Genomic DNA, 72089 nt, shown 5'->3' with positions numbered 1-72089 from the left:
TATCGGTCAAATTATTCGAATCGGCTATTGCACTCATTGCACATCGCGATGTACTGTTAACAGTTTTTTGCGGCATTTTCCACAAATCAAAATTAAGCACAAAAATGAAACAACGACAAAGCAAAAAGAAGAAATGGAACAAACACAAATACAACAAAGAACAATAAATTGCCGATGATCTGTGAAAGAAAAAGTGACAAATTAGTAAATGCGTTGCGCCAGATGCAAACAACATTTAAGTAAATAAGAGCAGATATATGACTACTTCTCAGAGATTCACAAAGAAATACGATCCTGGTCGGATGTCGCCAAGTGTAACCTCCCCACAAAAATTTAAATATGAATAATGAATGTGATTCTAATTTAGTGTAACCTCAGAACAAAACTGGTTCCCATTTAATGTACCCACAAAATTCTTTTCTCATTTAATATAAGCTCGAAACAGAAAAATTCCTAAACCTCGTAATAAAAAATAAATTCAGTAACCTGGTAAAATTTGGACGACAGCAGTGCTGCGTCATGGCCCTGTAAGATCATTCTGAATAAAAAGCAAAATTTCTCACCTCGATAAAGTCGGCAACTATCTGCTCTTACAATAGCTCTTTTCGGGCACAGCTCTATGCAATGCTGGCCTATACATTTGTTATTTATGAAAGGAAGCAAATGATTTTTCTTTTGCAACAATCGGAATGATCATGCATTGAAAAAAATTATTAAATTCTTTAAATTGAAATGAATGCTTGTTATTATTAGGACATTTTTAAAAGATATACATGGGAGTTTACATAATATTACTAGATATGCGCGAGGCTGCTTTTTTACCTTATACAATAATACTCAGGCTGCGGCATCGCTGCACCGCGACCGGCCCAGCCAACATGATACACCACACTAGAGCAGACTCCAGACCAGACACACACTGGCAACAACTTACTGCTACTGCTACACTGTTCGTACAGTCAACACTGCTCTCTGGTCAGCGATTCTCTTATACCTTGCATATCGCAGGCAGCGCATGAGCAATACATCGAAATTACATCTGCTCGGACCTCTTACATAAAATTACATCTGTATTACATCTGCTCGGACCTCTTACATAAAATTACATCTGTATTACATCTGCTCGGACCTCTTACAACCTTGCTCGATGATTGTGGCATTCTGCCTTTTACGGTGGTGGTAAATCCCGCAGGAGCACTGCTTGCTGTCCTCAGCTCGTGGTCTACTGGTAGCCAGCACGATAGCTCAGCGTGTTCGGTCAGAGAGCTGGTTGGCCTCTGTAATAAAAAACTGAGTGCAAGGATCCACAAACGAACTTTAACGGATGTCATGTGACGTCCGCAACGAGAAAACACAACGATCAACAAAAGACAACATGTAAAAAAAAGAAAAAAAAAGAGTGGTTAGCCTCTGGATCACTAGGTCCCTGGTTCGATTCCCGGCGGGGTCGGAGATTTTCTTCGTCTGGGGACTGGGTGTTTGTGTAGTCCTTATTATTATTCGGGAAGTGGCGAGACTGGAAATGGAAAGATTGGGAACTTCTACAGGCGCTGGTGACCACGATGTTGAGCGCCTCATAAACCAACGTCATCAACATCATCATCACTGCTGGCTTTGTTCTTTTGTCTTGAAGTCGTGATATATTGAGTACTCGTAAATGGTAGCTTGACGGTTAAATTTATTTATTTTATTTAGCGTATGGCTCATAACATCACAGTAAAAATTACAGAAAAAACACGATTAAAAATAAAGAATCACATATGTATAAACAGAGCAATAAATAACAGTTTGTATATAAGGACACCACCAATTGTAAATTTACACTCACAGAAGAGCAATCACAAGAAACGTCCAGCTTAGATAATATATTGTCGATTGCCCCTTGGGTCGCCATTAGGAAATCCTGTGGGTCACCCTCATATGCAATTAGTGGGCATTCCTGCACGATGTGTTTGACCGTCTGTCTCTCAGCGCCACAGTCGCAAGCGGCCATAAGAAGTTTACCTCATCTGTGTTAGGAGTCGGCGCATCTCCCACAGTTGGTTCTGATGCGATTAAGGGCTGACCAAACTTTGGGAGGGCAATCAAATCCTTTTGGTTTACTAAAGATGCATGCATACTGTGGCAGTCTACTGCTGTTCTGCTCACCCATTCCTCTTTCCATCGGTCATTTATTTTAAAGTTGGTCAGGTGCAGCGCCTGTGCGGTCTTTAGTGGAGGATGCCTGGACCGGAGTCGGTTTCCTTGGATGTCGTGAGTATCTTCATGGATTTGTAATTGAGGGTTGGTCATGATTTTTTGAAATTCTGTAACCAGAGCGTGTTCTCGGCGCAGGTTAGGAGGGGCTATGTTACTGAGAACGGGCAGCCACACTGTAGGAGTTGGCCTGATTGTGCCTGATATAATGCGCATTGTTGCATTAAGCTGGCTACCTACCATGTGTGTGTGTTTGCTGTTGAGCCACACTGGGGCACAGTATTCTGCCACTGGATACATCAAGCCAAGTGCGGATGTTCTTAAGGTAGATGCTGTGGAGCCCCAAATGGTGCCACAGAGCTTCTGCAATATGTTGTTGCGTGTTTTAAGTTTCGCTGCAGTTTCCGTCAGGTGTTGTTTGAATGTTAGTGTCCTATCTAGGGCAACCCCAAGGTACTTTGGGTGTTTGTTGTGCTTTAATGTTTCCCGGTCTATATATACATGTAGTTCTCTGTTGGCCATTTTGTTGTTGAAATGGAAGGCAGATACTTCCGTCTTTGTAGCACTAGGTTGTAGCCTCCACTTTCTAAAGTACTCGGTGAGAATCCCTAGGTCGCTCGTAAGGAAATCTTCGGCAGTTTATAAGTTTCTGTGGGCTGTTGCCAGAGCCCAGTCATCACCATGACATAATCTGCGCGATCTGGTTGCAGGCATGTCAGCGATGTAAAGGCTGAAAAGAAGGGGCGCAAGGACAGAGCCTTGTGGGAGTCCATTATTTTCATCTGTTTACTTCTCTCATCCCCCATTATTACTTGGAAGGTTCTATTTGACAACATATCGTCAATGAGGTTGGTTATCGTCTTGCAGGGGACGGCACAGATTAATTTGTACATGAGTCCCTGTTTCCAAACTGTATCATAGGATGCTGTTAGGTCTATGAATGCTGCAGGTACTTTATGTTTCTTCTGCAACCCCGACTCTACATATGTTGTCAGTGATAGGACTTGATCTGTACAGCAGCGATAGGGACGGAATCCTGCTTGTTCGATAGGGATTTTGTTGAGTATAGTTCGACCTATTCTGTTGAGGATCAGTCTTTATAGTTATTTATAGACCATACTGAGAAGGGCAATGGGGCGGTAACTCTCTGGTCTATCGCCTGGTTTACCACGTTTCAGGTCTGAGATGATCTTTGCTCGTTTAAGTGAGGGAGGAATGTTACCCACTTGGAGAATGTCAGCAAAGAACTTAGTCAGCCATTGTTTTGAGTAGGCACCGACATGTATGAGGAACTCAGGGTGGATACCATCGAAATCCGGAGCTTTACCTGATTTAACCTTCCTCAGGGCATTGGCAACCTTCTCGATACGAATATCTGATGAATATTCTGAGTCCATTGCATGGGTCCTTTTTAATGTTTTGAAGTCCTCCTTCACTTTTGTTGTGTGTTTTCTATCTCGTGGGGCTCTAGACGCAGAAACTATGCGGGATGCAACCTTGTTGGGAGATATTTCGTCCTTTCTATATTCAGGTGGATTTGCGCCTCGAAGTTTACGCAGTAGGGACCAGGCTTGTCGGCTTGACTTTGAAAAGTCTAGATTTTCAACAGTATTCTCCCATTTTTGCCGTCTAATAAAGTCGATGTTATGTAATAGTTCATCCGCTATTTCCCGGTCCCCATTCTTGAGGAACTCCGCGTACAGGTCATCGCATATCCCAGTCCAACTGGGGATGTATTTTTTGCGGTACCCTCTAGGGATCGCTGATTTTGCAGAGCTAATGACCGCTCCCACAAACCTCTCATAGCTCTTGCTGGTTGGAGGGATCCAGCTCAAGGTATAATCAAGTTGGTCAGAGAATTTTGTCCAGTCAGCTTTTTTAAAATTCCACCTTGTTTGAGGGTAAGGCCTTATTATCGGGATGGATATACCGATATTAATAATCACAGGGCGGTGCTGGCTATGAGGGAAGTTCGTCAGGACCCTTCTAGAGGCTGTCAGTGGTTTATCGTTTGTATCCCTCGAAACAAAGCACAGATCCGGGTTATAGTCGCAGTTCCATGCGGCTGATCTGAATGTCCCTCGGTCCTTGGCATCAAAGACCAGATATGTATTTTGTTCCTCGGACCAATCGACCAGCATGTCTCCATTGCTATCATTCGTACTGTATTTCCACATTTCGTGGTGACTATTGTAGTCCCCGACGTATACGCTTGGGTGTGGGTGTATCTTTATCCCTTCAGCCGGCCATGTAGTAGCAGGAGGTTTATAGATGTTAGTTACTGTGACTTCTCATATTTTGATGACAACTTCATGGATATCATTAGCAACGGAGGCTTCAACTAGGAAGGCGTTCTCTATGTCGCCACGCACATATGTCGCAACGCCATAGTGTCTCTCATACGTGGCTCCAAGTAGATCATATCCTAGAATCCTTTCTCTAGCTTCAAGTTGGGCTCAATTTTCAGCACGAGTTTCCTGTATGGCTGCCAGGTCAATGTCGTTATCGTGTAAAATTTCCTGCAATACTTGGCATTTTGCTCCGCTTATGCCCTCAATGTTGAAATGGCAGATTCGGATGCATGGTCCGAGATCCTTAGCCGGTTGGTCCCTAAGAGGACCGTTGTATGTATCTCGCATAGCGCTTTGTCTGTCGTTCTGTTTCACTGTGATGTGGGGCAGGAATTCTTCGTTCGGTCTGCCGCCAGTTGTGTTAGTTCATTTAGTGTTACCCAGGGTGCACCACGTGCAGGCGAACTAACTTTACATCTGCATTGGCCTGATTCCATAAGCCAAAGGGCTCCCATACAAAGGGGCAAAGGTGGTGGGTGGAGGAGGGGGAGGTGAAACTCCACCTCCCCAACCTCTCAAGAAAACACAGAGTAATTATAATTTCAAGCAACATGGTAAGAAGGTAACAGCGTTCTGTTCTTGATGATCAATTAGGCAAAACAGATCGGATCGCGGAATATCTCCCTTATTAAAATGACCGGTTTCGGCACATTTAATCAGCCATCTTCAGATTGTGGGCACCACTTGGCTGAAGCTGACGGCATGGTGAATAGCTCCAGCCAAATGGTGCTCATAATCTGAAGATGGCCGATTAATCTTGTACGAAACGGTCATTTTAATAAATGAGTTATTCTGTGAACTTAACTGTTCTTTTTTCTCATCTATTTGATAGCGTAGTCAGGAGTTTTTTTCTTTCAAGGAAATGATTTAAAAGTCAGTATCAGGGATGGAACAGGAACCTTTTATGGCAACCTACAAGTAGCCATTCCTCTTCCAAAATATCAAAAATTCTCCGCAACCTAACGTCTAGCCCTTCCCCCATCCCACCAACAAACTTTCAGATGCACGCACTTGCCTGATACAGTTGCACCATGTCCGTTGCTGCCTTGGTTCTTTCTCCATTATCGCGTAGTTTGTCATACACCGGTCTTTGAGTATCCTCCCCACCATCCGTCCGACACTTTTCTTGATACTTATTTCCGTATCTTCACAAGCAGATTGTTTGGCGCCACTGGAATTGTCTGCTCCACCAATCAGCTGCGTCACATGGCGGTGCGTCGTTGCTGTACACTTCCACCAACTCATAAGCGAACCGTGCGAACTTCCTCTCACCGATTTCTTTCATACTGATAGGGTGTGCAGGGCACGCTAGGATTTCCACATATATGAACATAAAGACTCAGCTCTCAATCTTTGTCGAGGAAATCGAGTTTGAAAGTTGGGGCGTCGTCAAATAATTTGTATGGTCGGTAGTATTCAAAGGGTCCACATACGAGCTAGAAAGAGCTCAGTGTCATAAGTGCTAGGTCTTTGGATCGAATCTCGCTGACGATACGTTTTTTTACAGGGCGAGGAAATTTGCAATACGGCTAAAAATGCGCGTACGTCGTCGGACAGAATGTGAAGCTCGTTTTCCGATAATCACACTGAAGAAACCATGCGCACACAGAAATACGGCGCTCATTACATGTACCGTATGTTGCAGGAACTATTGTCTTCCATGTTCCTACAAGCATTATCATCTTTCCCCATAGTTTACAAGGTACTTGTCACAAATGTAGATATAATAGTATAAGTAAAATAACTATTTTATTGAAGTTTCTAGTGTACCCATTTTTATTTCCAATCTGATTATCAAATAAAAAAATGCGTTTTTGGTATAATTCTGAAACCTGATTTTCTCGAAACCAGTTGAGAACGGTATCCATACGATGAAGTTTTACACTACTGGCCATTAAAATTGCTACACCACGAAGATGACGTTCTACACGCGTGAAATTTAACCGACAGTAAGATGATGCTGTGATATGCAAATGATTAGCTTGTCAGATCATTCACACAAGGTTGGCGCCGGTAGCGACACCTACAATGTGCTGACATGAGAAAAGTTTCCAACCGATTTCTCATAAACAAACAGTAGCTGGCCGGCATTGCCTGGTGAACCGTTGTTGTGATGCCTCGTGTATGGAGGAGAAATGCGTACCATCGCGTTTCCGATTTAGATAAAGGTCGGATTGTAGCCTATCGCGATTGCGGTTTATCGCATCGCGAGAATGCGGCTCGCGTTGGTCGAGATCCAATGACTGTTAGCAGAATATGGAAACGGTGGGTTCAGGAGGTAAATACGGAACGCCGTGCTGGATCCCAACTGCCTCGTATCACTAGCAGTCGAGATGACAGGCATCTTATCCGCATGGCTGTAACGGATCGTGCAGACACGTCTCGATCCCTGAGTCAACAGATGGGGACGTTTGCAAGACAACAACCATCTGCACGAACAGTTCGACGACGTTTGCAGCAGCATGGACTATCAGCTCGGAGGCCATGGCTGCGGTTATCCTTGACGCTGCATCACAGACAGGAGCGCCTGCGATGGTGTACTCAACGACGAACCTGGGTGCACGAATGGCAAAACGTCATTTTTTCGGATGATTCCAGGTTCTGTTTACAGCATCATGATGGTCTCATCCGTGTTTGGCGACATCACGGTGAAGGCACATTGGAAGAGTGTATTCGTCATCGTCATACTGGCGTATCACCCGGCTTGATGGTACGGGGTGCCATTGGTTACACGTCTCGGTCATTGACGGCACTTTGAACAGTGGACGTTACATTTCAGATGTGTTACGAAGCGTGGCTCTACCCTTCATTCGATCCCTGCGAAACCCTACATTTCAGCAGGATAATGCACGACCGCTTGTTGCAGGTCCTGTACGGGCCTTTCTGGATACAGGAAATGTTCGACTTCTGCCCAGAACGTTCTCTAGATCTCTTATCAATTGAAAACGTCTCGTCAATGGTGGCCGAGTAACTGGCTCGTCACAACAAGCCAGTCACTACTCTTGATGAACTGTGGTATCATGTTGAAGCTGCATGGGCAGCTATACCTGTACACGCCATCCAAGCTCTGTTTGACTCAATGCCCAGGCATATCAACGCCGTTATTACGGCCAGACGTGGTTATTCTGGGTATTGATTTCTCAGGATCTACGGACCCAGATTACGTAAAAATGTAATCACATGTCAGTTCTAGTATAATATATTTGTCCAATGAATACCAGTTTATCATCTGCATATCTTCTTGGTGTAGCAATTTTAATGGCCAGTAGTGTAGTAATGCCCAACACCCCCTGTCAAGATGGATGAGGTCGACGTGGGGAAGACTTCTTTTCTTTAAAATTTATTAGCTTTAGATAGTTGCCCATACAATCATTTGAAAAGTAACAGTGGAATGACAATTATGACGTTACGATCTTAGCAATCCTCCATGCTGACCGAGCAGCTAACGAGACGTACTGGAGAGAGAGAGAGAGAGAGGGAGAGAGAGAGAGAGGGAGAGAGAAAGGGGGGGGGGGAGAGATAATTTCGCACGGTCCCTTTGACAGAGTAGATTGTTGAAGTGTTCATTCCCTTGAAATACGGAAAGTGTATTACCTTACGATACTTCACTTTCTCAGTTACCTATACCATTTCGTTTTGGTTCGTCAACCGGTGAGCTGTGAGATTGAGCAGCATCTGTAAACAAGCCAAAAATTAATGATCTAACTTTATTTTTCAATACACTTTCCAGAGTTGTGGTCTGCACACTCGTGCCATGCATACCGTGAGGACCGCCACACTACTGATGCTGGCGCTGACGATGGCGCGTGGAGCGGAGGGCCGCCTGAGGGCGGCTGCCGCTGCTGCGGAGGGCCACCGCCGCCGCCACCACGAGTGGGCTTCGGTCGCGCTGCGCGTCGGCCAGCTGCACTGCCAGGCCAGTCGTGTCATCCGCGTCGCCGTCATCGCCGAGGAAGTTAACGGCCCTGCAACACACGCAGCAGAGGTCAGTAACACGATGAAAGTTTCAAATAAAACCTTTGACACATACACTGCTGGAGAAAAATCAGTGCACCATTTTAGGCGTTTCCAATTAACTTAGGGTCAGTTCTGAGGCACCAAGTATCGACCAATTCTGGAACACCCATATCAGCGCGTGGTGTAGCCTTCATGGGTGGGAATGCAGGCACTGACTCTTGCATCAAGTCGATTGTACTGATTGGGAATCCTGTCCTACGATGCGTTACAATACGCCTGCTCGACTTGTTCACATAGTTCTGTACGATATGTTGATTCACGAGTGGCATGAATCACTCCTCAATCCGTCATATCCGCCACGTTCTCGATTGGAGACAACTTGGGAGGTCGTGTCGGCCAGCGAAGTTGCTTCATCTCTTGAAGAGCACATTGTGTTTCACGGGAAGTGTGTGAGCGAGCATTATCCTGTTGGAACGACGTATCACCTTCATGTTGCACGAACGGTAAAAGAGACAGCACTCAGCCAGGTCTACGTCGTTTGCGCCAAAGACCGTCGTCACCTGCGTGCTGGCAGAATCTGCTTTCACCGATGAAGGCTATGGTTCGCCATTCCATATGATCCTCTGACGTCACCAGTCGAGTCGCGGTGCTATGGTGTGTTAGTGGAAGACGGGCTAGAAGTGTGCGTCCCCGTAGTCCCAATGCTAGTAATCGGTTCGCAACTATTCGTGTCGACGTCGGGACCCACAAACCCTCTTGCCTGTGCTGCGGTAGTTCTACAATCTGCCTCTGCTGCCCTTTCTGGCGGGCGTCTGAGCTGTGTGGACGTCCAGAACCTCATCTAATGATCTGAAAATGTTCACGAGGCTACTGATACCAGTATCGTTGCACAACTGACGCAGCACTTCCAACTTGTGTGGCAATTCTCAGCAGGGACTATCTCGCCACTCGGAAGCCCACAGTTTGATTCATGCCACACTCACGCATTTGGCTGTAGAAAGAACTAGTTTGTGTTCATGGTATAGTTCCCCGCTTGCGTCACACGTTTTCACCACACTGAGCCTTCTGCCTTTGAACATTTCCTGTTACAGGGTACTTGCAGGTTGCGCTATCGTAGCTATGCGACTACGCTGTCTGACTACGCTGTCTGTTGGCTGACAACGTTGAAAATATTATCAGTACATTTACCATCTCCCAGGTGGCGGATGTCATCGTCGAATCAAAATCGACGTCGGGTTTTCAGATGTAAATTTTTTTTCCGACAGTGTATTTTTGTATGTCACATAAATTGAGTAGAATTTAATGACAACGCTTTTAAAATTTCTGATGCAATTTCCAAGTTGACAGGCCAAGGTCGAAGTGTAAAACTTTTACTAACATTTCGTCCCCATGTGTGAGAGCCCCCTCCCCCCCCCCCCCCCCAATACGGAGAACAATTTCTCTGCCAGGAAGTCTTAACAAAAGTAAATACCAGCTGCGAAAGAACTCATTGCAATAAACTCAAAAATCTTGTATCTATTTCAAAAGCTTAGTTTTGATTCTGAGATTACTGATTAAGTGGTCTGCCGGCCGTTGTGCCAGAGCGGTTCTAGGCGCTTCAGTCTGGAACCGCGCGTCCCCCAGGGTCGCAGGTTCGAATCCTGCCTCGGGCATGGATGCGTGTGATGTCCTTAGGGTAGTTAGGTTTAAGTAGTTCTAAGTTCTAGGGGACTCATGACCTCCGATGTTAAGTCCCATAGTGCTCAGAGCCATTTGAACCATTTTGATTAAATGGTCTATGGCTCGATCTATATTTTGGTTTTGCTACGGCCCTTACACTGATTTTCATGAATGGTAATACTTTTTCCTGTAAATACAGCCAGTCAGTTCCCGTCATTTAAACCGAGCGGTTCGACAGTCCGGTTAATGCAAGAAGTCCGAGCACATTTGCTATAATTTACATTTTCGCAACATAATTTTTCTAATGTGCTTACAGTTTTACAAAACTGTCTTTCTTTTGCCGCTTCATCCTTGCTCTTTATAATTTCGTATAGATTCCTCATAAATCAGGTATACCGGCATTAATGACACAGTTCGGAGGAGACTATCTCTAAAAAACGTTAGTCTTTTCGCAACGCACAGCAACTTCAATGTGTATTTGTAAAGGTCAGCGACTGAACTGAAATCGGAAGCTCTAGAGAGCACGAAGTCCAGAATTTTTTTTCATATAGTTAAACAGTTGTCACCCTGTAGTATGAATCGCTTACATCCTCTTGCGCTGTTAGGCGTATCTACAGCTACATTTGGTTGTATCTGCTGAAGAACAGAATTTCCGGGTAGATTTGAGGTGCTGGACGGGGACGCGAACCCATTACCTTGCCTTTTGCGAACTATGCTTTTACTGTCTCGGCTACCTAGTCAGGACTCACGACCCGTTCAGTCACGTTAGCACCCCTCTTCTACATATCAAAGCCTTTCATACCTATTGGGACTCGCTCTCATGGCAGTACGGATATCGTGTAGAAATGACTTAGCCATAGCCCATTCGATAGTTCCCAGAACCTGAAACTTCCTTGCAGATAAAAACTGTGTGTCCGACCGAGACTCGAACTCGGGACCTTTGCCTTTCGCGGGCAAGTGCTCTGCCATCTAAGCTACCGAAGCACGACTCACGCCCGGTACTCACAGCTTTACTTCTGCCAGTACCTCGTCTCCAACCTTCCAAAGTTTGGAAGGTAGGAGACGAGGTACTGGCAGAAGTAAAGCTGTGAGTACCGGGCGTGAGTCGTGCTTCGGTAGCTCAGATGGTAGAGCACTTGCCCGCGAAAGGCAAAGGTCCCGAGTTCGAGGCTCGGTCGGGCACACAGTTTTAATCTGCCAGGAAGTTTCATATCAGCGCACACTCCGCTGCAGAGTGAAAATCTCATTCCCAGAACCTGTTTGCATGGATAGCTCAGTTTGTAAGGGCGTTATGGCAGGAAGGCACGGTTTTCATGGTTTCTTGTGTGGATCGGGCACACACTTTAAATTTGCCAAGATCTGAAAACAGTGCACATTCTAAGACAGGGTTATACATTCATCTGAAAACTGAAGAGTTAAGTACCCAGCTCTATTATTTGGTATCCTAATCGCCTATTAACACGTATGATTAGAGCGTTCTGTCTCTGCTGGCACTATACTGTAGCGTTCTTTGGCAGCTGGACCTTGTACCTAAACCTTGCCAGGATATCATTGCATACGAGTGCAATGTGCATAAGGTTTCACTATTTCGGGAGGGTGTGAAGATTTGTTGTTGATAATTCTTCCGAGTTATATGGCCGTGGTCCATGGAATTCTTCTATTCCTAACGTTTCGTCCAATACTACGTTGGACATCCTCAGAGGTATGGCTGGTCCTGCTGAGTCCTGCCGACTGACGAGTCGGGCGTCGGAGAGCGGCCTGAATACCGAGGAAAGTGGGCGTGGTCTAGCTTGCACATAGTAGGGGAGAGAAAACTAGACAAAGATAAAATGTAACTATCGATAATAGTCGGTCATAGATAAAAATCACTTATCGATTCTGTAACGCCACTGTCCATATCTCGCTCAATTTCAAGGCAGATATAGACAGTGGCGTTACAGAATCGATAAGTGATTTTTATCTATGGCGGACTATTACCGATTGTTACATTTTATCTTTGACTAGTTTTCTCTCTGCTGCTATGTGCAAGCTAGACCACGCCCACTTTCCTCGGAATTTAGGCCGCTCTCCAACGCCCGACACGTCAGTCGGCAGGACATAGCAGGACCAGCCATACCTCTGATTATGTCCAACATAGTATTGGACGAAACGTTAGGAATAGAAGAATTCCATGGACCACGGCCATATAACCCGGAAGAATTATCAACAGCAGTACCATCCGGTCGTGAAAGCCTTCATTGTATGGTGAGAAGATCACTTGAATTCAGTGCGTTGAGGTCATTCTTGTTTCCTTTGATATATTGTTCAGTAATATGGCATCTGTACATTACCTGCAGTTTCACAGGTGGAGGCCGTGCTTCTCTTATGGATTGTTTCCTGCATTTATGAAATTCAATCTGTAGATTGTTCCTAGAGTCAGGCTCTTGTCTTCGTTACATGTTATTAGAGTGTTCTTTTCTTCAATAATTGACGAGCTTTTACTTTATTAAAACAAAATACAAAATGATTTTGAAAAAAATAATCGGTCCAATATTTTGTGAAATTATACAGGGTGAATTTTTCCACCTTGTATAAATTCCAGGGACTGGTCGGTGAGAGGATACAGAACAAAAACGTCTAATGACCGTATGTCCGGAAATGCGTGGTCTCTGGGCTAAAGACCATTTATTCATTTATATATTGTTACAGAGACTGCGGTCTAATACGAACTATACCATGCAACAACAGTTACAATATGTGTTCAAAATAGTTTCCATGTTCCTCGACCAGTGATCTTTATACTACCTCGATGTTGAACTACAGCTCTCTGCTCGTGCCAGCCATAGATGCTCATATTTCGTTTCTTGCCAAACTACGACATGGTTGCTAGGAAATGTCACTAGAAGGCGAAAAGAAAATACTTTTCGAATTCCGCTCCCACATCTGTCTATTATATCACATGTTGACATAAGTTCAGAACAAGAAATTAGTCTTAAATTCTTTGTCACGTACGTATTGACGTGGCGAACGGTGCAAAGCTTATGAATCTGCAGACACGCTGCAGTTCTATACTCAGAGACCAGATTTCTACATCCAGGCTGAGTAGAGTTCATTGGCCTCAATGCACGCGTGTACGTGCCTTAGCATGTTCTGTCTCACACGTTCACATCGGCTAGGCTGCATCCGAACAGTGTGAAGTGCAACATGAACACGCTGCTCCTGTGCCTCCACATTTGGAATGGGCTCTACATGCACGATACCTGATATGGCCCATAACCAGAAATGGCACGGTTGAGATCCGGTGAACGGGCAGGCCATGCAACTGGACCTATCGTCCGATCCTTCCACCAGGGAAGTTGACGGGAAAGTGGGCTGAGCGCTATCGTGTAGTAGCCACATAACCCTTAGAATCATCAATGCCACTTCTTCCAACAGCGGAGGCAAGATCACCCGCGAGAAGCCCCAACAGTTCCGGCCTGTTACGCGACGCAGAAGGAATACTGGCCCCAAAATGCGATCACCAAATAGACCGGCCCATACATTCCGGCTGCACCGATGCTGATGATTCGCTGTCACCATACCATGAGGGTTTTGAATACTATTCCAACGAAGACTGCTATGAAAGCTGAAGATACCGCTGCACGTAAACGTGGACTCATCTGTGAATAGGATGGATGACACAAATCCCAGAACAGTGGTAGCCTGGAGAAGAAACTAGTGACAAAATTGTTCCAGATGTGGTAAGTCTGTCGCTAGTAGGCCCTACAAACGCTTTAAGTGATACAGGAAGTAACAGTTGTCATGGAGAATGTTCCACACGGTCGTCTGGCTTACCCTGTACTGGAAGGTCAACGGCCTGGTACTAACACGACGGTCACCTTCCACAATGTTATTCACATTTTCCTCCAAGTCTGGTGTCTGAACGTTTCGGGTAAGTCCTTCATGAATTTCTGCTTCCTAAAAAATGTCTCAGACAAAGGGCGAAACACTGTTGGAAACATTAAATACTTTGATTGTTGTCGGTGGGGATAGGTCTCCTGACACAACCTCGCCGCTCGCCACCGGTTGCTATTTGCCTTTCCGTAAGTAAACACCACGTCGGAAACATTGTGTATAACGCTGTATCACATCCTCTGCAAGGTGAGTCAGCAAGAGAAGTGAACCTTACACAACATTACCAATTACTATGCCAGGAGAGAGAGCTGCGGCATGACGTATGAGGAACAGTACCACCCTCTAGGAGGAAAACATGCATACTGTAACAGAGGCTGCTTGGTACAGCGCGTATTAGATCGCAATTTGATTAACAAAGTATGAAAAAAAGGTCTCTCGCATGGAAACCATGCTTTTCCCGACGTATGTTTGTTAGACTATTTTGGTCCGTATCCTGTCATAGATCAGTCCCTAGAGTTTGTTCACGGTGGAAAAAATTACCCTGTATTTGTTTCACATTGCATCAGTTGTTGGTGCTATCTGAAAATTATATTATTCTTGAAGAATTAAGCTTGTCATGATCTCTAGCTATTATTCTTATTACTGTGACTGGTTTCGAAAGATCTGCACGTCATCATCGGATCTGAAAGTTACAAAAACAAACATATTAAGTGTAGGTGGCTTAAACATACACCATTTTATATAACCACCGTCAACACTACTTCAATATTAGAACTATGTTGTAACATTATAAGATGTACATGCGTAATGCAATAGCACTGAGTGAGGAGGCGCAGTGGCTAGCACCCTGGACTCGCATTCGGGGATATGACGATTCAGACCCGATTTTGGCCAACAAGATTTAGGTTTTCCATCCTTTCCCTAAACCATTCCAGGCTAATGAAGGGATGGTTCCTTTGAAAGGGCTCGGGCGATTTCTTACCGCTCCTTGCCTCAAGCTGATCTTGTGCTCCGTCTCTAATGACCGCTATGTCGACGGGACGTTAAAACCATTATTTCTTCCTACCTTCTTATAATACTGAATGTACACACTACGGCACTCAATCTTCTACATCGCCCATACTTTTAGGAGACCTAAAACGCCACAACCATTGCACATGTATTCGTTTCCTTTTTTCTTATATAGCAGTGAAGTATGTAAGGCAACAACATCTCGGTACTTACTACCATTCCAAGTCTGATATACCTCTGTCAGTCTGATGAAACCGTAATACTACAACATATATAAATCTCAAGTTTTACAGGATACATAAGCTAACAGCTCTAAAATTGTTTGTCGGTTGCCGTATGCATGAAGGTATTATCGTTGTTCTGGTTGTCCTGTGGTAAACTAGCACTCGTGAAATCATTTGCCTAGTAATAAAAAAATAAAATTAGTCAAACATTCGGCACACCTTACGTGCTACAAATGATTCAAAGTGTCATTGAAAGGGACGTCAAATGTTCCCCTACCCTGTTTCATTTCTTACTTTTAAACAAATCATATCACAAAACGTCTGACTGATTGTTTCCTTCAATTTCATTTTATTTCTAGTTTTGTTCAGAGAGCTTGATCTTACGATATATCATTCACTTTCCTAGCGTGTTTTGTTCTCCAAATGTCTTGAAAATTTCCTCTCTTTCTTTACAGAGAATTGCTGCGCCTTGCAGAGATGAAGTCTTAAAAGACTAATTGTCTTCCTAGCGCCTTCTGCTCTCGATCTGTCTCATGCTTAGTACCTGATTGGAATGAAGCCATTTTGGCGGATAAATAGCACATCAATATAACTTTTTATGCGCAAAGTAGCTACGTCTGTCCGACACTTTTTGTACGTAGCTATGAGCAGCTGTTGCGAGATAAATCAGTTCTATCCCAAATCATAATTTAAGATTTTCTTCATTACCCTGAGTACCTTCAAGCAATAGTTTGTTATTATTATTATTATGTGTTTGTGGAGCTAGACATCCCGCTAGCCAAATATCCACTTCCCACTTTTCATTTTGTTATGAAAATATGGACAAAAATCCATTGCGTAGCTTATAGCGAGTCCGACTTTCACTTAATTATCACGGTGCTGCCACTTCCACCCGTACTACATATGTACCGACGCTGGCATATAATCAGCGTAAAAGCTAAAAATGCGGAGACAGTGCCATGGTGCACCCAATTTGAAATGTTCAAAAATAAAATTCAAATGGACAGTATTCGTATAGAATCTTGTTGTTGTTGTGGTCTTCAGTCCAGAGACTGGTTTGATGCAGCTCTCCATGCTACTCTATCCTGAGCAAGGTTCTTCATCTCCCAGTACCTACTGCAACCTACATCCTTCTGAATCTGCTTAGTGTATTCATCTCTTGGTCTCCCTCTTCGATTTTTACCCTTCACGCTGCCCTTCAATACTAAACTGGTGATCCCTCGATGTCTCAGAACATGTCCTACCAACCGATCCCTTCTTCTAGTCAACTTGTGCCACAAACTTCTCCCCAGTTCTATTGACACCTCCTCATTAGTTATGTGATCTACCCATCTAATCTTCAGCATTCTTCTGTAGCACCTCATTTCGAAAGCTTCTATTCTCTTCTTGTCCAAACTATTTAACGTCCACGTTTCACTGCCATACATGGCTACACTCCATACAAATACTTTCAGAAACGACTTCCTGACATTTAAATCTATACTCGATGTTAACAAATTTTTCTTCTTCAGAAACGCTTTTCTTGCCGTTGCCAGTCTACATTTTATATCCTCTCTACTTCGACCATCATCAGTTATTTTGCTCCCCAAATATCAAAACTACTTTACTACTTTAAGTGTTTCATTCCCTAATCTAATTCCCTCGGCATCACCCGACTTAATTCGACTACATTCCATTATCCTCGTTTCGCTTTTGTTGATGTTCATCTTATACCCTCCTTTCAATAACAGGGGATATAATTTTATCGAAGGCTACGTTTAGTTTCTTATCTGTGCTTGTTACTTTCTTCTGTTGAAGGCGTTCTTGAAGCTCCTGGACTTTCCGTACCGGTTCTACAGTTTTGCTCCCGGATCCCGTGTCGCAGTTTCCGACACGGCGCTGCCGTCCGACAGGTTGACTTGCCACGTGCATTTCGCCACAAGTCCGTCGTTCCTGCTGCGTTCCTTGGAAGCCTCCAACGGCATCGGCGTGTCTCCGCGAAACAACCTTCTGATCGTCTTCGTCCAGGACAGTAATTCTAGTTTGGCTACGGGCTACGCGGAGGTCCTGCGGCCGTTGTGGGAGATCTTTCACATACTGCACGCCGGCGTCCTGACGGCGAGAACCTACGAGGTACCGACGAGACGGGAGGAGTGGAGCATGTACGACCCGTTCTGCTTAGCCGCAGACGGCAGGAGGGGCAAAGTGCTGGCGGTCCCCGTGGGGACGCAGCGGCTGCCTGCGAGACTGGCCGACCGGCGGCTAGCAGACGTGTGCGGCTATCCGCTGCGCGTCAGCGCTTTCCGCAAGCGGTACTCCTTCGAGCTGTACGGTCCTGACCGGGCGCCCTGCGACCGGTGTCCGGACGGTATCGCCGGCTACCGCGGGCTGGACGCGCGCATCCTGCAGGCCGTGGCGGAGCGGTACAACTTCAGCGTGGTCGTGACCGGCCCTCGCGACCGCACCCGCTACGGCGCCCGCTTACCAAACGGCACCTTCACCGGCGCACTGGCCGACCTCGTCTACCGCTGGGCGGACGTCGCCTTCAACTCTATGTTCCAGAAGAGCTACGGCACCGACGACATCGAGTTCGTGCGTCCGTTCGGTCAGGACTCGGTCTGCCTGATCGTACCCAAGGCGGCTCTGACGTCCAAGATCTACCTGCTGTCGTTCATCTTCGAGCCCGAGGCGCAGTGCTCGTTCCTCGCCGTGTACATCGTCGTCGCGGCGCTCTGGTTGCTGATCGTCAGAGTGGAGCGGACCGTGACGCGACGTCGCCGGGCGCAGGTGGACACCTTCCTGGAGGCGGTGCACTTCGTGACTGCGTCGCCAGTGTCGGTGCGGTTACACGGGGCGGCGGAGCGCTGCCTCGTCTTCTTCAGCGTGCTGTTCTTCACCATCATCTGCTACATCGTGGAGGCGAAGATGGTGGCGGTGCTCTACAAACCGTCCTACTACGACATCGACACTCTGCAGGAGTTCAACGCATCCGGATTGACAATAAGCACGACCTCTCCAAATCTTGCAAACGTTCTCGGAGAGCTTGAAGAAGGTACACCTACCATTTCCAAATAGGAAAACTATAAGTAAATCCGCATAAGAATTTTGCAGTTGCTATTTGCTAGTTTAAAAGAATAAAAGTTTGGAACATTATACTCAGCTGCTCATGATACTCGTATCAACATTATGATATCGACTTTGTACCGATATTGATACGTGTTACAAACCGGACACAATAGGAAGGACCAGCCCCTTTGCTTTTTTCTTTTATCACTTGTTTATTACATCAGAGAAATACACATTTGAAGCAAAATTTAACTTCGTAAAATATTGTTCCTCGTAAAGGTTAACATAAGCATTGACAAAACTTAGTTCTCTTAAGGGTTTTTGCTGGCAACAAATTTTAAGGAGGCATTGTAAGGTTGATATCAATTTAGCTCAAACACGTAGCTAGTGATTGAATCACGACACAGACACTTCAACAATTTAGGTACCAAAGAAATAGCGTGAATTTGTACTCACAGTAACCAACTAATCAACAGCCTTACCATTGAATAAGTAGTAGGCCATTTAGAACGAATTAGCGACACCCAACAACCAGGGGCGTTAATACCAACAGTCTTTAAATGTCTTACTCTCCATTAAATAAACAAACTTACAGTAATTAAATGAATAACAAATCCAACACACTACGCTCCACTCAAACACTTCAGTGGAAGCCAAGCCAAAATGAAGATTTCATTAGCTGACTAGCACTGAAGTCACACTAAAGCTCATCTCTGTGTTCCCAGACACACATGGGGCAAACTTATACAAGACAATATTTTGAAGGGAGCACATCAGTAAAACCGGTAGTGGAGCTAACTCGTGCCACTGAAAATTAAGGTACTAGACCGGGGCACAAGGTGGTATGCAATGAGGTTGGCTTAGTGCTATACTGCGCTTCAAAATATTAATTCAAATGGCCAATTCAAAATTAAGTACATAAGCATTAATTAATGAGGAGTAATACCAGGTCGCTCGAAGGGATGACAATACTTAATTGAAAAGACGAATGCCGGAGGCGGCAGTAACATCAAACCCCTTGTAGTTTTAACCAGGAGTCACTTCCCGCTATACAAGCAAACATTTAACCAAGTACACGGAAGGAACCCCAAAGAGAAAATTCAAATGAAACCCTCAAAAGATTGTAAAGAACAGGGAACCCCAACCATTTAAATTTAAAACAATTAGCTCTCAGCAATGGCAGTGTAAACGCTAAGGCCACACTTAAGAGGCCACCAAAATTGGTTACAAAAGGCCTCATACATTTGCTCCTTTTCTTTAAAAGAAACACAAGGCTGCTTAACTTCTGCTGGACGTCCGGTATGGCTAATGTAGGATACACCAGGCAGCAACCCAAGCTAGGCGGTCGCAAGGCATGGTGAGCAAAATCAGGAGAGCAGAGAGGCAGGCAGCCAACACATATCCTCCATCCTGAACTGGCAGACCGCGTACAACCAACTCAAGATATACGTGGTTGCTTCCCACCTCGTACCTCGCGGCGTCTCAGCAGGTAGCCCGAGCCAACGTCAACTGCCCCTCGCCCCGCGAATGCGGAAAACAAAAAGGCAAGCAAAGGTAAGAAACATCGAAGGATCGATAATGGACATCCAAGAGACTAGCGCGCCAGTAACGAGCGCCACGGCTCAGATTTTACACTCTCAAACGTTCAACATACCGGGCCGTGAGAAACAGTGTGAAAACTTTCTAAGGCTGTCTCAAGGTATATTTGAATGAGAAATATTTGTTGCAAAAAATTCGATACGCTGTGCCGAGTCAGTTAGCACTGGAATTAGCCAATGAGGCCGTTGCTCACCGAATTCAAGCGGCTTGCCGGATACAATTAACGTAAATGATAATGCACCAAACTGCTTAGAATTTGGCTCGGGCTCGCTCCTTACTACCGTTCCATGTCCTATTTCTGTATCGCCCTCTTGTTCCGTTTTAGGAAACCAAACGAAAAACTCGTTTGCCGACCCAGTTTCTGTCAGGCCACTTGAATCTGCACGCGCAACGACCTGATTAACTTTCATGCTAATAAACCCGGAAACGGAGCAACGGATCTATATTTGTTCATAACAATTATTACTCAGTGCATACTACCCCGCAACAGCATTACAATCTTTTCAGAGTGTTTCTGACCACTCTAAAAAACCCGACAGTACATCAAAACTTACTGTGACGTTCCTCAGACATACAACACATTCCATACGTCGTGCACTTTCATACTTTTATTTCAAATGATATCACATATGGATGTGAGGACTATGGATGGAGCTGAACTGCAACTGAGAAGCAAGAAGTGTCCGTTCTGACACACGAGTGTGAACATGTGCAGGTAGCGGAACGAAATGAAGTGCAGGATAGCGCCTGTCGTTAGGTTATCAGTTGACGCTAGTAACAAAGTGGCAAAACACACTTCGAGCACCAGAAAAGAATGCTTTGATAATAAACATTAAAGAAAATCGAAAACAGCAACAGATATGGACCAAAGAATAAATCGTCGTATACGATTCTTTTATTAATTCTGCTTTTAATTAAAAGTGAAAGATTTATACAAAATGCTGGCGTATAGTCGAGTCAGAAATAGCTGCAGCTTGTCGAAATAATAATTCTGAAATTTAGTATGTTACGATGCACACATGGTCTGACTTGGTATAGGACACGTGACCCTTATTATGGAGCCTTAATCACACTTCGCTTTGTGTACCACTGATTTAATCGATACTTGAAATGCATAAAAGAAACTTTAGGAATGTGATAAGTCACGAGCGATTTTAATGAAATACGTATACTGTGAATAATATGGACGACTTCTTGAAAATTACGTACGACCCTGTCTCAAAGAAATATTAATTAATGGTTTCCCTTCCATTATTTAAAACAACTGTACCCACAGTGAAATGTAGTTGTATTCATCCAATTAGCGCCACATTTGCAAGGGACAAAATATGATAAACAAAGCGGTATGAATGACTTGAAAAATAAGTCTGACGCAATTCATGGCTCAGTACACGGAACTACTGTATTCACACTGTTTTTCGATGTCGGGTGCAACAAACAGAGCGTCACTACAGTTGTGTCACTGCAGCGTACAGTAAAAATGGCAGGGCAGTTGTATGTCCAGCCACCTAGATAAGTGAAAATTTAAAATAACTACTAACTGAATCCAAAGCTAGGATCGTTTGATGATTTTAATTAGTATTTAAACTTTAGATACGTACGTTTCTATGTGATCCTATGTGTGTTTCTACATTCAGATTTAAAGTCAAAAAAGTTTATAGAGTTCTTTGCTGCATTTGATTTAAAAACAATGATGGAGTAATGTAATTGAGAAATTGAAAACATGATGTTAATATGAACATCAAAAGAAAATATTTCTGAGTGGCATATTCCCAACTTACAGTGTTAAAGTATAATACACTAAGAAGAAGTGATGATTTATATCAAGAGAGATGCTGAGAAATGAAAAGTCACGAAGTGTAGTGATCCTTTAACTGGTAAGTAAATATAAGTGTAGTCTAAGTGGTCTATCTGGAAAGACGTACCACAAAAAACATTACTTGTAAGCTTTGTTCAATGTTTGCTCCACTAATTACACAGATCGCAACATGGAACTCTTTAGTATGTTACAAAGTGAGTGAATCACATTTGTATTTCAAACATTTCTAAATATAGTTACGTTGAACATTTTGTATCCCATATAACGACAAATTGCACATAAAAGGCATCATAATATTATCGAACTGACGTACTCAAGTCGTTAACAAATAGTTGCGAATCATAGTGGATACATTTTTATCACATATCTAAACGATGAATTAACAGAGGTATAAAAATAATATTCTTGAACTCAAAGGAATCAAAACTGATGACAGCCATCTATTAGAGACAATTACTTTCGTTGCTATCTATTCAGTTACACAGGATAAAAGGCAATACAAAAAGCATCCAAATAGTATCCAAGATTCATTATGGAGAGCTACTGTGTAGAACTACCGTGTAACAAACTCTACTTCGTCTACATTGAACGGAAATTTGGGAATTGCAAATGTTTATAACACAAAAAACAAGTTACAAATCTTTGCCGGGAGCTTTTATTTTCTTCTACTACACGTTTGTTTCGAGGACTTACACCCTCATTTTCAGGTGTATCAATAGCTTACATTCTTTTTCTGTATGTACCCAGTTGTCTACCTTACATTTAATGTCACTGTTAATTAGCTAGTATGTATCGTACGTTATCACAGTATTTAATACAACTTGTTCCTATATTTAACTTTAAAAACCCTTAGGATAATTTGTTGTAGTATAAGAGTAGTGCGTACAATATGACCATACACGACTAATTAAAACACTGACAAGGGAACTGTCCAGTCCGACATGTCGAAGCTTTCCCTGAATTTTTTTATACAGGAAGAATAAACGAAAGAAACACGATGTAAAAATTTTAGCTACTAACTCTGTATGTGATACTTTACCCATATTGGGTCTTGTGAACTTCATGGCCATTAAAGGTAGTTGTTGAATGATGGGAAAAAAGAAGCCATATACTACAAAAATTTATTCTGCAGTCCTTTAATATCAAGTTTACGTTTATAGAGAAAACATTTTTCTGTTATTAACATCTTACATTTTGCACATCCCGCACATCGTCTTTGCTCTGTTTACATCTTTGGTCAATATTTAATAAATAATACCTTTGTATTTTCACTTTATGCTAATCTTTGCATCGTATACGACAACATAAAGTGTATAGGACAAGTGCGATGCTTAACATTCATTTCAAGAATATTATGAAGTGGGCCACAGTAATTTATATACAATATATGTGCTGTGTGGAATTAAAGAACATATACATGGACCACAACAAAACAAATCACCGTGTACTGGAAAGTATAAGCGACCACAACTATTTTGCATCACATATAAAAAATGCAAACACTTTAGCACATTTTTGTTAATGAAACAATTGATAAAGTGGCACGAAGTACTCAAATATTCTTGTGGAGTGTGGAGCAGACGACATGCTGTTGATTAAAGCACTGTCTAACGAAAATATTAGCCATCTGAAGATGGGCATGGTAGCCCTAAACCGGTTATGCCACCAAAATAAAATATTTAAAAAGTATTTATGGCTAGCTGCATCATTCACCAACCACAGTACCAGTATTTGCAAAAAAATGTTCAAGATTGTCAGGTTTGTAGCTCTTCTGTTCCTGCCATGTAAAATCCTAAGCGTCAATTATCACAAGTTTATGCTCTGACATGTTTGTGACTATATTACTCTTCTAGTGCGCCGATGATGTCTACAGTCAAAATAAAATTTATATCTTCATATTTCTGTGAGTGATTAATCCCCTTCTTTATATCTGAATATTTAACAGTCGGTATACAGCACCACTATCTAATGGCTTCCAATTTGCTCATCCTGACATTTGTGCAATACGGTTTTCATAATATATTTCACGTTCCTCCTTCCCAGTGCCCTTAGAACGATGGTTGATATAGCCAAATATATGTACGTAGTTAGGTTAACGTGGCTACAGATGATTCAACAACTAATGGTGCAAGGAGTCTTTTTCACCCGTTGAATCCTCGTAGTCTTTTTTGTGTTCATTTGCGTGGATGAAATTTCTCCAGTTATCCTACAGACAGCATACGCGTTTATTTTTGTGCGTAATGCGTTTGTTGTTCACTATGGAAAAGTGTTCCTGCTTGACAAGGACAACAGCTATACAGCTACATAATTTTCGGTGTATTTGCACAGCAGGCATCTAACACCAAAAGTCACAGCAACCACATTAACCCTATATTTGGCAAAAACTGTTCCACTCGGTTGTCTTTTAACCACATACGGGCTATTACATTTCAAATTGAATGAGAAATGAGGAAGACAGGCACTTATTTTTTTTAAATCATTTGTAATGTTTACATGTGTCAATTTTTTTTAAAGTAAACACCTTTCACAAAGTTATCTCCTAAATATTTACCAGTTTTCGAGTTAAAATCTGGAAAATGTTTCATAATTTTCCCGCAGCGTCAGTTTGCCTACCACGTAACTCGAGAACTATATATCGCATTTCAGTGAACTACGATTCTTTTGATGACGAATGTTTTTGATGGAGATTTAAAGCAACAACATGATAGTAATTAATATAATTTCTAAAACCCTTTTACGCATTTATAAAGCGTAAAAACCATTTCCATAAAGATTAACATTACATAGGTTTGAACAACTTTCTATTACTTGTTGATATTCAGTTTTTAAGGGTTATGAACCCTCTTGTCTGAAAATCGGAAAATATAACTAACTAAATAGTATTGAGGCTGACGCTGCACTTACGTTGCGACGATCTACCGTGAATCATAACTAGCAAGTGATCAACAATGCCTTTATCGTAATTCATAGGCGTGGCCACTGTTTCTGTTTACTTTATTTTTGCAGCTTCTCATTAAAGATACTGAAATGGTCTGTAGATCCCATGCTACACATTATAATTTTATTAAGTTTATAACGACTTTTTGCAGAAAAGATATGGAAAATGATAAAAATTTAGATTACATTTGGGTTCTAAGAATACTGCACAAATACCAACTCAAACTATATAGTATTACCTACAGCTTGAAATTTATTTCAGAATATTCTTTGCACAGCTTTTAAGTTATCAGACTCAGATTCACGTGGTTTTATTTATTTACGATGACTTCGACCCTTAAAAAATACGGAAGCACTTTTTTCTACTGCTGTGAGTTTGCAACAGATATTAACCATATAGACTGAGGGCGTCCACTTTCTTGAAAATTTTTCTGCCGCTGAAAAGGACCAATAAAAGTGTCCTGTTAGAACGGATGCATAGGCTGTAGGGCAGCATACACAAACATAGAAAGTAGCGCAGATTAGGGAATAGCAAAACATATTACTCATCCTTGGTAAGATCAGTTACACCGATTGTAGAATGCTGGTTTAGCCTATCTCTTCAGCGTTACTAAGTTCATGAACATATGCTATACAATATTTTGCGAACTCCTGTCTTAATGTACTATTCGAAGAACAGTTCCAAATTAAGGGCACTCTGTTAAATCTGTAGGTGAACAGTCCCGTTCATACATGATAATTCTATTAATTGGTCTGTTCCTACTGGAGACTAACCACCGTCTGTATATCGGCCACTGTTTCTACCTCATTCGACGACTTAATGACATGAAACAACGACGAACTGTCTGCAGGAAGTCTCTAACAAGACTCGGACTGACTTACAACTTGCAGTTGACAACATCTGCTCGTGCACGCTTACTTAATCGCACGTCTCTCTCTCTCGGGTGGCAATGCCTCTCCAGGGGGCGTGATTCTCGTGGGCAGCATGATCGGTTTGCGTGCAGCGATGTTCCTGCTGGGGACGAATGTCTACGATACTTCCGGTTCTAAATGTAGCAAACTCTTTCTTGGTGCTATCTCACAACACCACAATTAACGTATCATCTACTTTAGATGACAGAAAAATTAACCCCCACAAAAATGAAAGGTTACCTGCTGTCCGAAATGAAATGGAACTATCGATACGAAATTTTCACTTAAATTAATTAGTCTAGACTAGCGTCAGTGTTGCACGGTATTACCAGGATGCCTTCTGTAGGTATAACCTGTAGGTACCTAATTTTTTCCGTAGTAATTTAGACAGCGCTCTTAGCATCTCAACATTAATGTTTTGTTGGTCAGGAGTCGATCCAAAGACGCTGATGGACCACCTGATCCGGAAGGTGGTGGTGCTGGGCAGGGAGGTGAAGGCCGCGCCGGACCACGTGGCCTACTTCCGCAACACGGCGGCCATCGCGCGCGCCTCGGACGCGGAGTTTGGCGACTATGACAAGTACCGCGACGGCGACGGCGAGTGGCTGCTGCACCTGGTGCGAGAGTGCCCGCGCGACTACCTCACCTCGTTCGCCGTGCCACACGGCTCGGCCTACCTGCAGGCGCTCGACGCCTTCATCGGGCGCGCGCTGGAGACTGGGCTGATCAGCAAGTGGGAGCGCGACGAGTTCTTCAGTATGATGCTGCTGGAGGGCAAGGACTACGTGCGTTCGCACCGCAGGAGCATCGAGTCCAGCGATGACGTAAGCACCAAGCTCTTCGACCTGAGCGACCTGCAGCTTCCTTTCGTGCTCTGGTGCTTCGGCATCGTCAGCAGCCTCTTCGCTTTTTTGTGTGAGATGTTATTGCGGAAAAAAATTTTGGTTTCCGAAGAACATGAAACTTTTTTGTAGTTGTGATCTTCATTCCGCAGACTGATTTGATGTAGCTCTCCACGCTAGTCTATCCTATGCAAGCCTTTTCATCTCTGCACAACGGCTGCAACCTACACGCCCTTGTCACAGTAACAACAGAGTCTAGACCACAATTCTTTCTTAACATTACAGAGCCTTTCGCGTTTCGGCACTCCACCATTTTCAGAGGCTTTCAAAATAAAATCTAGCATACTTGAGAAACACAACAATGACTTTAAATAACATATAACGAATACATAATAAATAATCAATTATGTATAATGTGAATATATTGATATGTGGTACGTACTGGAAAAAAGTAACACGTGGAAGGGAAGACCTACCAATATAACTTCCTTTTCACACAACCTGTTTATTTAGTAATATATAAACTGTGTTTTACAGATAATCGAAGCATTTAACCACTACATTTTCCTTAAACAAATGAACAAATTTGCAAAACTGTTTTGACCTTAAACCTTAACTTGAATAAGGTTTTAATCTTTGCAAAGGAAATCTGAAGTGCTGTATTGCAAAACAACAAACAATATGACAATGATTAGAAGGCGGCTGGACCTGCAGTCCGCCCGTTAACGGGTTGAACAACAGTGTTTACTACCGCGCTGGACACACTCTATCTGATTAAATGCCCTTCTGCAACACATGAAAACTATATAAGCACCATTGATGGAAACCCAGAATCTACTATGTAGGAATCAACATGGATTCCGGAAACAGCGATCGTGTGAGACCCAGCTCGCCTTATTTGTTGATGAGACCCAGAAAATATTAGATACAGGCTCCCAGGTAGATGCTATCTTTCTTGACTTCCGGAAGGCGTTCGATACAGTTCCGCACTGTCGCCTGATAAACAAAGTAAGAGCCTACGGAATATCAGACCAGCTGTGTGGCTGGATTGAAGAGTTTTTAGCAAACAGAACACAGCATGTTGTTATCAATGGAGAGACGTCTACAGACGTTAAAGTAACCTCTGGCGTGCCACAGGGGAGTGTTATGGGACCATTGCTTTTCACAATATATATAAATGACTTAGTAGATAGTGTCGGAAGTTCCATGCGGCTTTTCGCGGATGATGCTGTAGTATACAAAGAAGTTGCAGCATTAGAAAATTGTAGCGAAATGCAGGAAGATCTGCAGCGGATAGGCACTTGGTGCAGGGAGTGGCAACTGACCCTTAACATAGACAAATGTAATGTATTGCGAATACATAGAAAGAAGGATCCTTTATTGTATGATTATATGATAGCGGAACAAACACTGGTAGCAGTTACTTCTGTAAAATATCTGGGAGTATGCGTACGGAACGATTTGAAGTGGAATGATCATATAAAACTAATTGTTGGTAAGGCGGGTACCAGGTTGAGATTCATTGGGAGAGTGCTTAGAAAATGTAGTCCATCAACAAAGGAGGTGGCTTACAAAACACTCGTTCGACCTATACTTGAGTATTGCTCATCAGTGTGGGATCCGTACCAGGTCGGGTTGACGGAGGAGATAGAAAAGATCCAAAGAAGAGCGGCGCGTTTCGTCACAGGGTTATTTGGTAACTGTGATAGCGTTACGGAGATGTTTAACAAACTCAAGTGGCAGACTCTGCAAGAGAGGCGCTCTGCATCGCGGTGTAGCTTGCTCGCCAGGTTTCGAGAGGGTGCGTTTCTGGATGAGGTATCGAATATATTGCTTCCCCCTACTTATACCTCCCGAGGAGATCACGAATGTAAAATTAGAGAGATTAGAGCGCGCACGGAGGCTTTCAGACAGTCGTTCTTCCCGCGAACCATACGCGACTGGAACAGGAAAGGGAGGTAATGACAGTGGCACGTAAAGTGCCCTCCGCCACACACCGTTGGGTGGCTTGCGGAGTATCAATGTAGATGTAGATGTAGATGATGACAAGAGTGATTCAGTCACTGAAAACAGATGACTTAACTTTTAGTTTGAAAGCTGTATGTCGAAAGGTTATGGGTTAAGATGGGTATCTGTGCTTAAAGGTTAAACAGATTAGCAAACAGTATGACAATGATAAGGTTTACTTCAAAGCAACCAATCTCTCAATTTCAATCGGCAGCCGAGGTGCAACTGGATCAAAACACGACGCTTCCGACAATTTTATTTTGACTAAAGCCCTGGTGACAGTTGGCTGTAATTATTATCAAAAGTTAAACTGATTGTCGGTTATTAAGATCGCTCTGAAGGAAGGTCTTAAAACATTACTTCTGAACACTTGTTACAGTAGAACTCATTTGAAGGAACCACAAGACCCAGCAAAAATACACCAATAATGTAAATAAGTTATACAGAACTGCAACCAGTCACGTTTTTGAATAATTATGTTTTATTCCATGAACCGGTTCTCGAACTTTTTCAGGTTTATCTTCAGATGGTTTCAAGAAGATTAACCTGAAAATGTCAGAAAACTGGTTCATAGAACAACACATAATTATTCAAAAAGAACGTATAACTTATTTACATTCAATATACATTCACGGTTTTAAAATATCCGTAATGGATAAGCATAACACCAATAATGACCCAGTCCTTCGAACACAGAAACGAACAGCATAGTACAACAGGTTGTTCAGATTATAACTAACAACTGACAAATGCAATTACAATCGAATAACTGAAGCGGTTAACAGCTAGATCTAACCACAAGGTCCCTCTTTTGCTTAACGGCACTTGTTCTGGCTGTATTTACGACAAAAATCTGATTAATTAGAACATTAACGATCGGGTACAAACCATAGAGGAAAGGCCATATAATAGCGGGACAAATTTTAAAACGACAACTATTGTCTTAGTACAATACTATTGCCTATATCTACGACCAAAGAGCCGACCGACCAAAAATCTGAGAGTCGAGTACAAACCAGAAAATAAGAAGGTGGGCAGGTAGAAAATAAAACAAATCACCACGAGTATTACAGAATGTTACTCCCCTTTATCAGCAAGCAGTTCCATGGATTCACGGTGTGTCGCAGCGGTTACTGAGTGGTGCCGATGAAAGCCAGGTAGAAGAGGGCAGCCAGGCCACGAGCGGTCGTCCGACACGAATGTTGCCTACCAACCGACGGGATGTCGGCCTGCTGTTTGTAGTCGACGCTGACCCCGGTGAAGTACTCCGGTATCTTCAGTCTGCGCAGGCCCTCCTTGCGCAGCTCGTGGCTTCGGCCGCTCGGACCTCGTGACCACCTCTTGTGACGCTACCGCCAATCCCCAAACTTCGTGCCTCCTCCTCGGGTCAGCGAATCCCATATATATATCAGTAAGCAAAGACCTTCTAAGGACACATCCCACAGATACCAACTCTTCCTCAAAGATATTGACAATGGAGCCACAAGAGGAATAGTTGATACGGCACCTGAGCCAGTGGCGCTACGGCTCACATATTAGATACGACAACCATCCAACAAATACAAAAATACCGTATCTCGCCCATGACCATTTCGTGGAGCATAAGTAAAAACTCTTTGTAATGATCTGTTGATGGCTTAAGGAAAATATGACTCTTCTCATGTACTATGATTACATAAATTCTAGATACAAGAATAGACTAAGCGGGGAATACAGCGCGCAAATCGTTGACAACTGAGTTAATTAATATAGAGTAATGTGCTTTGGTCACAGGTTGTTAAATCTCCATTTTTGTGTGTTTTTTCCTTGTCTTATCTCATGCATATTAAACTTAAGGCAAACTTTGAAGTTGCCTCAATAAATTTTTCTGTCCCTTTGCTTATCAAAGACAGTAAAAATAATTTTCGTAAATGATTTTTTAAAAAAATCTAAAGTTTCTCTGTGTGTCCTAACAGCTACAGAAAGCCTGGGGTTGATCGCCGCACACTGAGAACCCTACAGCTGGGTGCTAACTAATGCTACATTTTGCTCCTTATATATAGCGAACATTTTATTTTTTTAAAATGAGGAAGAAGCAAATTACATAACTCCATGTTTATGTATTTTAAAAACACAGCGAACTTGAGGTTGATTTCTGAATACTTTTATCTTTCGTTACTACTGTCGTCACTTATCCATTTATTTTCGCTTATTACTATTCATTTGTATTTTATATGTATGTTTATATTTTCGGTTTCTTTTTGCGTTTTCATGTTAATTCTGCTTCAAAATTTCATTTATGACATGCTTCAGTCTTTCTTTAAACCTTACCTGTCGTTGTAACATGTTTCTTGAGTTTGTTGTAATGTTTGATGTGAAATATGATGAAATGTCTGCAGACAGCTCTGTTTTTCTACTGTCTAATAGAAATTTTACTGGAAAGTATATGTACACGTTTGGTCTTCGCATCGGTTGTATACTCTCACACTCATATCATATGAAAGTTTGACAGTGAATGGTACGCCTCTTTTGTGACCCATCAACCTCCAATTTATCAGAACTAAAATGCCCTTGTTACACAACGTTTAATTCGGATTTCAGTTATAGCTGTGTGTCTTAATTTTTATGTTATACACATGACGTACGATTTCGTGTACTAAATTTGTTGCAAAAACACTGTAAATTTGTATTCCTGTAACTTCTTGAACTTTCGAAATTTTGGTCTTAAGTAATAAGGCAGGCATCATTGTACGTCAGCGCCATCTACTGTGGAATATGCACATATAAATCGTTTAGGAAGCGTTAGCCTCGAGCAATATCTTCTGTACTTTAAACAGAAAATTCGAATTATGACACTGAATGTTCTTTACACATCAATGTGCGCGGATTACGCAAAGAAACGTATTTGTTGTATATTAGACGAGCCATGTTGGAAGTGCTATTTACTGGATGGAACTGCTTCCCTTATACCATCTGCAAAACATAAAAATTACTTTGTATCTATATTTCATGATAGTGTGTATTTATATTAGTTGAGTAGCTGTCATTTCTCCGGTCTTCACATTGTACATTGTAAACTGTACTTCCTTGCTCATTCATGATGCATTTCTCATTTTATGTAGAGTCATTGTCGTGTTTTAGATCCTATGAAAATGGCTGAGCGCCGAACTACGTAAGTTTTTGTAATGTTAATAAGAATTGTGATGAAGACTAAAATGTAGTTACAGTGCAAGAATATGACCGCCACATACCGTAAAGCATTTATACAGCTGACTTATGACCTAAGATGTTGAGCCCCATAGTGCTCGGAGCCATTTATACAGCTTACACAGCTTATGTCTACCATTGAATCTGTTAACTGTAGTCAAGCCTTGGTCTCCCTGAAATATCCCATCCTACTCATCAAATATTTTCAGTACTGTAATGCTACATCACAAGCTTCTATCCACTTCTTACATGTACTGTTTATCGCCCACTTTTAACTTTAATGCAACTTCAGAAAGGTTTTTCAATTTATGTTCAATGTTGAGAAATTGGTTTCTCTCAGGAACGCTTTTCTTGTTAGAGACAGCGAGAATTTTATACTCTCTCTTTTTCGGACATTGTTAGTTGCTTTGCGGCCCAAACAGAAAGCACATCTACCACTTTTAGTGTGACATCTCCTGACTACCTCAACATCGCCTGACTTAACCCAACTGAATTCATTTGTGCCTTTTAATTTAGTTCCTACTAAGACTGTAACACCTTTCCAAGACACTGTCCCTTCTGCTTAAGTGTTTTTCCAAGTCATTTCCCACCTCTGTCAGACTTATCTACAGAGTGATTAACATTGGGTGTACGTAGAAGGCTCTGAGCACTATGGGACTTAACATCCATGGTCATCAGTCCCCTAGAACTTAGAACTACTTAAACCTAACTAACCTAAGGACAGCACACAACACCCAGTATCACGAGGCAGAGAAAATCCCTGACCCCGCCGGGAATCGAACCCGGGAACCCGGGCGTGGGAAGCGACAACGCTACCGCACTACCACGAGCTGCGGACAGGGTATACGTAGAACTCTGTCCCACTCACTCCTCCTCTATTTTCCTGTCATGTCGTCTGACTCTTACAATTGCAGTGTGATTTCCCTACTGTATGTTTACCCGCGAATTTTATTCCTGATGACGTCAAAATTTCAACGAGTGTATTCTATTCAGCTTCGTCTAAAGCTTTACGTGATTCTACAAAAGCTATAAACTGCGGTTTCCTGCCATTTTAAGATATTGGGGGTGACATAGGTGAAACTATGCTAGCCTATCATATCTGATCATGTCGGAAGCCACTCACCTTACAAGATATTTAACGAGGAACTTTGAGAAAATTTGGCCAGGTAATTTATTTATTCTTGAGGTAAATAGATATCCGAATATGGTATAGGCATTGTGTCATGGAAACGCAGTGGCATGTACTGCTGGTGCTTAACACGGGTTTCATTTCCGATGTAGCCTGTGCTCAACACCCCATTTAGGGCCGGCGTAAGCCATATGGAGGATTGGGAATAGAAAAAAAATGTGTGGTGCAAAATGACTTCATGTCGGCTTAATACATTTGTATGAAACTGCAATGGGACAGTTAAGGCAATAACGTAGTACTACGACATCAACTGTGCCATGCGTTAGATGATATCTAACGTTGGGACTTTACAAATGTACAAAAATGCACGCAAAGTCACCCTATTATATAAACTAATAAATAAAAGAACCGAATACATCAAAAATTTCGGTTCTTAGCTTTCGTCTTAGCGAGGGCCTCTATCAAATCCTGGAAGAGAACTGGTCACCCCATGTTCAGATAATACCAAGTCGAGAGCTTCTTGCAGTGTAGCAAGTAATTAGTTCTCGATAAGGATTGAGTTGCAGAATCCTCTATCAGGTAATTACATGAGAGTGCAGAACACTTCTATTCAGAGAGAATATATGGATCACGATTTTCGTGCACCGTATTCGATCTTCTTTTCTAAAACTGATTTATGATAATTTATTAAGACTGTCGAAGTAACAAACAAAGAAATTTGTTTTACACTTTTGTTCGTATTTTATCTTATGCTAATGACTGCATCTTTTAAGACTCTTTTTATTCGGGCAACCTGGAGGCCGCAGTCTACCGTCCCCCTAAGTCCCTAAATACAGCCGTGACCATATCACAGTGAGCCATCGCAGAGTATCATAAAGTCAGAACACGCCTCCCCTTCGAGTTTTACGACACGTTGCGGAATCCATGAAACATACAGTTTTTACAGCAGCGAGCATCGATACTCGCTCATGAAAATACACGGCTGTAAAAAAATTTCTCTACCACGGGTCTTCAAATAAAACTGCACAATATTCACAATACTGCGCTCAACACAGGAAAATCCTCTTACTAACGTTACAACAATGTTAATCTCTCACAGGCCACTCTGTCTGCAAACATTTGTAAACAGTGAAACGACACTCACACTGAAGAACCGAAACGACGCAAGCAAAGCGGCAGGTTTAGGTGTACTTGGTGTGGGGAGAAGCAAGTATTTTATGTGTAAATACGAGTAAATCTCTAACTTCACCGTTCACAGATCAAAATTTCCTTCAAAACAGACTGATATTCTTACGTATACCAGAATTGTAACATACTGCTCTTAATTGCCACTACAAGGCACGCTTTCTGCATCGCTAGCTGAGTCCTCTGCACTTCGATCACGTCGATTTCTCCACGTCGTCCTTCAGACGAGTCTTCCCTCGCAAGCGACTGCGGCTCCTGTTTCTTACCTCGGGGCAGCCTAGTGTCGTCTTTCGTCGATAGACATATTGTGAGTGACACAAGCTTAAGAGTTACTAACATGTATCTGCTGGATAAACTTCAACGTGAAGCTATAACGGCATTTTTTCTTACTTTATTTTCGTGAAATATACGTATTCCGTTTTGCTCCACCATCTTCCTTACTTCCCCAATCAAGGCTGAACTACGAGTCCACCGAGCCGGCTGATGGGCGCCTTCGCAACTCTGTGCCGTCTTGTTTTTTCTGTGATACCGATATCAACCGACGCCAACGTTCTGCAACATTCTCAGCGTCCTGCGCAGGACTTCCACGTCGACACGTTTCCAGTCGCGCCTTGGCTTCGTGTCTCCCCCGTACGCCAAGGTTATGCCTCTTATAGCACCCTCTGACATTGATGAGGCAGAAAGCCTTACACACCAGGAATGGCAATAAATTAAGAATTGTTCAAAAGTCGCTACAACTTACAAATTACAGGTACTGAAATATTAAAGGCAATTCGCCACAAACACAGCAGATGGCATCAGACGCTAGGACTGGCAGTAAATGAGGTTTTAAAAGTTTACGGCGTAAATATAAATACCAAATTAGAATATTAAGGCTAATGACCATAATCACGGCTGAAGGCCTTACACGCCAGGAACGGCGATACTACAAAAAAATTAGAAACCTGCTGTAAAACAGCAAATGCAATAGCAAAGGTTAATTGAAAAAAAAAGAAAACAAGCAACTGTTCACCAAACAGGTGAAATAAGATGATGGTAAACTTTGTAACACAACCCTTAACATCCACGGAACACTACACCGCTAGATTTATTCCAGAAGGCAACCACAAGTACTAGCTAGACATACACTCCTGGAAATGGAAAAAAGAGCACATTGACACCGGTGTGTCAGACCCACCATACTTGCTCCGGACACTGCGAGAGGGCTGTGCAAGCAATGATCACACGCACGGCACAGCGGACACACCAGGAACCGCGGTGTTGGCCGTCGAATGGCGCTAGCTGCGCAGCATTTGTGCACCGCCGCCGTCAGTGTCAGCCAGTTTGCCGTGGCATACGGAGCTCCATCGCAGTCTTTAACACTGGTAGCATGCCGCGACAGCGTGGACGTGAACCGTATGTGCAGTTGACGAACTTCGAGCGAGGGCGTATGGTGGGCATGCGGAAGGCCGGGTGGACGTACCGCCGAATTGCTCAACACGTGGGGCGTGAGGTCTCCACAGTACATCGATGTTGTCGCCAGTGGTCGGCGGAAGGTGCACGTGCCCGTCGACCTGGGACCGGACCGCAGCGACGCACGGATGCACGCCAAGACCGTAGGATTCTACGCAGTGCCGTAGGGGACCGCACCGCCACTTCCCAGCAAATTTGGGACACTGTTGCTCCTGGGGTATCGGCGAGGACCATTCGCAACCGTCTCCATGAAGCTGGGCTACGGTCCCACACACCGTTAGGCCGTCTTCCGCTCAGGCCCCAACATCGTGCAGCCCGCCTCCAGTAGTGTCGCGACAGGCGTGAATGGAGGGACGAATGGAGACGTGTCGTCTTCAGCGATGAGAGTCGCTTCTGCCTTGGTGCCAAAGATGGTCGTATGCGTGTTTGGCGCCGTGCAGGTGAGCGCCACAATCAGGACTGCATACGACCGAGGCACACAGGGCCAACACCCGGCATCATGGTGTGGGGAGCGATCTCCTACACTGGCCGTACACCACTGGTGATCGTCGAGGGGACACTGAATAGTGCACGGTACATCCAAACCGTCATCGAACCCATCGTTCTACCATTCCTAGACCGGCAAGGGAACTTGCTGTTCCAACAGGACAATGCACGTCCGCATGTATCCCGTGCCACCCAACGTGCTCTAGAAGGTGTAAGTCAACTACCCTGGCCAGCAAGATCTCCGGATCTGTCCCCCATTGAGCATGTTTGGAACTGGATGAAGCGTCGTCTCACGCGGTCTGCACGTCCAGCACGAACGCTGGTCCAACTTAGGCGCCAGATGGAAATGGCATGGCAAGCCGTTCCACAGGACTACATCCAGCATCTCTACGATCGTCTCCATGGGAGAATAGCAGCCTGCATTGCTGAGAAAGGTGGATATACACTGTACTAGTGCCGACATTGTGCATGCTCTGTTGCCTGTGTCTATGTGCCTGTGGTTCTGTCAGTGTGATCATGTGATGTATCTGACCCCAGGAATGTGTCAATAAAGTTTCCCCTTCCTGGGACAATGAATTCACGGTGTTCTTATTTCAATTTCCAGGAGTGTATATAACCTTCAATGTGGGCATTACAATTTATTGTAATAAATAATACAATAATAAAACACAAGGACCAGTACGTAAGTTCCTTAAAGGGTACTGAGGCAGATCATACCCGCAGAAGACGTGGCCTGAAGGAGCGTTACACTGAACTACTGGCCGTCACACCTCCCTTTAGAGCACACATGTCTTACAAAAACCATGGGGCCACAGGAATCGACCACTGAGAAGGTCGGCAACGAACACTTCCGCGAGCGATGAGATAGGCGCCAAGAGTTGCATTCACTTCACAGGATGGTACTCCAGACTAGTGGCAGCCTACCGAATGACTATGATAGTCTTGCTGAAGCTGCCTCACGTCCGATAAACCAAATGCAACGATGGAACAATACGCCAAAGTCGGAACCGGCGCTCTGCACTGCGTCTCCAAAATACTGTGTTTAGAGCGGCCAGAACGAGAAAGGAATCACTATCACCTGAATAGAAGAATCAACAACTGGCCTACAATCTAAAAAGCTATAAAAACTAGACACCTTACCGGACAGCAGCGGCAAGGCGAGGAAACGTACGCTGCCGTTACATACACTAACCCCAGGGCAGGTAACTGGGGCGTTAGCGGCCATCAGGTAAGAAAAATTACCACTGGTTGAACTTAAACAATTTGTAACAGGTTGAACGCAGTAAACAGTAATAAGAAGTCGAGGAAAGCTATCCAGACCCGTCTTCCCCGCTGCTAGCTGCAACAAGAACCCAAGTCACTGGAGAATCGCGAGATACCACAATTGTTGAGGTTTCTCTACTTGAATTGAAATACACTCATCTTAAACTTTGCTGGATCCGGTTTACGACGAGGTCGTACACCCTTGTGACCACAGCCCTTCCATTCGGCAGTCCATGCGTGCCGCCAGGGGTCCCGGCGTGTTCTGGCCCTGGGCGGACCTGGCTCCTCCTGAGTCCCCAACCGAAATGGCCCACTCACATGACCCAGAAAAACAACGACGTCGCCCCAAAGATAGGGCAACATCGATAACCGCCGCTGCTGCCCTAGTGGACAGGCAACGCTTGTGAAACCGAGTGGCGCCAGTCAACACGGGGAGAAGACAAACAACCGCAACCATGCCAAATGACTCTACCGTCTGGCCTCCAACAGAGGGCGGAAACCTACAAACAGCACCAACGCGAGCCGTAGCACGGATCAGGTCACCTGAGTACTTTCACCTGCGTAGGTAAACAGGAAATGGTATACAGCGCGTACCTCTATTTTATGATATTTGCAGTTCCGCCTTCAATGAATGCACTCATAACTTCTTTCATTTATTACCAAACTAATTATAATTTCCATGTCACAAAGAAGGCCGACTCTCGCCCTGAGCTATTTAATAACGCATCTGTTGACTCTGAATTAACATTACGTATAAAACATGCAACTCTGTGGGCTTTGAATGCAGCGTACGAAAGCGGATTCAAATTTAGTGTTAACTATTAAAGGCAATCGAGTAGTCACTCTGTATGACTTTGCTCTCACGTTTCTTTGCACACTATTATATTCGTGTAAAGTGTATGTAGCACAACAATCTTAACACCCCGTAGTGGGTAACACGAGAATTTTATGTAATATAAAAGCTGGAATGGTTAGATACAGGCTTTGCAATGACGTTGCGGTAACCAGTTGATTTAACAGCTGGAGAAGCACTGAGGGGAAGACTAGTGTGTATAATGAGTACAGGCTTAGTGAGTCTGAGCTTGTATTACGGCAACAATGATGAAGTTGCTCATTCTATTGCAATGAAAGTCTCAAATTAGGGTTTTCTAATCATCTTGGACAACACTGAGCCAAAATTAGCATACTTCCATCACTGCGTTGATTTTATTTAGGATCAATCAGAAAACCGGCGATTTTAACTAAGAAAAGTTATTTGGAGTGAAAGAATAAAAGCAGACTTGGTTGCAACCAAGACTGTTTTTATTCTCAAATAATTCAAAACCACCCTGCCCCAATGGAAGGGAAAAATTTTTAGTTGCAAGATTCTTCTGTTACTGTTTGGTTGAAAATTTTGATATCTATCAACGTCAGCACAAACGGTAGAAATTGTTTGGTCCGATTTTTAACAGTCCAATATCGAGCAACTGTTGCGCAAAAATACACAAGAACAAGTAGTATTTTGGTGAGGTGGTCGGCTGAACATACTTTTTCTTCATTTTGTAAATTTTTTCAGATTTTGTGGTTTTTTGTGGCGACAGTCTTTGAAGCTTAAAATACATCCAAAGTGAGATCTTTCGTTGAAAAACTGCTGTTATGGGTCTGTTTATTATACGAAATGTGAACCATTGCTGCAGTACCTAAAATACTTGAGTCATTTGTAAACTAATTTGATATCGTTCAGTTTTTCACAGTATTGTGTACTGCATGCAGCGAGGACCAAGAAGGGTAGTCAAGAACTTTAATTGTGAGGTGGCTAACTTTGAAACGATTGTATTCTTTCCCCAAACTGTAACAAATGTGCACATGTATTTATGCATTTCCTGTTTATTGTCTACTTAAATACGATGTAAAAATTGGGAAGATTATTAGTATTATTATTATTAATTAATGACTGTTCATTTAATTACTGTTTCCAAAACAATATAAATGAAATAATTCCTTCACTGCGTGATCCATACGGTGGCCTAAGTATTTTGTAACACGTAAGTAGTAACTGAAAAACCATTCAGGTCATTTCTAAGTCAATAATCACAAGGAAAGAGAAATATCATAGAGAAATAACGTGGCAACGATACAGACTATTGATTGACAACAGACTGTGTTTAACTCCGTGATACGAGAAAAGCTCACAGCATTTTTCAAATTTTAGATGCTGTTGTTTAGAGGCCAACGTGGCAGAAAATACTTACGGAAGCGTCTTCGTATGACTGTAAGGCTCACACCCGCAAGAATAGCATTTTTGAGGATTCCTTCGCGATTGGAAGTGATATTTGTGGTACGGTCCCAGAAAGAGAAATCACTGAAACTAAATTACTCCTGATATGAAAGCTTTTGAAAGACTGCTCTATTTCAGATTGAAATTATATGCCATTAATATTTGGACACGAGGAAGAATAGCAAATAACTAAAATTATTTTATCTTACATATACATATAGCAGGAAGACTGCATGATTAAATTGGTCTGAGGGTAACAGGCAGCAGAATTAAATACTCAGAGCTCTGGCGGCAACAATGTGTCTCACCACGTTGGGATACAAAAGTCACTGCGCTTTAATCAAACATACACGTACGCCATTTCTTGATGCTTTAACTCCAGGGCAGATTTCACCAATCGTAGTGGTTGACTTGATGTCAATATCAGGGTTCTAAGCGGCGCGGGGTAGCTCCGCGATCTAGGGCGACTTGTCACGGTCAGCGTCGCTCCCCCTGTCGGAGTTTCGAGTCCTCTTTCAGGCATGGGTGTGTGTGTGTCGTCCTTAGTGTAAGTTAGTCTAAGTTACATTAAACAGTGTGTAAGCATAGGGACGGATGACCTCAGCAGTTTGGTCCCATAAGACCTTACCTCAAATTTCCAATTTCCAGGCTCCTAAGCATTGTTTCCACGTAGTGGGTTGAACAAATAATTATGCCCTGTAACATAGTTCACTAATGAGGCTCAAACCGCTCTGCTGTGACGTCATCAGAACAGAAAAATGCGACATGTAGCATATGGCCAGAAACGGATTTGACTGGCTGTGCCGAATATGGGTGAGCTGTCTTACCACTTTGCCAACTTGCTTCTAGTGTAGCCGTACCCAGTGCCCAGTGTCTGTGCTCACCCAGTACCATATGTTTGCGGTTCTATACAAGAGTGGCTTAGTTAGCGTTCATCACCATCGGTGAAAAAGCACTGGATGGGTTTCGCACTCAGTGTTGGTAGAAACACATTTTATGATTTTTCAGTATGGTGGTAACGAGGGGATTGGTGAAACGAAACGGATGGTTCCGGCGGTGACTAACAGTGGAAATCACGAGGTGAATTAATAACCAACACAATTACAGAACGTAGCAGAGACGTCTAAACACATCCCGTAATTCAAGGAAACACTCAACGTTAATCGGGCAATGTCAAAATACTTTGTTATCCAGAGTCGCATAGGTAAGACATCCCTGACTGTCGAGAGACCGACTGCAATGTCAGGCTGCTGTCAGACTCGGCGACACCTCATGTTCTTGCCGTGGCGGAGGCGCCTCGTGCGACGCGAACCGCGGCTGTGCCTGGAGCCCGAGTATCAGCTCTGACATGTTCCCTGTGTCGACACTCAGGCTAGGCGGGGAATCCGAATCACCCGCGTATTCTAAGGAGCGACTAAACAGTAACGGATTTCTTCAGTTGGTGAAATATCTGGAAGACGCACTGACCAGGACAACAATCGAACGCCGTGTCGATGTAGGTCAGCACAACATGGATAATACGCAGCCTTACCTTTGCTTGCTAAAACATAACGTCACGGAAACCTCGGAAATAGGACCCAGCTATTGACATTAGCGTATCATAACTGTAATGCCCACACAAACTAAGGGTGTGGATCTCTCAACTTCGCGTTATTTGCTACGTCCACATTACGATGACAGATACAATCTGTCTATATCAATTTTACCCGGCGCGTCTACACAGATATATAGAATTGAGAACCGTCCGAAATACGACGTTTGACACTTCTGACTGCAGTGTTCTCGTTGGGAGCGTTAGTGACAGTACACTCTATATGCTGCTACGTCGAGATAAATCGCAAAACTGGTCACCAGGTTGACTTCCATGTGGATACTTCTCCAGATACCAACAAGAACTATTCCTAGCTTAATATATGTATCGTGGATGTACGATCCCGCACGGCCGAGCAATCAATGTCTGCCCTCTCAGTCACTAGTCGCAAGTGTCCACTGAGATCCTGCTGGGCGTTGAGTACAGGCATCGTAAACCCATAGATTCCATATTCGCAAGACAGTCGTGGATACTGGCCAATGAGAGTAGCAGTATCGCAGAACAGTGTATCACAGTCTTGGTAGGCCAAGATCCTACCGCTGTTGAGTTCTGATGCGTGACGATAGGCGTTTGTCCTCATATGACACACAACGGGAGTTTCTCACTAGCATTAGACATTCATATGTGATTTCTGGACGAAAAATCCACTGCGTGGACTTTTCCAGTATAAAAGAACGTAAATGGCGTTATTCCCCCTATTTCGTATGGTTACACTGAAGTTCTAATCACTTACATGTTCAAGCATTTAGTAGAGTTCATCTCAATTCGCTGGTTGCTGAATGAGGTGTTCAGGGTTTTGTAATTTTACTAACTGTTAGTATACATTTAGATCTAATATTGTCATCCAGAAATCCTTCCCTCGAATTGTATGTTAATATTTTTTTGATTCAGCTGTGCCCAGAGACATGAGCTTACATGGAGACACCATGCTGAGAGGCTTTGATTCTTCGCTCTTGATCCTAGATACTGGAGTAGGAGGAAGAAATGTGGCTAGTGACATTCGTTTAGTTAAGTGCTGAAACAGGTAAAGAATTCCACACACGGTATGAAACAAGACATACTTTCTGCCCGTCGCAACATTTCTCACTACATAATTTCAGTGCTAATGGATTAGAAAATTACAGGGAAGTGTTAGCTGTTCAATTTTTAATTCGGTGTGGAACTAGAGTAAGCTTCCTGCATCACTATCAGTTCGCCGGGCATTTGGCTAGAAAGATGGCAGCCTCCGTATGGGCAGATTCGAAACAACTCACTCTTGCAGTAGAGAATATATGTAAAAGAAATAAGAATATACCTTAAGGGTAAACAGTTAGTGGGCAAGCCTATTACTATCTTGTCAGATAATGCTTCGTATTTTAAGAATACGAAGTGTAAAGAATTCTTAAGGGATCAGGAGATCAATCAAACATTGATCAAACAAAAAATAGAATATTTTCATCTCCAAACTCTCTACAGCCTCTATTGTAAGTACTTCTTTCGCTTTAGATATTAATATAGAGCTAAGGAAGAAATTGCTGGAAGTATACAGTAGAGAACTGTGTGGAAGTGGTACGTAAACTATAAAAAATCCAGATAACTAGGAAACTAAACGAGAAACCGAAATGATCTGAAATGTGGTTCTAGCGATGTCTCTGTAAGGCGGAAGAAGACAAAGAGCAGTGAATATGCCAGAAGATGCAAAGAAGTCCTAGAATTTAACTTTTGGATCAAGCTGTTCCTCTTCTTTTGCGTAAAAAGTCAACGACACCGTGTGCACATCGTTCCCAGTTCAAAGCCTGATGAAAATCAATCAGTGCAATTACATAAATAATTAAAAAATCCTACATTAACATACGGCTTGCTTCCCTTGAAAATTCGTGAACGTATCACACTCAGAAAATATTACACGTACGACACAGGTCCTATAGGCGACACACTAGAATCCGGTGGGTGGGTGACTCGGGAGTGATAACAGTACCACTGCAACGCTTGTTCGCAGGTTCATTCACTGTCTAGTATTCCTCCTGCCCATGACCTAGTTGCACTTCGCTGCCCTGAAATAAACGCTTTGTATCCTCCACGTTTATTTTATGTAAATCAAAATTTTATGTAAATCAAAAACGAGTCTGCGAGCCCAAAAATTTCGAAATCGATTTAGATGAGAACATTTTGCTATCGCGTACATATAATCTGATGCTTAAGCTAACTCATAATAATTACAGAGGAGATAATGCAGGCATTACCGATTATTATAATAATTTTACACTGTCATGTGTTTTAACTCCGTAAAGAATATATTTCGTCACTGATTTTCAAGAGCACAGCATTATTGTACACTGAAGCGCCAAAAAAAATGGTGTAGGCAAGTGTATTCAAATACAGGGATATGTAAACATGCAGAATATGGCGCTGCGGTCGGAAAAGTCTATATAAGACATCAAGTGTCTGGCGCAGTTATTAGACCGGTTACTGCTGCTACAATGGCAGGTTATCAAGATTTAAGCGGGTTAGAACGTGGTGTTATAGTCGGCGCACGAGCGATGTGGCACAGAATCTCCGACGCAGGGATGAAGTGCGGGTTTTACCGTACGACCATTTTACGAGACTACCGTGAATATGAGGAATCCAGTAAAACATCAAATATATGACATCGTTGCGGCTGGAAAAAGACCATGTAAGAACGGGACCAACGATGACTAAAGAGTATCATTCAACGTGACAGAATTGCAACTCTTCCGCAAATTGCGGCAGATTCCAATGCTGGGCCATCAACAAGTGTCAGCGTGCGAACCATTGAACGAAGTACCATCTACATGGGCTTTCGGAGCCGAAGGGCCACTTATGTGCTCTTAACAACTGGACGACACAGAGCTTTACGCCTCGCCTGGGTGCATCAACACCGACAATGGACTGTTGATGACTGGAAACTGTTGCCTAGTCGGACGAGTCTCGTTTCAAATCGTATCGAGCGAATAGACGTGTTCGGGTATGGAGACAACCCCATGAATCCATGAACCCTGCATGTCAGTAGGGGACTGTTCAAGCTGGTGGAGGCTCTGTAATGGTGTGGAATGTGTGCAGTTAGAGTGATGAGGGACCCCTGACACGTCTAGATACGACTCTAACAGATGTCGCGTACGTAAACATCCTGTCTGATCACCTGCATCCATTCATGTCCACTGTCCATTCCGAGGAACTTGGGCAGTTCCAGCAGGACAATGCGACACACCACACGTTTAGACTTTCTATAGAGTGGCCCCCGGATCACTCTTCTGAGTTCAAATACCTCCGTTGGCCAGCAAACTCTCCAGAGATGAACATTATTGAGCATAATTGGGATGCCTTGCAACGTGCTGTTCAGAAGAGACCTCCACCGCCTCGTATTGTGACAGATTTCTGAACAGCCCTTAAGGATTCACGGTGTCATTTCCCTCCAGCACTACTTCAGACATTAGTCGAGTCCACGCCATGTCGTGCTGCGGCACTTCTACGTGCTCGCGGGGACCCTGCACTATAGCTAATTAACTCGAAAACGGTGCAACGTGTCGAATTTTTTTCTTAACAATTGTGTCTCAGCACAATCTACGGTACAACATAATTGCAATGTTTTCAGACTATTTCTGGCTACTCTGTATGTGTTTGAATATGCATGAATTTCCACCACATCTTACGGAGTTATGGTTCAGTTTCATTTCACATCCGTCTTGTCACATGCTCTTCAGTATAGTGCAATGGATGATGTAATCATGTTGATTGTTTTGCAGACGGTGAAATTTTTGTGTGGATAAATTTGCACTTCCATCTACCACCCACCCTGCTAAAGATGCTAAAGATGGGAGGCATGTGTTATTCCCAAAGAATTTTTCTGCAGGTAGGTGGTCGCTAGTGTTCCTCCTGTGGATGACCTTGCTTCAAGTTATCCGGATTTATTTTTACTATTAGAAATCAAGGCCGTTTTTCAATCACCAGTATCACTGATACAGGTATTCAGTGTCTCGCATTTAGTACGCTACGATGTGAGCACTTGACAAAGGCAAAATGTGTACATTACTTTTTTATTTATTTCCCATTATCGCTACATGTCATGAGTCGCTCGGTTTCGCGCATCGCTAAAGGCAGATGCAACACTCTGTTGGTAGAGGGCACTGAATTGTACCCTGCAACATGGCGGTGTGTTACGTAAATATGTGGGTGCATGGGAAACAGCATGCTGTAATATAATTTCTAATCGCAGAAAACTGAAAGCACAAATTAGAAGATTTTTTCCACACGTGGAGCACCCTCCCTTTCATCATAACGTTGCCAGACCAGACAAGAGGTAATTTAATGTAATAATTAAGAATTCCAAACATTTCTAGGTTGAGACCCTAGTGATTGGGTTTCTTTAACTCTAGAACGCCTGCTATTATTATAGCCAACCTTGCTGCACATATAAAGCCTAAATCTTTACTGATTGAAAAATTAGGTCTCAACCATTGTGTTACAGGATGACAGACTAGTATTTTCCTTTCTTTAAGATATCAAACGGAGTTATGGCACGAACTTGCGTATGTTTCAGTGATTTAAATCTGTCTGTAAATAATATACCTTCTGGGCGGTGTTATCTTGTCTCAAACTACTTTGAATTGAACCGTCTGAGTTGGACTCGGTTTCAGTGTGTGCGACTCGGCCGAGGGCTGTGTACTCAACTTAATACTGCAACATAGATTTGATAAATTCATTTACGCTGTTAAATTGTGGGGTAGGTACAAAACTGGTACCTTTACTTAAATTACTCGTAATTGTTTTGTGATGTTGTAATATGAGCGGTAATATTGTGTTTTTCTGTTTTAGACTTCTACAACGCAACTGCTTTATTGTATCTGGATTTGGTAGGTCAGCTTGTTGGGACGTGTGCCGAAATTACATATTTTCGTACTTCCTTCCGAGGTTACGATCCAAATCTTGCTAAATATACTGATTTGCTCATCCGCACCATTAAACTATTTTGCCGCTTTTCATTCGCGCTTGTAAATAAATTTTTAATGTATTGTAATGGGCGTCTTTCACCATCATCACATCATCATCATCATCATCATTTAAGACTGATTATGCCTTTCAGCGTTCAGTCTGGAGCATAGTCCCCCTTATAATATTCCTCCATGATCCCCTGTTCAGTGCTAACATTCGTGTCCCTTCTGATGTTAAGCCTATTAATTCAAAATCCTTCTTAACCGAGTCCAGGTACCTTCTCCTTGGTCTACCCCGACTCCTCCTAACCTCTACTGCTGAACCCATGAGTCTTTTGGGTAACCTTGTTTCTCCCATGCGTGTAACATGACCCCACCATCTAAGCCTGTTCGCCATGACTGCTACGTCTATAGAGTCTATTAACAGTTTTTCTTTGATTTACTCATTGTGGACACCCTCCTGCCACTGTTCCCATCTACTAGTACCTGCAGTCATCCTAGCTACTTTCATATCCGTAACCTCAACATTATTGATAAGGTAACCTGAATCCACCCAGCTTTCGCTCCCATACAACAAAGTTGGTCGAAAGATTGAACGGTGCACAGATAACTTAGTCTTGGTACTGACTTCCTTGTTGCAGAAGAGAGTAGATCGTAGTTGAGCGCTCACTGCATTAGCTTTGCTACACCTCGCTTCCAGTTATTGCACTATGTTGCTATCCTGTGAGAATATGCATCCTAAGTACTTGAAACCGTCCACCTGTTCTAACTGTGATCCTCCTATTTGGGCGTCTTTAAACTATCTTAATCTTTGCTATGTGTTCATTCTTGGCACTTTGGTGAAACTAAATGCAGGGCGGTAACATTAAGAGTTCAATAGTATTCCCACTTTTAAATGCAGGGGAGGGAGCGGACAGGTGGAAAGAGTGCACTGAGGACCTCCGTCAGGCGGAAGTCTTTTCTAATGACGTGATAAAAGAAGAAACAGAGTCGATAGGGCGGATAGGGGATCCAGCGCCAGAATCAGAATTTAAAAGAGCTCTTCAAAACTTAAACTCAAGTAAGGCACAAGGGATGGATAAGTTTCTTTGGAATTTCCAATACCGTTGAAGGAAATGGTAACAAAACGGTTAGTCGCGTTGGTGTACAGAAGGTATGACACTGGTGAAATACCATTAGACTTTCGGAAAACTGTCATCCACACAATTCCGAAGACTGCAAGAGCCAGAATTATCGTGGAATCAGCTTAACAACTCGTGCATCGAGGTTCCTGACGCCCCCTTCCGCTGGAGGTTGGAGTCCTCCCTCGGGCATGAGTGTGTGTGTTGTTCTTGGCATAAGTTACTTTAAGTAGTAGTTTGTATGTGTAGGGACCGATGACCTCAGCAGTTTGGTCCCTTAGGAATTCGCACACATTAAAACATGTTTGCTGTTCCTAACAAGAATAATATACAGACGAATGGAAAGGAAAACTGATGTTCTGTTTTGCTTTAGGAAAGGTAAAGGCACCAGACAGGCAGTCCTGACTTTGCTGTTGAAAATGGATACAAGACTGAAGAAAAAAATCAAGGTATGTTCATAGGACTTGTACAGCTGGAATAAGCATCGAGAATGTCAAATGCTACAAGATGTTCGAAATTTTACGAAATATAGGAGTAGGCTGTAGGGAAGGATAGGTAATACACAGTATGTGCAAGAACCAAGAGGGAACAGTAAGAGTGGAACTCCAAGAACGAAGAGCACAGATTAAAATGAGTGCAAGATAGCGATATAGTCTTTCGCCCCTACTGTTGAACCTTTACATAAAATTAAGTGGACAGATAACGTAAGGAATGGGGAGATTCTCCGCAAATCGGCAAGGAAAGGAATATATGAAAAATACTGGCAAGATGACGGGAGTGGGGTTATAGGACATCTGTTACGACATCAGCGCACAACTTCCATAGTACTCGAGGGAGATGTAGAGGGTGAAAACTGTAGAGGAAGACGGAATGGAATACTCCTAGCAAATAGTTGAGGATGCAGATTGCAAGTGCTACTATAAGATGAAAAGGTTGGCACAGGAGAGGAGTTCGTGGTGGGCCGCATGAAACCAGTCAGAAGACTATTGACTTTAAAATGAAAAGAAATTGGCGCTTTTAAATAATTCTAAATGCAGTAATATCGGTTTACCTGTTGTAAGGTTTCAGGCAAATCTAACACCTTCCATGAAAACCCTGACATGATAGCAAATCCGGCAATATGTCACATAGCTCCGAATAAATCCTGACATTAAATTAATCAAAGTAATACGATCAACGAGTGAGCAAATGGAATCCCACAGACTAACACAAGAACACCTAAATGCATGTCATACCTTCCCACTGTGAAACAGACGCAGATCCGAGGGGAGGAACGAGGACAGAAGCCGAGAGCAGAGCCGTGTAGGCCAGAAGGCCCTACGATAAGAGCAGAACAATCGGACACCCACATCGCCGGCCGACCACTGGGAGGTCCATCCCCCAGCCCATGTTAAAAGATAGAGCCCTCCAGAAGAACAGTATAGATCTTACGGTAACACTAAAAGGGCCACACCAGCTGCAAGTTTTAGCGTGAGACTATATGCATCTCTGTTACGTAGCAAACATTAAGAATATTGCCCCACCACGAAAAGTATAACGTTTCTCATTGGATAGACAGAATTTCTGTAGGCAGAGCTTAAGGTTAACATTGATACGCTGATTGGTCAGTTGAAAACACAGCCAGATACCTTTTTTTTTAAACCAACTTCAGTGAACAATAGTAAAGAGAAGTTCGAGAGAGTTGCTACCGAGACGGCGAGGTGTGTGGAGCTGCGCCGCCCGCCGCCCCTGACACTGCCTAACCACTGACAAGGTAATGAATGCACGCGATGCACCATAAGAGCACATAAGGCTTCATTCAGAACTGCAGAAGTCACATCTGTTACATCCTCTTTTTACGTAATACTAGCGTCGTCCATCAATTAAACTTCGTGGTATTCACATTTGCTACTTGAAGTTAAAATCTGAAACACGATGATTTTTCTGTTATATAATTATGGAGAAGCCACATCAGCCACTGTAATTTATGACGAGTTAAATAAGTAACTAAAGATAATTGAGGGTCACTTTAGACCATTTTTGATAGTTTTCTCTTTTATGAAACTTAATTTAAACCTAGATTATAGATGTGATACGGCATAGGTCATCCTTCGATCCATTATAGAACTTGGAAACCCATTCAGGGAATTTTCGTTCACATTTTTGTTGAACACAGTTGCTTTTTATCATGGTGTATTAAAATATTTCCTTTTTTCAATAGTACAATTTATAAACAATGTTTTGTGAGTAGAATAAAAATTTCAGTGGCAAACTTAACGGCTTTTTCGACGTTATTTTACCAGCTACCTAAAAATAAGAAAGCCTTAAACCCCTTTTACTAAATTTAGTTAGTATTAAGATTCTTTTACAGGTAGTGTAGTGGAGCTGATGCTGAAAACAGTAAGTCTTTGATTATATCATCGCTAGTCTCACTGAACTGTTCTGAACTCTACATGTCATGTGTGGTCTGGCGTCTCCTTACCAGCAACAGGTCCCAGGTTCAAACTAGTCAGTTCCCTAAAAAACACGCTGAGAGCGTCGTTGCGCGAAAGTGGTAGGGAGACACGACTTAGAACAAACAGACACCATGCAGAATGTTAGACTGTTTGTCCATCGACCATTTAAATGTTTTCATGGTGTATTATTTGATTTATTGGTGCTTTCAGATTGTTTAATAATCATCCTATCTATGCTAACAAAATAATTAAATTTGCACAGTGTACCAAAGTGTGTCTTCTGTAAATTGTTTACAGAAAGTAAAATTGTAATTTTTTTTTCACCTGAGTGTAAGCTCCGTCGTTTACCATTGCCGGATCCGCAGATGGTCACCATTTCAATTCCAATAATTGCGTCCTAGTATTTTTTTCATCTAGTAATTCTGACCATGATTAATTATTAAATAATTCACAGAATAAATGAGTACAAGAATTATCACGCCGTTAGAAAGTACGAAAATAAATAACTATTGAATGCGGGCCCATTTTATGTTTTGCACCTGACAACCACTCCCTTTATCGTAGCAAGTGAAATTCTCCCTGTTTCACTAATTCTGTGTAGTATTTATTCAGTATGACTCCTTAACTGTGTGGTCAGAGAGTCTGATTGCCATGAAGTGGGCTCGAGTTGGATTTCCGCCCGGGTCGGATATTTTCTCCTCTGGAGCACTGGGTGTCAAGTAATCATCATCGTTTCATTATTATCGACACGCAAGTAGCATAATATGGCGTCCACTGAAACCACTTGCAACTCGAGGCTCTAACTTTCCCCGATGCGGACACTGTGTCATCACTGCCTTATGATCAATTCATTTCAGTATTTATATAAAATTAATCCAATATCATAGTTACATAAGCCCACACTTCGTCAAGTAACAAAGTCGTTCCTGTCAGAAATGTCATGTCATACATGACGTTTAAATTCATTACTGCTTTGCTACAAATTCTATTCCCAACATATTTCGCTGAGAGTATCGATGTATGCCGCTAATGTAACTAAACAAGTATATAATTGTACGACATGTATTTCAAAAGATACGAAGTCATAAACTCTGAAATAGTGAAAAAAATGCCCCACCAGCCAAGAAGTTTTAATGCAATTATTCTTTACTACTAACTTCATTCATGTCCGCCCGGTTAGCCGTGTGGTCTAACGCACTGCTTTCTGGGCGGGAAGGCGTGGCGGTCCCCAGGATAGTGTCCCGTTCTGCCCCGTCGTATTTTGATGCAAGTAGAAGGCAAACTATATTATTTTTTCTTTGCCCCTTGCTGTTCCAGATGGTGCGAACGTACATGAAAAAGACTGATAGACAGCAATGGGACGTAAAAGCGATGGAAATGGCAGTTTCAGCCGTTTCATCTTCCCAAATGGGATTTTTAAAAGCATCTAAGCAGTTCAACGTACCGAAATCAACATTGGAAAGATATGTGCGTAAAGCTACGAATAATCCTGACTACATAATTGACAAATCAGATGGGAAATTTAGAAAGGTGTTCACTGCAGAACAAGAAAACGAGCTGGTAACATATCTCAAGTCAATGGAAAGCAGACTTTTTGTCTAACAAAGATCTCAGATCATTAGCCTATCAACAAGCCGAAAGGAACGGCTTACCACACAGATTTGACAAACTTGTCTAGCTGGATGAGACTGAGCTAAAGGATTTATTACGAGGCACTGTCTATTCGCAAGCCAGAAAACACTTCTGGTGCTCGAGAAATGGGATTCAACAAAGTAGCAGTTTCACAGTTTAACTCTCTTCTCAATAACGTTATTGATAAGTACAAGCTGACTGCTGGTAAATATTCAACTGTGATAAAAGTATCTTGACAGTTAATCCTAAAAGATTGTCGAAAATAATAGCATTTAAGGGAAAAAGGCAAGTAGGAGCGGTAATATCTTCAGAACGTAGAGAAACCGTTACACCAGTCATCTGCAAGTCTGCATCTGGGTTATACATGCCGCCCATGCTTATCTTTCCGAGAAAGAAGAAGAAACAAGAATTTGAGCTTGGATTACCTCCAGGAGGCTGGTCTGAAGTTCACCCCCCGGGGTGGACCAATAGCCAATTATTTCTAGTATGGTTTAGAAAGTTTCAGAGATTTTCTAAGGACACGAAGGAATCACCTGTGCTTCTAATTGTTGATGGACATTCAACTCACACTAAAAACCTGGAATTGCTTGATATGGCTAGAGACAATGGTGTAGTACTCATTTGTTTGCCACCGCACACTTCACATAAATTACAACCCCTGGACGTAACGTTTTTCAAGCCCCGGAGTTGTTATTACATTGAAGAGATAAAAAATGGCTACAGAGCCATTCAGGAAAAGTTGTCACTCTTTTCCAAATATCATCGCTACTTGGGGCCGCGTTTTTACGTGCTGCAACGATGTCGATGGCTATAAATGGCTTTAAGAGAACTGTAATATGGCCGTCTGACCTGAATGAGTTTTCAGGCGCAGACTACCTCCCATCAGTGCCAACAGATATTCAGTTCGAAAACTGCGAAATTCCGACTACAAACTCTACAGATGGACAATCTAACACATTGATTACAGGCTCTCCAGTGTCTACTGAACCTGCCACTAATAGGCCTACGACTAAGAATGACCAAGGCTCAATCATTAACCCCCAGCCTGGATGTTCATAGACGCTGGACTCTCCCAACCAGTTATGTACGCCGAACAACTCAGCTTTCCAGATATCGCCCGAGGCTGTCATTCCAACCCCACTAATCTGTCAAAATACTCGGCGGACTACAAGACTAAAAGGAAAACACCGTCGTATTAACAGATTCTCCTTATAAGAAGGAACTCCAGAATGCTGTCGCACGTAAAGTAGGCCTACAGAAAGGAGGAGGGTGCACAAATATGAACAATGTCCGAACAGAAACGTCAGGAGCAATGCATCTTAAGGCAAAAATATCAAACTGTACACCCAAAAAACAAAAACAGAAGACATCAAAGACATTAAGAAAAATTAAAGTAAGAAGATGATGGAGAAGAGCTTACACACTACTTAACCTAAATTATCCTAAGGACAATCACACACACCCATGCCCGAGGGAGGACTCGAACCTCCGCCGATACCAGCCGCACAGTCCATGACTGCAGCGCCTCAGACCGCTCGCCTAATCCCGCGCGGCGAGAACTGCGAAATTCCGACTACAAACTCTACAGATGGACAATCTAACACATTGATTACAGGCTCTCCAGTGTCTACTGAACCTGACACTAATAGGCCTACGACTAAGACTGACCAAGGCTCAACCATTAAGCCCCAGCCTGGATGTTCATGGCTTGGCTTGAAAAACGTTACGTCCAGGGGTTGTAATCTATGTGAAGCGTGTGGCGGCAAACAAAGGAGGACTGCACCATTGTCTCTACTGTGGGGACTTCTACTCCGTTTCTAATGAGGGCTGGGTCGCATGCCAGAGGTGTTTCAAGTGGACACTCAATTCATGTGCTGGCACTGACAGTGAAGATGACGAGGAAATACTGATCTTGGACCATTGTCGAAAGGCCTATTAGTTAGTGGTTTGGTGGTTATTAAGCATTGTACATTGTTCAGAATGACATTACATTTCCTTATTTTGAAGAATGACTTTTTAATTGTTTAAATTACACATTCCTTAGTCTGAATTGCATTTTATACAACATTTTTTCATAGTTTAATACGATATTTGTAATTAAAATTCAACGTTTATACAATAATTTAACAAAAAATAACCTTATCCCATTCTGCCCGTGGGTGGGGCGGAACGGGAAATATGCAAGACTTTCTTTGAAAAATTGTAATAAATGCAAAATGTATTGTTTTAAGTGATTTTAAAATAAGGTACATTAGGTTACACTACAAAGTGTTTATTTATAACATTAAGAAGTGTTTTCCTGTGTTCCGCCGGCCGGAGTGGCCGTGCGGTTCTAGGCGCTACAGTCTGGAACCGAGCGACCGCTACGGTTGCAGGTTCGAATCCTACCTCGGGCATGGATGTGTGTTATGTCCTTAGGTTAGTTACGTTTAATTAGTTCTATGTTCTAGGCGACTGATGACCCCAGAAGTTAAGTCGCATAGTGCTCAGAGCCATTTGAATCTTGTGTTCCATTATTTGATACAAACTGTTAAACATTAAGTATCCCATTCCGCCCCGAGTTCCCCTACACCATAATTACTCCACCACGCAAACATCGGGGTTACACTCGTCTGATGTGAGACGTTCCCGGGAGGGTCCACTGTTGGCCGAACCGCACCGTAACCATGGTTTCGGTGTAGGGCGGTGGTGGGATGAGTGGACTGCCGTAGCCTGTTGTGGGGTTGTGAACCACTGAGGGCCACTATGGGGCGAAGCCTCTCCGACATTCCCCAGTTCAGACAATACGATACAATACAAACTCCATTCAACTCCATAGTAACTCATTGTGTAATACTGACACTTTCTTTAGCTTTTATTTGTAGCTCACTTCTCATCCACTACATTAAATGTGCAAGTCATATGTTTACAAATAGTGTTAAAATATGCAGGTGGGAAATGTTTGGTTGTTAATGAAACAATAATCATAAAATTAACTGAGAGAAAGTTTTGTTTGCAAAGTGTTTGTACTCTCTGTGTGTAACAGTTACACATGCATCGGTTATATATGCACAGGGTGCATACAGTTTGATCAATGGTTTTGTAAATATTTCACTGAGGAGTTAATCGTCACCGACTCTATTCGTAGTAGTCAGGAGAGAGCCGCTTCAACAGCTGCCTTGGGCACGTATCCTCTATCTGTAGGGCTTCATTGTGTAATCTAGCTGGCGTTTTCTGGTTGCTGGCGGTCAGCGAACATTGCCTGTGCTGAAAGAAATGTTATGCCAAAAGAGTGTGTTATGCGACCGTTTCTATCAGATGTGTTACGCACCATAATCAAATTCCAAAATCCATACTTTTTATAAAAAATGTGTATGTATTTGTTTTTGTGTGTGTATGTTCCACATCTCTTTCTAAATCACTGGACCAATTTCAACCAATCTTGGTACACGTATCCCTTATAGTCAGTCACCAGTCCCTGTTGGAGTAAGACCCACCTACCTATCATAGCTCAGGAGATGTCATAAACACTATCATGCCTGAAAAACTGCTGTATTAGGTACGACTTTTAAATGTATTGCTTCTCTTCTAGTAGCTCTATTCCAAACACATTTTGCATACAGTATCTACATAGGCCACTGAATGTAAGTACGAAATTATGTCACTGTATGACGCATAGACCAGGAGGTATGAGGGTCTAACAGTTAGATACGTTAAAAACTGCCCCGTCATGCATGGCGTTTAAATTCATTACTGCTTTACTACAAATTCTATTCGCAACATAATTCGCTGAGAGTATCCATGTATGCCGCTAATGTAACTAAACAAATATATATCTGTACGACATGTATTTAAAAAGATACGAAGTCATAAACAATGAAATATTGAAAAAAATTCCTCACCGGTTACGAAGTTTTAACGCATTTATTCTCTACTACTAGGATACTCGTACAATCGAGTCAACTTAAGGAAATTCCTGACATCTGGCATCGCTTTTGGCAACTATCAGCTGCAGAACTCAAACAGCGTAGGCGAAAACGATAGCCAGATACAGCGCTATGAAGACGCATGTCGTAGAAGTTTACAAAATCGCGTTGTAGACACGCGAAACAGCTCCTTCCAGTGAATAAAAACTGTCTCGGGTCATGTTTCTTAACTTCAATGCCTATTTCTTTGTACGACTGTTTCATAATTGCAAAGGTGTTTTCACGAATACATGGAAATGAAATTTTTGGGTAGTTCACTGCAAACACAGTTCGTTTCTTTTTCGCTTCAGATAGAAAATTGGCAATACGGCGTTTTTCAGCTAGTAAATTAGGAAATGTAGCCAATCTAAACTAACCCCAAGCTACAAATTAGAGTGCAGGTAATATTAAATTTAACATCAGTAATTGCCACATATCATTACTATATTTTCCTGTTAGATCCTTCACCTAGAAATCTGTCTCAATTTAGTTGGGAATCTTGTTGAATACAGGCTGAAGAAAGGTCAGCCAAATAGGGGAGACAGTCAGCATCCGATCATTAAGAGGGTTCAAAATGGTTCAAATGGCTCTGAGCACTATGGGGTCATCAGTCCCCGAGAACTTAGAACTACTTAAACCTAACTAACCTAAGGGAATCACACACATCCATGCCCGAGGCAGGATTCGAACCGGCGACGGTAGCGGTCGGGCGGTTCCAGACTGTAGCGCCTAGAACCACTCGGCCACTCCAGTCGGCTCATTAAGAGGGACCAAGCCCTTTTCAGAGGCCAAAAACGACTAGGGGAAGGAGGGGCGCAAGTAGAAAGTTCGGATCGGTATACTGCATGTGGGCTAAACTGTGTCGTGTTTGAAACGACGGAAGGTCATTATATCACGTTTTAATATGGGCTGTCCATCAGCGTCGAAGTGACTTAATAAGAGATTGCAGTAGCACGATGCCCTTCCCTTCTAAGGAAGCATGTATTCTGGGAAACACTGTACCTGAAGTAATGCAAAGGTAAAAATCTCTGAAGTGGAGGACCATCCGACGTTATCGTTTTTAATGGTATGCCACCCACAGCTGTTAGGCTGACACCAAGTAAATGTCTTCTTGTTGACTTTCTTAAGAAATAGTAAGAGTAGTTACCATTGGATAATATCAAGAAGAAGATAAATCTCTGTATGTAAATGGAGAAGGCCTGTTTGCCTTAAAATGCAACAGGACAGATGGTGACAGTCAGGGGCTGCCTGTTTCTGAACTGTAGCACCTAAAACTCAGTGACTGGTAATTATATTTAAATTTAGTATGAAAGAGAGAGTCGTTATGTTTCTAATTCAAGTACATTTATTAGAAATCCCAAACCCAACAAGAGCTCAGTCAGGATAACGGTTCTGTAGTTCTGTATTTCCTCTCTGATTAAGTTTTGTAATCACTGTGCGACTCCTGCGAGGGCAGTCGCCCCTCCGATGCCGTGTTGAGTTTAACATATTCACCCCAATCTCATTACCCGACTTTTTCAAGGTGCTGTTATTTTAATTCGTTGTAAATTCTGTTAATACACAATGAACGTGACGATTTCGTGTCCTTGTGCACTTGTTCTAAACATGAAGACCACATCATGTTGTAATAAATAGTGTTTTATAGTGGCCATTGTTTCTTTCAGCAGATTGATGAGACTCTCTGTTTTATCGTCTTGTGACTTACAGTACCCACGTTTCACGCATGCAGCTGCCACCCCTGTTCAATAAAATAATTTAATTAAATTAATCGTTGCACGACGCCGTAATTAAATTAACGTGATTCTAAGGGGAGCGAGGTGATTATCGGTAAGGTCTTCCTGGTACAGCTCTTCCCGGAATCCACAGAGGTGTGTCGATAAATCGGGCGCAGCAGTGAGAACCGGGTAGGGAGTAGCGTATCCCCACGGACTTACTAAAAATCACTGGAGTGCTCACAGTGGCTACGGTAGCGTGCCCACATTGAACACGCCATATGTAGGGCGACACAGTGTTTACACTATGTAAATTGTGTCCTATAGTTGATAAACTATTGCGTACATTACGACTTAACAGATGCAAATAACTTTCATAGGGCCTCTGTATCCCTGTAGAAGCAAGTGTACAAATGAAATCAATTCTTCAAGTAATATTGGAGTTTATAATTACTCAAGTCTAAGCTACTTGTGAAAAGAAATGTAGATAAAATTGTGATGAACAGAAATAAATTAAAGACTGAAAAAGAAGAGAACGCAGAGGATTTTCAGGAAAAATTCAACAGGAACCGAGATTGAAAAACTTAGTGAATGATAAATTAATATCACCATCAGCTCCATCGTAAGTTTAATGCAACTAACTTGATGTCTTGCTGTATTTTCTTCTCTACTTGACTGCAACGAACCCAACATTCCTGAGTAAATATCTCTAACTTTTCATCTTTTGGTGTTAACTTAGTACACAAACCTAGGAAACTACATTCATGTGAGACAGACTTGATTAATAACTAGTCCGATCCAAGAATAAAGGCGGTTCGCGCACGTCGATACACAGATGCGGACTGCATTGTTGGCGATTCCAAGCGACAATTGCGGTACGCCCATGCGCGTGAAACCGCTTGAAGAAAGCGTATATCCTGTAAATAATTAATGTATCCCGCTTGCTTACGCAGAATTTATCACTTACCACCACTCAGTGATGACAACATGCAATGAATGTAATATAAATTCGCTAAACAACTTTCTACGATCATGTTTAATGCTCGTGTTAGCCACGGCATTCACAGCATAGTGCTCAGAACACTTCTGAACGCTCATTGGCTGTCGGGGAACGCGTGACGTAGTTGCGCAGAACAAGCGCAAACTCGACCGCCTTCGTTAGTGACTTGGACTACAAGAGTTCGAGGTAAACGTCCTTTTTCATTTAATTTTCTTACAGCGCAAATCAAAAGCCAGTATTCATATTGATCCCTGCCAATTGTGGCTTGAATTCGAGAACAGTTACTGTGGTGTCACCGCCAGACACCACACTTGCTAGGTGGTAGCTTAAATCGGCCGCGGTCCATTTAGTACATGTCGGACCCGCGTGTCGCCACTGTGTGATCGCAGACCTAGCGCCACCACAAGGCAGGTCTCGAGATACGAGAGAGCACTCCCCCAGTTGTACGGACGACATTGCTAGCGACAATACGGACGAAGCCTTCCTCTCATTTGCCGAGAGTCAGTTAGAATAGCCTTCTGCTAAGTCCATGGCTACGACCTAGCAAGGCGCCAATTGTAATAGTGCATGTATCTTACGAGTCTCATTTGTATAGTCAAGAGAGATGTATCACAAGGAGTGAATAAAGTTAAGTATATTCCAGCTACGTACTTTTCTTGCTACCATTCAATAGTTATCCTGTTCCAGACTTCACGCCCGTCTGCGTTAGATAGCGTGCCTATCGGCCCCCTCAAAATAACACTGTGTCGGCACTTCTGTCGACACATCAGTTACCTCTGTTCTCCGCTGCAACGTGACATACACAGTCGAACAGCAGTGTGATAGGTTGTAAACTGAGCTCCTGTACTAATGGCTGTTTCTTCCTGCACAGATAACCCCAATATACAGTACACATCAGGAAGCTGATCGAGGTGTTTTTTGACGCCAGCTATCGTGTTGCCAATTGATGTTATCTTTTGTTTAAAGGCACTATTACAACACCAGACGTTGTCGGAATCATCAATAGCGCTTGTATTCATGTCGGGTCTCCGGCCAGTGGTCCACCTGGCGAGCAACTTCAGGTGAGTAGGCCGTCGCAAGTGTGCAGATAAAATGCATAGTTCAAGAAATATTGGAGGTTATAGTTACTCAAATCAAAGCTAATTGTGAGGTAGAGAAAATTCTGATGCACAAAAATAAATTATAGACGGAAAGAGAAGACGGACGCAGAGGATCTGTCAGGAAAAACTGAACAGGAGCCGAGACTCTAAAACTTAGTGAATGATAAATTTATATCACCATCAGCTGCGTCGTAAGTTAAATGCAACTATCTAGATGTCTTGGCGTACTTTCGTCTCTACTCGGCAGAAACAGTTAGTGCGACGGCCTACTCACATGAAGATGGAGGCCAGGTGGAGCGCCGAAATATTGTGTCCAGATGACGATATGTTCCGGCTGGAGACCCGACACTAATACAACCAATTATTGTGCCGGGAAGTTCACGGAGCCACATCAATAGCGCTTGTGTCGTGTGTTGAATTTTGTTTGTTTATTTCTCCGTAACGGCGTTGTTGACCAAGCACTCTCATAAGGATGTTGTGGTCTCTGTTGTATCAGATTTTCTTTCTGACCATTTGTTGTTGCGCATGATTCTTGTTGCTGTCCATTTCCATTCCAGAAAACGGTCGAAAAATCAGTTGGTATTATACCTTACTAAAAGCACTCCGTCTTCAGGCCACGAGTGTCCTACCGGAACCATCCGACCGCCGTGTCACCCTCAGTGGAGGATGCGGATAGGAGGGCATGGGGTCAGCACACTGCTCTCCCGGTCGTTATGACGGTATTCTTGACCAAAGCCGCTACTATTCGGTCGATTAGCTCTTCAATTGGCATCACGAGGCTGAGTGCACCTCGAAAAATGGCAACAGCGCTTACTTCGATGATCTCACGGGAACCGGTCTATCCACTGCGGCAAGGCCGTTGACCATTGTACCTTACTAATATCTTGTAAATGGTTCAAATGGCTCTGAGCACTCTGGGACTTAACATGTGAGGTCATCAGTCCCCTAGAAGTTAGAACTACTTAAACCTAACTAGCCTAAGGACTTCACACATATCCATACCTAAGGCAGGATTCGAACCTGCGGCCGTAGCGGTAGCGCGGTTCCAGACTGAAGCGCCTAGAACCACTCGGCCACACCGGCAGGCTAATATCTTGCAGTACGGTTCATCATATGTGTGACATATTAATGTGATATTGACGTTCTGTGTGTGTATAAAGTTAATTATCTCAGGTGTTTATTTTATGTGCCTGCTTTTAATTTTTTTCTTTTAAATCGGCAGTTGTTAATTCCTTAAATTCTAAGTTTACTTTATGCATTGTTTTTATAAAGATTGTCTTAATATTAGAAATTGTTAATCTAAAATTTATTTAATTTATTGCAAGACAAAGAGTTTATACTGTTGAGGTATTGATTCTTTTTTTTAATGGTTGGACAGGCCAATGCAGTCATTGTAAATGCTATATATTTGTTCAACAACTTGTTTTTAAAAAGATTGTCTTAGTATTAGAAATTGTTAATCCAAAATTTATTTAATTTATTGCAAGACAAAGAGTTTATACTGTTGAAGTATTGATTCTTTTTTTTTTTATAGTTGGACGAGCCAATGCGGTCATTGTAAATGCTATATATTTGTTCAACAACTTGTACACACCCTTGTAAATGGTACGGCCTGATAACGACTCTTCTAATATTGTAAATACTGTAAGAGAGAAGTGGAAAAGCCAGAAACCTGCACTTCCCAAAGCCGTGTACGTACAAAAATGTTCAAATGTGTGTGAAATCGTATGGGACTTAACTGCCAAGGTCATCAGTCCCTAAGCTTACACACTACTTAACTTAAATTATCCTGAGGACAAACACACACACCCATGCCCGAAGGAGGACTCGAACCTCCGCCGGGACCAGCCGCACATTCCATGACTGCAGCGCTTAAGACCGCTCGGCTAATCCCGCACGGCATCCGTGTATGTCCCGATTTACTAATGTCATTTTTGTAGTTATTTTTAGTAACGAGCAGTGGAAGCCATATGAGCCAAATAGGTAGCTGCATTTTCATGTTGGAAGTGGCAGATGCATATTCAAGGAGACGAATATTCTATTTGCTGTATGTCATTCGTCAAGAGGTTATGCCAACCGAACCTGGGTGAAGTACACTGTTTCGAAGTTGCTACCCTCTTTTCTTCAACTGGGGCTTTTTGTGGCAACATGGTTCGTTTAGACGAAGCACCTCGATGAATTATCTATTATGTACCTTTCAGTTATGAATTAGCCAGTTTTATATTCATTTATAATCTCTGAAAACACTGCCTTGCGTGAAAAATTGTTTGTAATTTTTCTTCGTTTCAGTCTCCTACCCCACAATCCGTAAAGTTTTTTGGTACATGTTCACTCTAGAGGCAAACAAACAATCCCCAGATGTCGCTCGTAGAGTAATTATATGATTAATACGGTAACCACCGCTTATCGGCCTTCGAAGTAAAGCACTAAAATTATGTATGTCGCAAGTGAGTGAAAAGTGAACAAATTGCATCTAATACTATACTGATACGTCACAAGCTGATCACTATCCACGTCACGTTGTGGAGGCAGCTATAATGACACTTGACACTTTACGCCCTACTAAAGTACTCGACGTTTAAGAGTTACTTATGTGTGAAAAGAATTCCTTTACGGAATCCATTATGAAATTTTTTCTCTTCAGAAAACCGGTGTATAGTGCATATTTTTTTCACGAAACTTAGCGTCTCATCTCAAGGTAGAAGATTAAAGAGAACAGTTAGGGAAGAAAGACTGCAAGTCACTTTCCACTGTTTCGCCAGAAGCAGTTTTCTCTTCAGCTGTAGCAATATAAGAGATTAATTACAACCTCACCTTTAATGAAATAATAAAACTGGAGCTCTTTCGGCTATGCCTCGGTCGTTCCCACAGACACTTTAGTCAATCGATGGTGCTTTTAACGAGCTTCAAAGAAAAGTGGGCTATGGCCTACAGCAAAGAACCAAACTTCGTAATTTCAGATCGTAATTATTTATCCGCCTTTAAGCAAACTTATTTTAATGGAGCACGTTAGAGTTTCTCTATCATGACTGAAAAAATGAAAGGCAATGCAGCAAAAACCTCCGTTCGACTGAAATTCCCTGGCTCACACAGACAAATTACAGCTCCTTCACAGCAAAGGAAATACAGAGGGCGAACTTCTCTTTTGTCGATGGTCATCTAATCAAGGTAAAGTTTACCAGTCTAAAAAAGTTCCTTTTCTGTTTGTCGTAAAATACGTGAGAGCGTACACAGGCATCTACAGTGTCCTCCTGGCGACGGGCGACACATACAATGTTGCTCTGAGGCATAACAATGCCTCGGCTGGAAATAAAGTTATTGATCCATTTGAACAGTACTATCATTTCTGTGAAATTATTTAAATTAGGATCACTAGCCTTTCTTGATTCTTGACATAAGGCTAAATAGTTCCAACATCTGCCCTACATTTTTTATTCTTGATGACATATAAAAGGATTCAAAATAACACCAAATAATTTCACTGGACCGAAATCATGCGCAGTTCATTTTATTCTTCCTTGTTCCTTGAAACAGAGGGCTCGCGACGATTGAAGGAAAGTAACTGAAAATTTCTTTTGCAGTCGTACAATGGGACATACCGATTAAGGATCTAACAACAAATCTAAAAGGTCTTACGATTTCTTTTTATTCCACTTAAAGCTTCTTCCTACTTTTGTAATGATTAGTGTTTGCGAAAAATGAAAACGGTAATTTTTACTGTTACTGTATGGATAATAAAGTTCGTAAGGCGAAAGTTGCAAGACATACCATCCTCATTAGGACCATATCTAGTAAAACAATCCTGTGTTAAAACCAGCCTTTCAGAATGGACAGCATTAACCCACAATTATTCTAAGATAACTACTTTCGTAATGATGCACTTTATTCAAACTAATTCCATATTTTCTACTATAAAAAGTGTCTCCATGCATTCAGTGACTCTAGAATTTAATGGTGGCCCGTCGCCAATACTGATACGCAATAAACTATTTCGACTAGTCCGCTCCATAGTATCCGTACACGGAAAGAAACAAAAGTGCAGTTTCACAATACCTATACCGCATCCCTCATAGCACTAAAATTTCTCTTTACAGTCTGCGATATACTCCACATATTATGTAGATGAATTATTTGTGAATAATTATTTTAAACAATCAGCTGTTCAACCAAACAGGGTAGAAGCTTGTGCTTGTTAAGCAACATAAGTAATTATGGAACCCAAACATTACTCCCGGATAGCTTTTTTATTGTGTTGTCACCTGTAAGAAACTGCTGTTCCACTTTTTCACGTACTTGCGATCATAAGGGGATCGACGAAGTCGCAGAATACTATCCGACAAAGTAGAGTAGTAGTGCTCCGCGAAACCTAGACATACATAACAAGAAAACACTATGAGACTTACTGAAAACTTTTTTACTTTCTTTTCAGTAACGATATGGATAATTTACATTTTGCGATCTGTTCAATAGTCAAGAGATATCTATAAGTTTTACTGACCAAGAGAAGTAATCGGATTAAAGTGGGGAAAGTACACTCCTGGAAATGGAAAAAAGAACACATTGACACCGGTGTGTCAGACCCACCATACTTGCTCCGGACACTGCGAGAGGGCTGTACAAGCAATGATCACACGCACGGCACAGCGGACACACCAGGAACCGCGGTGTTGGCCGTCGAATGGCGCTAGCTGCGCAGCATTTGTGCACCGCCGCCGTTAGTGTCAGCCAGTTTGCCGTGGCATACGGAGCTCCATCGCAGTCTTTAACACTGGTAGCATGCCGCGACAGCGTGGACGTGAACCGTATGTGCAGTTGACGGACTTTGAGCGAGGGCGTATAGTGGGCATGCGGGAGGCCGGGTGGACGTACCGCCGAATTGCTCAACACGTGGGGCGTGAGGTCTCCACAGAACATCGATGTTGTCACCAGTGGTCGGCGGAAGGTGCACGTGCCCGTCGACCTGGGACCGGACCGCAGCGACGCACGGATGCACGCCAAGACCGTAGGATCCTACGCAGTGCCGTAGGGGACCACACCGCCACTTCCCAGCAAATTAGGGACACTGTTGCTCCTGGGGTATCGGCAAGGACCATTCGCAACCGTCTCCATGAAGCTGGGCTACGGTCCCGCACACCATTAGGCCGTCTTCCGCTCACGCCCCAACATCGTGCAGCCCGCCTCCAGTGGTGTCGCGACAGGCGTGAATGGAGGGACGAATGGAGACGTGTCGTCTTCAGCGATGAGAGTCGCTTCTGCCTTGGTGACAATGATGGTCGTATGCGTGTTTGGCGCCGTGCAGGTGAGCGCCACAATCTGGACTGCATACGACCGAGGCACACAGGGCCAACACCCGGCATCATTGTGTGGGGAGCGATCTCCTACACTGGCCGTACACCACTGGTGATCGTCGAGGGGGCACTGAATAGTGCACGGTACATCCAAACCGTCATCGAACCCATCGTTCTACCATTCCTAGACCGGCAAGGGAACTTGCTGTTCCAACATGACAATGCACGTCCGCATGTATCCCGTGCCACCCAACGTCCTCTAGAAGGTGTAAGTCAACTACCCTGGCCAGCAAGATCTCCGGATCTGTCCCCCATTGAGCATGTTTGGGACTGGATGAAGCGTCGTCTCACGCGGTCTGCACGTCCAGCACGAACGCTGGTCCAACTGAGGCGCCAGGTGGAAATGGCATGGCAAGCCGTTCCACAGGACTACATCCAGCATCTCTACGATCGTCTCCATGGGAGAATAGCAGCCTGCATTGCTGCGAAAGGTGGATATACACTGTACTAGTGCCGACATTGTGCATGCTCTGTTGCCTGTGTCTATGTGCCTGTGGTTCTGTCAGTGTGATCATGTGATGTATCTGACCCCAGGAATGTGTCAATAAAGTTTCCCCTTCCTGGGACAATGAATTCACGGTGTTCTTATTTCAATTTCCAGGAGTGTATTTTGGTGCAATTTTTTTCCTGTACTGTTAAAGCTGAATATAGAGTGCTTTGCAATATTTGAGGACGAAAGTAATTTTAGCACGTTATTTTACTGCGAAGTATTATAGCTCGACGAACTGTACATAAAAATAACTACTATATGAGAGTACAGAACGTAAATGAAAGAAATACGCTTTCAGACTAACAGGAATGACAAATTTATTTTGAGGCAATAGTTTCACTGTCAATTATGATGATCCCCTGGACATTACAAAAGGCAGGAATTAGTTCTTAATAGGGTATGTGATCACCGTAGACGGCACTGCATACCCTGCAAGGTGCTCCCATGTTAGCCACGAGACCGAAGAGACTTTCTTATGGGAGAACATTCGATTCCACCACCAGACAACTGCTGATGGTGGTTGGTGAATGTGAACGTGCTGCAAATACGTCTTCCCAACGCATCCTATACGTACTCGGCGGGAATGAACTCAGTTCAACTGGCAGACCAGTCAATTCGTCGAATATCCACTCTTTGAAAGTGTTCCTCCACCTGTGCTGCTCGGTGCGGTCAGGCATTGTCATCCATAAAAATGAAGTCAGAGCCAAAAGCACCTATGAAAAGACGTTCTTGGGGAAAGAGAACACTGTGACAGTAACATTCTGTCTTCAAAGGTTTGGTCAGTAGGCCCATGCAACATTATTCCTCCTCACGTCGTAACACCTGGTCGATCAAAACAATCATGTTCGACATTGTTCCTGGGTACATTACGTGTTCCCGTGTCTCTGCATATGAGGGTACGTCCGGAGTCACAAGTGAAACTGACTCTGCTCTTATCCCAGAAGAGCACGCGACGCCACTCCTGGGTTGGTCGCGTCCCTAAACTCCCGTCGCAGACAGGTGTCAAAGGAACACGACGACTGGTCCTCAGGCAAAGAGACTACCTCCATGCAGTCGCCGAGCCACTGAGGAGCATGAAGTTAAGTGCCTTGTAGTCCAGTTAAATGTGGTTGCATTTGCACTCGCTCTATGACACGGTTCCCTTCTGATGTAGCAGTCATCAGGTACTGCAGCTGACCATGGTGAACCACCTCCTGTCCTTCGCAAAGCAGTTCCTACGGTTCTGAACGCTTCCCATGCACGTCAAACAATACTGCGAGTAATACCAAACTCCTGGAATACAATCGTCACTTTTGGTCTTACTTTTAGTTCCCCTTTGATTCGTTCCCACGTGAAACCATGCAAATGTTATCTTCGGGCCACGTTGTAATGAAGAACACCGCCACAGCGCACAATAACTGCCAGCAGATTGAATCGCACTGTCTTTTCTAGTTCTTTCAACTGCCTGTTGGGGCTCCAACCCAATTTGCCTCTATAGTCACGCTAATTTCCCGCCATGAGACGTCCAGCCTTCTTTGTGCGACTGGGACACCTCTGGCAACATTCTCAAGCACTTTGAAGCATTTCCAAGTCGTTACTAACATAACGTGTTTCTTTATCCATCTTGTCCTCAAGTTTTGCGGAGCATTTTGGATGAAGCAATTAATTATACAGGGTGAAAAGTATTTAAACCGACTAACTCTGGGAGGTTGTAGGGGACATCAAAACAAATATTTTTCCCTAATGTCATTTTTTCCTATGGGTATTATTTAAACCGGTGGAGGCCTTATTACGCTCGACATGTGTTAGAGGCAGTATTACGATCTTCAGTTGTTAGAGGGCGTATTTCGCTCTTCAGTTGTAGGCAACTGCTGTCCACCAGTGTAGTAGTGCACTGTCTCTGATTACTAATGAAGCGATACACCTGAAGTGAGTACACTAATATGGTTGGTGCGTACTACGTAGCGAACCACAAACGACGAGCCGCACAGTGGGTTTATCAACAACGAAATCCTAATAGACGTATCCCGCATCATAAGACCTTTGCTACTGTGTACCAACGTCTGCGTGAGACCGATTCATTTAGCAGATTACCTGGACAGGGACGCCATGGCACGATAAGAAGGTTGCAATTTGAGGAAGTTTTCTTGCAGCATGTGGAGCGGGATCTTTCAATCAGCACTCGTGCAGTTGCACGTAACATTTGTACGAATCAGACGAATCTAAGAACAGTCCTTCGAGAGCAATTGTTACGTCCCTTTCACTTACAGCGTGTCGACAATCTGGAACCAGTTGATTATCCACCCAGAACACAGTTTTCGCAGTGGTTCCTGGAACAGTGTGAAATGCATCCTACATTTCCATCCTCTTTGTTGTTTACCGATGAAGCAACGTTCGGGCGTGATGGAGTCTTCAACATGCACAGTTCGTATGTTTGGAGTGAGGATAACCCACATGCCACAGTTACTAGCGCTCATCATGTGCGGTTCTTCGTTAATGTGTGGGTCGTCGTTGTTGGGCCGTATCTGCTACCTAGGCCATTAAATGGCAGGCACTATTACAATTTTCTCGTCAGAGCATTGCCAGAATTGCTGGAAGACGTCCAGGTCCCTACAAGACAACGCATGTGGTTCCAGCATGATGGGGCGCCGGCACATTTCAGTCGTCGTGTGGGTCGATTCCTGGACCAACGGTTCCCAGAAACGTGGATTGGCAGAGGCAGTCCTGTACCATGACCTGCTCGATCCCCAGATATGTCCCATCTGGAATTTTTTGTGTGGGAAGAGATGCGCAACCTTATTTACACAACTCCTGTTGTATCAAAAGAGGATCTAGTTGCCCGGATAGTAGCAGCAGCAGGAACAATTCAGGATATTCCTGGGGTTTTTGCCCTTTGTTTACGTGTCAATGGAGGCATTTTCGAAAATCTACTGTAACTGAAATTTGATTGTGTTAATGTGTTGCTCTTGGTCAAAGGAAAATGGAAAAGTGTTTGTTGGTTTAATTAATTTGCCGCCAGAGAAATCTTCCTCTACCGGTTTAAATACTTATCATAGGAAAAAATGACATTGGGGAAAAATATTTGTTTTGATGTCCCCTACAACCTCCCAGACTTTGTCAGTTTAAATGCTTTTCACCCTGTAGATCCCTATGCAGCTTGCATGGACCTCCACTACCTTACCTGTCGATCTCTGGAGGTACACCATATACTAAAGCTATTCTGCTTTGTACCGTTCTTTTAAAAAGAAAGCTTTAAGATTATGTTGAATGAATGTCTGAACAGAAAGGACACAAAACTCGAAATATCGTGTAGCGTGTTGTAACTGCAAGTTGTGTTCTTACTCTGAGTTATTGATAGCAAAACGTTATACGAACTGACTCGGCAGTGCAACTCCCAATACCAATAAAGAAATACATTCACTGCAAAATACATTCAGCGCCTTAGGCACTGAATCCTCTAGCTCTGTTCAACACAGATAACCTGGGTCCCCGTGGACATAACAATAAACGAAATTGTCTTACCTCTAAAGCAGCAACGACGGAACTCGATATATTCTGGTTTCCCATGAAAAAAATGGCCATGACACTTTCTAATGCACATGGAATTCTTTTGGCTGATAAATGAAAACATGTAAGAAATTTCCAGCTTCTTTGAAAAACATGTGACCTGGACAGGAAGACAGTACTAACTGTGGTGAGTTACCAACACTGAGTTGTTTTAGCAAAATTATGTTACAAGTTAAGTTTGTCTTTTCAAAAACATCCACAATTGAAGTTACATTGGTTAGAATAATATATGATATTTACTAATTGATCCACAAACAATGACATTTATACAGCAAGTATTACCCAAGTTCAGTTAACCATGATAAATGCAAATCATCAAATTACGTATAGCTCTGTTAAGAAATCATAGAAACATTACAAAACTGCAGTATCTAACTAGCCTTTTTATCCAGTCAGTTTACGTATATTCTGGAGATACTCAACAACACAAATTATCAGCCAACTCATCTATAGTAACACGCTGGTAAAACAAAAATCATAACTATTTAACATCTTTACCTTGCTTGTGAGAACACTTCTGCTTACATGTTCTCGTAATTCATACATTAATCTAACACTTGGCGGCTTCACAGAGCGCACCATAACAACTGCCTACCCCATCGCCTTTCGCTCACAGGCAGTTACCCACAACGGTGCGCCATGTGCTCTCTTACTCCAACACTACAATCTCAGACCAGGAGCAATATCTTTGGCTCTGCAGTCGTACACAGCCAGCTATCCGCTTTACAAAACCTATCACAGACATACATCGTTTACAGCTCGTTAGTTTCATTATAATTTACATTAACACTATTGTTATATTCGGGTGCCACATGTAAGTGTGTCCCAGTAGACTCCTTTCGATATATGTGAACACACGTTGTGTAATTGGCCAGAGAGTGTGACAGGTGCTGCGCAAGATGCCAAGAAGAAGATACCAGAAGGAGCACCACTGTGTTTCGATTACTGTTCTCCATTCTTTTCACAATACAAGCCGTTTCGGGCTATAATGGCCCGCGAACTCGTTTAGTACTGGAATTTAACTCTCCGAGAGTGATCAACACAGTACGTAGTTCCCGAAACAGGAAGGTGATTTCGTACACAAAGTTTTTTACAAGCTGACTTCGATCGATGGCCGATATAAGAACCTATGTTTCACTTTTTCCCACCTCGTCCTGCAACTCCACATACTTGCAAAGTGCAGGTGTTCAACAAAAAAAAAAAAAAAACAAAAAAAAATATATTCAAAATGTGTGTGAAATCTTATGGGACTTAACTGCTAAGGTCACCAGTCCCTAAGCTTACACACTACTTAATCTAAATTATCCTAAGGACAAACACACACACCCATGTCCGAGGGAGCACTCGAACCTCCGCCGGGACCAGCCGCACAGTCCATGACTGCAGCGCCTAAGACCACTCGGCTAATCCCCGCGCGGCCGTGCACGTGTAATGAGCGTTAGTGTTCGGAAAGCTTCTGTTTGTGTTTTAAAGGTGACTGTGAAATTTAAGGCGAATGAGAACTATAAATCCCGTGCCATCAAGCAGTTCAAATATGCAAAACTCTCGCAAAAACTTCACCAGACTTAATTTAGTTGTTCTACAGTTGTATCCTCATTATCAGATCGGTATAAGAAAAGTGACAGTTTACAGTACTGGGATAAAAACTTTGACCATTTCAGTGATGTAATACATCAGTGATGTAATACATCTCTGAAGGCCGTGACCTAAATGACCTCTGTTTTCCATTTCTAAGGGGTGATCAAACAGTTTCCTATTGAGGGCGTTGCTGCAGCATATTTGCAACCCAGAGCGACTCCGATGCGGGTATACAAGCACCGACAGGTGGGCAAGGGGTTATTGTGACATTAGAATGGAAACTTTTTGATCAACCCTTATACAACAGTTTTAAAGAACATTTCTGTTATTCACAAAACTAACAAGATACATTGGAAAGCCAGAGGGCCTGCCATGAAGTCAGTTTTTTCTCCTAAATTCACCATCTTCAACGTACAAGTAATTGGTGATAAATACTGTAGAAAATATACTATATGTATTACATTCCTGTCAGCACTAATGTAAAATAGAGTCCTGATGTCTTTTGACATTTAATACAGCCATGTATTTTCCTAATAAAGCAGTTATCTATAGAAAAAAGGCATTAATAGTGTCCGCACTAAATGTTCTCAAATTCTCCCAAAATGTTATAATGAACATATCAATGAATAGTTCAAACGGTATTCGCGCTGACAATGTATGTCATGCTGCTCCACGCTTCTGACCATCCATTGGCGTGGATAGGTATCTTCTGTCACTTCAGCAGACTGGCGGAGCGTAGCATTCACGTAGCAGACAGTGAAGTTGGGCCTGTCAGGTAGGAACAGAACAGGCTTACAGCAGCAATTTGCGAGACAGGTTACATCCGGGCGATAGCTCGTGTGACGGCTGCAGCAGGCGTAGCTGTGCCTGCCTGTACGGCGTGTTCCGTAATCCGTAATTCACCATCTCTTTCAACTCAGCTGACGCCATGGACTGGTTAACTGTCTGCATGCTATGTCATTTCAATTTACCAAGCATGTTTCCCTCTGCTTTTCGCTAATGCAGTTACTAAAATTCTCAAAGAGCTAAACGAGAAGAAAAATGTTCCAGTTTGGATGTTCGAGTATATAAAGAAGGATAAATGTAATATTACTACTGAGCGCTTTGTATTCCTTCATTACTACAACAGCGCTTTGAAGTCCTTGTTTACTCGCACGTCTTAAGGCCTTAAGACATATTTCACCCAACATTAAGCTTTCGCTTTGTACTCCTTATATCTGGTACTTTCTGCGATATACAGTAGTTCCTTCTCCGTATATAATTACACATGCGTCGTGTATCATGAGAACAGAAAATTTACGTTATGATGTGAAATTTGGCTGCTGTATTGCAGATTTCAGTACTTTATTTGCTATTTTTACATTTCCATGAAGTCCTGTAAGAGTTACTGCGAGCTTATTGTAAATTCACAGTTCCGTACCTAGTACTGATCCTGCACAACTTAGTTATGTTTGGGTCAGCCTTTGTGGTATTCAAGAAATATTCTTTGAGTTCCAGCTATGTCAGCCAATCACTTCATATCCTGCCTCGCTGTGCAAGCTGAAGTCGAGATTCACGACGAGGCTCTTCTGTTCTGCTGAGCTGGAGTTCGGTCGCGACTGGAGTCTGATGTGTGGTGAGATGGTGATGTGTAGATTGGCTGAAGGTTGCAATACAAGTTTGCTGATCATCCACAGAGAACGCATAGTCCATGTTTAACTATTCTTTTGATTCACATTGTAAAGTTATGGTCACGGTCATGCTTTGGAAGCGTGTGCCACATTTGGAGATTCGGTTCTGGTCTTTGAGAGGAGAATATGTTTCGAGGATCGGTAAAGGCTCTCTTTGCTTTTAATTCATCCGAATGATATTGCAGTCGATTTTTTCATGTTCCTCATCGATGCTTAGCGCCCCACGTGTTTTCTGAACATTTGAATGTGACTGATTCATTTTCCGGGAGTAAATTTTACTTTCAAACATTATTTCAGATAAATTATCCTTGTAACTTATTGCCCTATTTAGGTTTAAATCGATTTACGCTCACGAACTGAAATGCAATTACCTGATGTGAGAAGCACTGTTTACCTTCCGCAAGCGATAGAATATGTAGAGATTTCCCACTGCAATTAACATCAACAAAAGCAGTTTTTACTATGAATATTATAATTCGCATTTCTCTGGATACTTTTCAGCAGAAAAGGTAGGTGTTTGTACTGACACAGCTGGGGGAGATGCAGTTCCTTATTCCGCAGTAAATTTGCTTATTTGTTGCTTATATCTGTAATTTATCAAAAC

The sequence above is a fragment of the Schistocerca serialis genome, chromosome 7 (genome assembly GCF_023864345.2).
Source record: "Schistocerca serialis cubense isolate TAMUIC-IGC-003099 chromosome 7, iqSchSeri2.2, whole genome shotgun sequence".
Lineage (NCBI taxonomy): Eukaryota > Metazoa > Arthropoda > Insecta > Orthoptera > Acrididae > Schistocerca > Schistocerca serialis.
The sequence above is the reverse complement of the archived record's forward strand: the minus strand, read 5'-3'. Positions refer to the sequence as shown.